At 40.2% G+C, this 70,839-nt stretch overlaps 6 protein-coding genes across 11 annotated transcripts in view; 2 read left to right on the forward strand and 4 right to left on the reverse strand.

Annotated features, from left to right (window-relative positions):
- Positions 1-427: 427 nt before the first annotated feature.
- LOC113024766 (uncharacterized) lies at positions 428-8,536 on the reverse strand. The gene is made up of 5 exons (XM_026172081.2): positions 8,314-8,536; positions 5,315-5,656; positions 5,110-5,181; positions 4,926-5,018; positions 428-732 (listed from the first exon to the last, which is right to left on the reverse strand). The coding sequence occupies exons 1-5, from the start codon at positions 8,363-8,365 to the stop codon at positions 593-595; spliced, it is 699 nt and encodes a 232-aa protein (XP_026027866.2). The 5' UTR covers positions 8,366-8,536; the 3' UTR covers positions 428-592.
- A 1,460-nt stretch (positions 8,537-9,996) lies between these two features.
- On the reverse strand, positions 9,997-29,949 carry wipf2a (WAS/WASL interacting protein family, member 2a). Of its 2 annotated transcripts, none has more exons than XM_026172086.2 (8): positions 29,431-29,949; positions 22,783-22,919; positions 22,310-22,442; positions 21,582-21,692; positions 19,775-20,440; positions 17,968-18,195; positions 13,604-13,705; positions 9,997-12,031 (listed from the first exon to the last, which is right to left on the reverse strand). In XM_026172086.2, the coding sequence occupies exons 2-8, from the start codon at positions 22,840-22,842 to the stop codon at positions 11,991-11,993; spliced, it is 1,341 nt and encodes a 446-aa protein (XP_026027871.1). In that variant the 5' UTR covers positions 22,843-22,919; positions 29,431-29,949; the 3' UTR covers positions 9,997-11,990. The 2 variants fall into 2 exon arrangements, with proteins under 2 accessions (XP_026027871.1, XP_080159384.1); XM_080303258.1 differs by having other exon boundaries at positions 29,840-29,931.
- Positions 29,950-30,644: 695 nt separating this feature from the next.
- mrpl21 (mitochondrial ribosomal protein L21) lies at positions 30,645-31,526 on the forward strand. The gene has a single exon (XM_026172090.2). It carries the CDS (start codon positions 30,697-30,699, stop codon positions 31,282-31,284), a length of 588 nt encoding a protein of 195 aa, XP_026027875.1. The 5' UTR covers positions 30,645-30,696; the 3' UTR covers positions 31,285-31,526.
- A 417-nt stretch (positions 31,527-31,943) lies between these two features.
- Positions 31,944-37,952, reverse strand: c6h6orf120 (chromosome 6 C6orf120 homolog). 4 transcript variants are annotated; one of them, XM_026172091.2, is made up of 2 exons: positions 37,799-37,952; positions 31,944-34,497 (listed from the first exon to the last, which is right to left on the reverse strand). In XM_026172091.2, the coding sequence occupies exon 2, from the start codon at positions 34,461-34,463 to the stop codon at positions 33,906-33,908; it is 558 nt and encodes a 185-aa protein (XP_026027876.2). In that variant the 5' UTR covers positions 34,464-34,497; positions 37,799-37,952; the 3' UTR covers positions 31,944-33,905. The 4 variants fall into 4 exon arrangements, with proteins under 4 accessions (XP_026027876.2, XP_080159385.1, XP_026027877.2 ...); XM_080303259.1 differs by lacking the exon at positions 37,799-37,952 and adding an exon at positions 37,598-37,746; XM_026172092.2 differs by lacking the exon at positions 37,799-37,952 and adding an exon at positions 37,070-37,259.
- A 1,210-nt stretch (positions 37,953-39,162) lies between these two features.
- Positions 39,163-60,582, reverse strand: npepps (aminopeptidase puromycin sensitive). Of its 2 annotated transcripts, none has more exons than XM_026172084.2 (23): positions 60,196-60,582; positions 58,426-58,510; positions 58,161-58,238; positions 57,876-57,997; positions 56,370-56,477; positions 55,155-55,355; positions 54,831-54,927; positions 54,714-54,747; positions 53,980-54,094; positions 52,029-52,193; positions 50,199-50,303; positions 50,052-50,112; positions 49,857-49,966; positions 49,595-49,658; positions 49,126-49,262; positions 47,795-47,929; positions 45,373-45,592; positions 44,821-44,963; positions 43,167-43,223; positions 42,908-43,015; positions 42,269-42,424; positions 41,966-42,013; positions 39,163-41,117 (listed from the first exon to the last, which is right to left on the reverse strand). In XM_026172084.2, exons 1-23 carry the CDS (start codon positions 60,316-60,318, stop codon positions 40,971-40,973), a joined length of 2,619 nt encoding a protein of 872 aa, XP_026027869.1. In that variant the 5' UTR covers positions 60,319-60,582; the 3' UTR covers positions 39,163-40,970. The 2 variants fall into 2 exon arrangements, with proteins under 2 accessions (XP_026027869.1, XP_026027870.1); XM_026172085.2 differs by having other exon boundaries at positions 49,126-49,265.
- A 2,735-nt stretch (positions 60,583-63,317) lies between these two features.
- mrpl45 (mitochondrial ribosomal protein L45) overlaps positions 63,318-70,839 on the forward strand; it is a 10,458-nt gene continuing 2,936 nt past the window's right edge. Inside the window, exons 1-6 of the mRNA XM_026172089.2 lie at positions 63,318-63,435; positions 64,607-64,802; positions 68,506-68,623; positions 68,776-68,874; positions 70,125-70,173; positions 70,260-70,409. Coding sequence (XP_026027874.1) covers positions 63,373-63,435; positions 64,607-64,802; positions 68,506-68,623; positions 68,776-68,874; positions 70,125-70,173; positions 70,260-70,409 — 675 coding nt within the window. The 5' untranslated portion in view covers positions 63,318-63,372. The remainder of the gene's footprint in view (positions 63,436-64,606; positions 64,803-68,505; positions 68,624-68,775; positions 68,875-70,124; positions 70,174-70,259; positions 70,410-70,839) is intronic.

The raw sequence follows: 70,839 nt of genomic DNA on the forward strand, positions 1-70,839 counted from the left end.
AAACTGAGCAGGGCCGCGCTATGAATTCTGGGATAGGTTGGGCCACGACCCATCCCGACCCATCCTTCAAATCTGGGGAAATGAAGGACGCATTTCTGGGCCGCATTTGTCGGAGTGTTCGAGTTTGGACAGTCTTCGTCGTGTGGCTGTAACGTAATCGGCCTACAAATGCGGGCACAGGAGGATGCAGTTCCTGAATTTGGAAACAGCTTCTTCTTCAGGGTTTAATGGCAGCTGGCATCCTTGTACATGCAGTGCTGCCATCTTCTGTTTCAGTCCGTTATTATACTCTTAAATCCTGCTACTTATTCCTGCGTATTTTGGAATCTTACAAAGCTTCAAACGACGTGTCGACTATTAAATCAGCCGTCGATGATTTTGATAGTCGACGTAATCGTGACTAGTCGACTGATCGTGGCAGCCCTACTATTAAGTAATTTGATTTTCCAAATAATTCATAAAACAATCTTACTTTTTTCTACGTTTCCAGGAAATATTTAGTTGCACCTGAGCAACTGACAGAAGGATCAGATGAATGGCCCAAATGGTGGATATTCAAAAAAGCTTCTTTTCTCTGGCCGTGATGATGAGATTATCCTTTCAGTCCGTCAGTTCCTCTTGCTGATGGTTTCTTGAGCTGTTCCTCTTCATCTCCTTTCTTTGCTCTGTTACCTTGGGTTTCCAGCTCAGAGTTGTTCTCTTCAGTCTTCCTTTGGCATGTCTTACAAATCCCTGTGAGAACAAGAAAACCAGTTAGAAACTGAAATAATGCTGTACTATCCAAAAGCACTAAACCGAGGGCTGAATTAAAAAGCAAGGTTTCGTCTTATCCAGGTAAAAAATAGCTTCACCATTTCAGTCGGCAGCAAATAATTTCATTGTTCTACAAGCATTAACATGTGGTTCTAAAACGTGTGGTTCTAAAACATGTGATTCTAAAACATGTGATTCTAAAACATCCAAACTGTACGTGCAGAAAACTTGACCTCTGACTTCAAGGTCAAGTCAAGGTCACTGGGAGAAACTCCAGGCCTCGAGAGCCGGTGTCCTGCAGGTTTTAGATGCATCCTTGATCCAACACAGCTCATTCAAATGGCTAAATTGCCTCCTCAACATGTCTTCAAGTTCTCTGGAGGCCTGGGAATCAACTAATCATTTGATTCAGGTGTTGACCCAGGGTGATATCTTAAATCTGCAGGACACTGGCCCTTGAGGCCTGCAGTTCCCCACCCCTAGTTTACAGGATCCTACAATGTGAATGCTAATGTTCGGTGGTTGCTGGAATACTGTTCTATGCTGTGGTATGCTGGCGGAGCAGCACAGCAAAGAAGGACACATCCAGGCTGGAAAAACTGATCAGGAAGGCTAGCTCTGTGGTCGGCATGAAGCTGGACACTCTGGTGACAGTGGCAGAGAAAAGGACATTAAAGAAACTGCTGGACATTATGGACAATGCTGGGCATCCTCTGCACACGGCCATAAACAACCAGAGGAGCCTGTTCAGTGACAGGTTGCTTCTCCCAAAGACCAACAGACTTAAAAAACTCCTTGTTCCACACGCCATCAAACTGTTTAACTCCTCTCTGGAGGGGAGAGGGAGGGGAAACAGGAGGACAAAGGAGGAGGGAACAGCTGTAGTGCCTCTTCACTGTGCAATACTTAATATCCAACGGAGCAATAGACTCACAATACTTGAAATGTGCAAATCCCTTGCATTCTTATTCCTATTTATTCTATTTATCCCTTGTGTATACTCTGTATTTATATATATGGTATATTTCTGCTCACATTCTGTAACTTCTGTCGGTGCTGTGCTATTGGAAACCGAATTTCCCGGAGGAACCAACCCGAGGGATTAATAAAGTTTTATCTAATCTAATCGATTGGAAAAGTTAGTGTTCATCCTTCAGCTTTACTGTGCTAATGTTTATATTATACTAACCATAGCTGTGTAGCTGGCACCACCAAGCACATCATTACATACCAGCTAGCTCAACTTCAGTAACCCTACAAACGTCACACTGCTGTTTAGCTTTTTATCTTTATTTGTGTGGGAAGTGACAGCAGAGGTGCACGTTTGAATTTTTCAGAAATCTCTCAGTCAGAACGTGGTATATTATATTTAACCAAAAAACAAACAAACGGTTTATCTGAAGATGGTCAGGTATAGGGACAGGCCTGAAAAATGAGTGAAAAAGCAGCCAATGATCAGACAAAAAAGTAAAGAACTGGTGCTCAAGACCACAAAAAAAATAAATTAAAAAAAGATAATAAAATTAACTAAACACATAAGTAAGAAGGCAAGAAAGTCTGTCTCATTGGAACTAACGTACAAATAAATATGAGTGATTCAAGACTTTGTAGAGTCACTTTAAACGGAAGCTGCAACATAACCAGCCGAACCATCTGGAAAGTTAACCAGACGCACCCACCTGGAGACCAACAACACTTCACATGGGTGGATTTTCAGAAAGCCCGGCTGATGGCCAAAGTGCCATTTATGTGTTGAGCTGAATGTGCAATTTAGAAAACACTAGCTCCCATCTGTTTTATATCCATGTCGTCTAATGTTTAACAGTATATGCTTATTATGGATAGCAATAGTGTTTGATTAAAGGTACAGTGCGAAATTTGGAACTTCAAAGAGATTAAAAAAATCTAATTAATTTTAAACAAAATGAAAGTAAACTATGAGCACTCAGAAAATGAGCACAATTTAGCATACTATAATTTTATAAGAGATGGAAATTAGAAATGGTATCAGTGAGGGGGTACAACCTTAATATGAATGATATTTATCTCATCATGCGCAGAACTCACAAAGAAGCCATCGCACACGCAAGAGCGTCTGGTTTGAATGTGCTGCTACAGTTTCACAGCGCAGAGCTTCCTGCGCTCGGAGAGAAATCCTGCTTATGCTTTTAAACTTACTTTTGCTGTCTGGAGGCAGACAAAGGTAGACGGGGTCCTAATGTGATTGGTCACTTTGATCGACACTTGAGGTTACTGCGTTAAACTGAGTTACACTGTGACAGGGACAGAAAAGCTGTTTTAAACTGCATTTGTTTAGAAGTTGAAAAATAAAGGCTGCTGAATTAATCATCAGCAGTTACTGTTTGTTGTACATCAGTGGAAACACTGACAACTGTCACTGGATTATTTAATGTTAATTTTATTCTAAGGTTAGTTCTGAAGCCTCTGCACTGCTGCCCCATTAATCTGTTGTACAGTATTACACAGCTTTTAAAAATCACAATGAGAAGCACACATCATTGCTATTAAAAAAAACAACAACAACAGGAAAAAGTCGAGTAAACGTAATTTTATAAAATGTGTTTATGTTGTTGCCGGTGAGTGTACTTCACTCAGTGAAACAGCTGTACACATCTGGCTCCAGAGCTCCACACACCGTGACCACAGACAGTCTGTGGGGTGGACAGCAGAGCAGGATGTGACACACTGTCTTTGGTAAGTAGCTCATTGGGCTGAACTAGTGTCTGATGAACAGTTCAGGTTGTTGCCATCATGCTGTATGAATCTAAAAGGTCATATAACTATAACACACTATGCTTGTAGCTGCTGCATGCCAGGTGTTATCTGCTGTTTACAGCTGTGGAAGAAGTACCCATCCTAAATCCTATACTTATATGAAAAAGTAATACTACAGTACATGTGTAGTCTGTAAAAATACATTTTTACTGAAGTACAAATATTCTGCATTAAAATATACTTCAAACTCCATATAAGTGTTCAGTCATTAAAGTGTACACCACTGATGGGACTAATTCACTGAAGCTAAAAATCACACCACAATTAATTAGTTGATGTATATTTTATATGAATCTAATTCTGCGACATATGATTAGAGAAGTATTTGAATTTTTATAGTTATATTTTTTGAATAAAGCAAAGAGTTGATCTGTGCTACATATCAGTTGTGAGGATGTGTTGATGTTTTGAAAGCGCAGTTTGCTAGTTTAACTACAGCAGTTACTTCTGTTGTACTGATTTATGACGGGCTTCACTTTAATGCTGAAACTCATCTTAAAGACTTATTAAAGACTTCAAGGGCACGTTTTGAAACGTGCCGTTACATGTGTTTCCTGCAGACTGAGCAACTTTATGTTGATTGGTTTAAACATCTTTATTTTAGCCAAACTTATAGTTGCCACATTCTGATGCACACTTTCTTTCCTGGTCCTCATTATAAGTTTTAAGCTATGTAATACTGTACAAGAGAACTTACTTTTGAATCCTCTGCTTTCTTCAGCATTAAAGTAATACAGTGACAGTTTTGCCACTGCTATGTTTTCAAAATGTTAACAAGTACGGTTTAAAACAGCGTTTCTGTCGCTGCCACAGCGTACCTCAGTTTAACACAGTAACCTGAAGTGTGCATCAAAGTGACCAATCACATTAGCACTGTGTGCTACATTGGTCTCCGCCTCCAGACGGTAAAAGTACATTTATTCGTTTGAGCAGGATTTGCCTCTGAGTGCAGGGAGCTACTGGCTGAGTGTGAAACTATAGCAGTGTGTGCAATGCAGACTGTCTGCACGGTTTGTTGAATTTACATGCATGGAATTTAAATGCGCTTGTGCATTTGTTATGACGTAAATATCATTCCACACCTTTACATCACTTTTTGTGACTTGTCGTTCAGTAGCTGTTTGTTAGGGGTGCATTTATTAGCGGAAACAAACGAGTGCTGGTTGTTTAAAATAGCTTTGCACCATAACGGAGCTCAGCCTGTACAGCCTGTGCCGAAAAACAAATAATGAATCCTCCTGTGGTCCTCGTTTGATCAATGGACTTCAGCTGAGAAACCAGATCTATGAATCAACTTGACTGAGCGTACCAATTCAAAAGCCTGAATGCAAACGTCGGTGATGGCTAAATTAAAAATGTAATGCTGTTTAACTCACTGTTCTTGAAGAGCATCAGGAAAACAGGAGCTATGAGAAGAGCAAAGACGGGAATGAGGGCATAATAATGATGACTGTTCTCTGGTGCAGGATCTAAAGGGAAAAGCAAAGTGTTTGTAAGGTATACGTCTTGATTTTCTGTTTTTTTTCAAACAAACCGATGACCTCATTGTGCCAGTCTTACCTGTATCTGGCATTTCCTCTGTTGCTGTTGTGCTGGTGTCATTCTCCTTAGTAAGGTTTTGCTTCTCTGTCACTGTTTCAAATGAGGTAAAAACCATCAAGTTGTTTTAATTCTGTTTCTTACTTACCTAACCATATACAATTCCAACATTTATTAAGTAATGCCAGTAATATCAAATAATGAACAAGCTCATGAACCAACTTACCAACAACATCAAAAAAACAGGCGACTTCTGAATTTGGGATAAACCATTTGTACTTTCCGCTATCAGACTGCTGGACTGATCGGATCCATACAGTCATCAATCCTCTCCTCATGTCCTCATCGATGAAGTCCACCCGGTTTCTGTATTGTGAATCAAGATCTACCTTTCCATTTCGAAGGGTGAAGATGACACTTTCGGCGTAACTTGTATTTCCATCGACTCGTTTCAGAACCTGAGAGCGGCCCTTCAAGTTGGTTCTCGGGGGGATTTCACACTGAAAAGGGAGATCATCACCGTTTGATACTTCGATTTTCTGAGTAGAGCTCGAAGTTTGAAGTTTTCCTGGAGAAACAAACAGTTTTAACATGAACAAAGACTGCACATACATTGTCTCCACTTTCAAGTTCATGCAGGTACATATGGTTAAAGCGGGGGTCACCAAGCTAAACAAGAAATATACAGCTATCTGTTAATCTGTTTACCCAGACAGTGCAAGTTGTACATACCAAGCATTTCATTTAAACACACTATTGGATTCGTTCAGGAAGTCATGCAAACTATAAGAATAGGGACTGTAAAAAATTTAACTTTTCCCTTTTAAAAAAGGGGGGAAAAAAGAGATTCTGGCATTTTCAGTAAGCTAACCGAAGCCAGGGCTGCACATTGTGACAGCTTTCACCATTAGTTCATTTGATTATTGCATTATTGCAGGGGTGTCAAACTCAAATACACAGTGGGCCAAAATTCAAAACTGGAACAAAGTCGCGGGCTAACGTTAATATTTATTGAAGGAAAAAAAAAAAAAAAGAAATCTTCCTCCAGATATAAGAATGAATCTTTTCTTATGGACTCAAACAAGTTTGGCTGAAAAACTGAATATGGAACAAGCAAAGCTTAATACTAAACAATATATATATTAGCTGTATAATACCAGTAGGCCAGCTCTGATAGGAATTTGGTATGGCTTCGCGGGCCAAATGTAATAGACTATGTGCACGTTAGCATATGCTGCTTCCGGTGCGGAAACTCCTGTGGGGAGCTTTGTTTCCGGTGTCCTATTCGCGCCTGGTTTACGGTCCAAAACAAGTAAAGCAAATGAATGAATCAAGCGGCGATTTACATTTCTATAGATGTCTCGGGCATTTACCCAATATATCTGTAAATGATGTTCATCGACTTGTTGATATTTTTCCCCCGCGCCTCAGAGCAAAAGAGAAAAGGGATTCAAATGTTATATTTCTCAGCTGTCCCTCGTGTATCGCGGGTGTTATGTCCTAAAAATAACCAGCGAGAGGTGAAATCAAGTAGCCAATTTTATTTTTTGACGGTGCAAAACGTTTCGTGGACATCGTGGACATACAGCACTGCACTTCAGAGTCACACTGCTAGCATCGATGCAGCGATTCTGTACGGTACAGGAGAGACGTCACGGAGGAGATCGTCTGCAGCGATCAGGACGCAGGACGCAATGTGATGTAAAAAAAAATAAGCATGCAAACTTGCACTAAAAAAATCTGCGAAACAGCGAGGTGAAAGGTGAACCGTGTTATAGCGAGGGACCGCTGTAATTTTGAAGGTAAGTCACAACATACCCTTCGTACATATTAATGTATAGAAACCGTTACCAGCAATCATTCATTTTTGTGTGGCTTTTTTCAGGGTTTGTTAACATGCTGTGTAGGTGTGTACTTGACGAGCTGATCTCGACATAACGGGGGAAACATCTGGTTTGACTATTCTTCACCTGTAGTTTGAATGCTGAACATTTGCCTGTTTAAATCATCAGACCAGTCACTACACAGAGATGTGCTTCTGAATGTGGACGATGCGTCTTCTGCAGTGATGCAGTTCTGCTTGTGTTGAGTGATGTAAACAACTGATCGATCTAAACGCTTTAAACATCAAAGTTGATCATTAGATTTTTTATGACACAACAGTGGTGAGTGTTCCCACCTTCTGCTCTTTGTAACTTAACGCCATCTTTCCGTTTTCGAGTTCTGGACATGATTTTGGAGGATATATCTTCGCAGTAGTGATTGACCGCAAAGTAAAGCTACCGAAAATGTACAACACCACATCCCATCTCAAACCAGGAAGTCAGCATTTTCTCGTGCAGAGGGTCTATTAGGCTGCGGGCTAAATTGGCGGGTGGGCCCGAGTTTGACACCTGTGTGTTATTTGATTATACAAGTTGTCAAAAGCAATATTTTGAATCACAGCCCAAGACCTCAAATAGCTTTTTTGTTGACAGAGTTTACAAACTTCCTAACAGTTTTCTATCATTGTACACAGCACGTTCCTCATAATCTTTTTCTTTTCTAAACGAGGATCTTTTCAGAGACTTGTTTGTTTTGTGCCAGACTCTTTATATCACGATTATTTCACACACTTGTGAGTAAACCATACAAATGACAAACCTGCGGCAGTTCACTCATGAAATGTGAGGAATGCAAAACAATCAAGAACTTGCTTACTTGGGTATTTATTGCACTGTGTACCACATCAAATATACAATTAGTATAAAATCTTCCAAGTTAAAAGAGAGAAGCTAGACAAAGATTTCACCAAATTTGGAAAGAAGAGTTTCTAAATCCTAAACTGCTAATACAAGCAACCTAGGTAGCCACAACACAATAACAACAATCGTTTAGCGTTTGCTAAACAATTGCTTAGCGCCTTAAAATTGACATTTGTGGCGTTATGCTGGGTTTACTACACTGTATATACACATCAGGTCTCAGTTCAAAAGAAAAACTAAGTTCAAAACTGTAAAAGCAGTTAGCTAAACAGAGCACAGGTACCTGTTGCGCTGTTAGCCTTAGCTTTCAACGAGTCGAGTGAGGTGGGAGAGTTTGAATAGCACACAGATCAATTAAAACGCAGTAACCTCTTTTAAAGGGTTCGTGAAACCCAAAGTAGTGTTGCTACATTGGGCTCAAAGCAGAAAAATAACCGTGTCCGTGTAGCTTCCAAAGTGGCGTACTCTTAAATGCACTTACCGGTGTGAAGCAACGCGAAAGTTAAAGCCAAAAAGAGCGTTTTTTCGAACATAGTTAAATTTGTTCAACCAGGATACGAAAACTTTACTTCAATACGGGCTCAGTTGGAGTGATATCCAGAACCTTCTCACGAGAACAGATTAGGTTATTTCACGTCTTCAATATTCCCGCGAAACATTTACATCTAATGGAGGCGGATCAGTTGAGAGGACCAATGGGCGGCTGTCAAATGGTTGACAGGGAAGTGTGTGTTTGCTACGCATGCGTAAGAACGCAGTGACGTTTCATGTGTATATCTTCGTTGCGAATATACAGAGTGAGTGCCACTGTGTCTTGAGCACATTCTGGTTTATGATATCAAACACCTTCTAGTAGGAAGTCCTTTCTGCAGTCGCTTTGAAGTGCTAGGACACATGTTTATACTTTTTTGGGTGGCGGTTCGTCCTCTCGGGAAACAATCATCACGTGTCACTGTTGCCGTGAATATTGGTATAATTGTAACGCAATCCGTAAGAATTACTGGTCCAATGTTATTAGAGTAGCCTGTTCCTCTGCGAAAGGCGGTTCCATACAGTCCACATTACAAACGCCATTAGCAGCTACTCTCTTTAATCGTTTGTATGACATGATTCCCACACAGTATACTGTCCATGTTAGTTGCAAGTGAAGTCTCATTAAAGAATTTAAGGTAAAAGTTTAAGGTATTTTATATTTCCTCACACAGCTCTATTATGTGGGATATTTTGATAATAAGAAAAAAATATCTTCAAACCTTCACCTGACTGATTTTGTTTCTTGAAGCCACAGTTTACCCAACAGATGGGATAGCTGCACTACAAGAAACTTGAGCTGTTGTATGACACGCTACAAAATATCTGCACATTCAGGCTTTGGTAGGTCGAGCCCAGCTGCACTGACAGTTAAGATCTAGATATGAATAGAAAGGCACATTAAAGTATCCCAGACACCTCAAGGTTTACTCATAAGATTCAACCCAAATTTGTTTTTAACGAAAACAAATCACTGACAATAAAGACTTACCTGGAATGAAAATGTCAGCTTAAAACAGTCCTCATATTCATCCTCTTAGCTGCCTCTGCACGTCTTACCTTCGCGCCGTTCGCTAAAGTGGGTGGGACTAACAGATCACGTTATACCAGGTTTCCCGCCATTGCGAGGACGCGGGCGTCACATTAGGTCTGAGTAGAGTGGAAGCAAGTGCAAGCGGAGTATACTCAGATTTTGACAGGCTCTAAGAACACATAAATACTCTGGAGAACAACAGGACTTTAGGACAAAGCCTCATAGACATTGGAGGACCTCAGAAGGTGGCAGTGTAACGTCAAGGACTAACTACAACTATGTTCACAACAAATATTCCACTTTCAAGTCTCAAACAGTTTAATGTTACACGTTCTTCATAAGCCTTAGTAGGTTCGTGGTGGCAAAGTTACTCTTCACAAAACCATACGCTTAATAACTGCACAGCTAAATATTGCTCTTGAAATCTATCTAAATGAGATTTAAGCTGTGTTAATGTTTAGAGAAACGATACCAGCCAAGCGTCCACTACATGAAATGGCAGAACTCGGTACTGACAGCTAATTTAGTAAAACATTGTGCAAGTGGAAGAAAAGCTACAAATACAGAAACTGAGCATAAAGAAACAGACAATGAATCAGGTACCCTTTCCCAACAGGAATATATTTATTTGAAATTATTTCAAATGATAAAAACATGGCTGATAACGTGAATGACCACAGGGTTTTTGCTTTTCAGAGTGGACAAGGTGAGAACATGAGATAAGTAGAGGGGTCATCTGTGTATCAAGGTGAACATGATCCAGAAAAAGAAGCAGAGGTGCATCACTTATCACCTTCACTAAATTACCTGCCGATCTGATTTTTTGAAAACCAGACCCCAAAAATGTTGGCTCATTGGTAAAACCTCGCATACATCAATTCAGCTCATTCACCTTTATGGCCAAATGTCCAGAGAAGTGCAACAAGAATCCAGTCTGTCAGACCAAAGCTCACCCACTGGAACATTGTTAGAACTCTTAATCATGTCTTTTCCTATAGTACAAGCTTTTTACAACATAAAAATAGATCAATAACTATGATTACCATATTCCTTAAAGTAAATATACAATATTTATTGCATTTTCAAATAGACTTGTTTCTTATTTACTCCGTTGTCATCATCTTCCCCCAATATATGTCGTCGTCATCATCATCAAAAAACTAATCACTGGTACCGATGAGTGACAACAGATTTGTGTAAGGCAAATACCAGCAGGAGGCGCTGCATCACTGAGAATGGACAGTCTGACCTGAGCCAGGATCTTTTTGTTCACTTTTTGTGCTGTGCACTGTAGAAAATGATGTCATTAGTGTTTTAAGTGAAGCTTGATGCTTTCAAAGGGAGAAAAGAGAGGACCTCCATATATATTCCAACAATTCTCTGGCACTTAAGTGTTCCTGCATTTTTTTTTTTTTTAAGATTTTTGTTTTTGGTTAGCTGCTACCATCTACAATCTCTACAAACTGCTGCTTGCATAGCAATTCAACAACACATTATCTTTCTCTGGCTATGAGGTCCTTCTTCGAAAGGGCCACCAGCAGCAAATCATGAATCAGAGCAGAGCTGAGCTTTCAGACCAACTTCCCTTGAAGAAGATTCCTGCGAAAACAGAGATGATCCCTTGTAAACTCCTCCAAAAATGGTCTGCAAACCTTGGTCCAGTAAACAAATAATTAGTGTTGGACTAAAATGTGGCCCACACAGAACCCACAGTGAGCCTGAAGAAATATGCTGGCTATGTGAAGGAAACCTGTCAGAACCATCAGGGGCAAATCAGTTTTATGTTGCATCAACATGATGTAGTCCTGATGTTGAAGGTGCGTATGTCAGGGTCATGCACAGTGTCTCGGTTAAGCAGTTTAGCTGCTGTGCAACATCATCTGAAGATGCAAATATGAACAACCCCAGATACAGGATAGAGTTACAAAAACAGGCAAGACTACAATCAAAGAATTCTAAATGTCAGAACAAGTGTGTGGCGACTGCTGTCATGGTGAACCGTTCGTGAGACTCCACCTGCATTTGGCACACCGACTCAAGCACACCTTTACCTGGCACTGATGGAATGGCTATTCAAGACAAATACTAATTAACAAACCGACAATAAGCCCCACATGTGTGGCAGTACAAATTTTTAGGGAAAAACCTGAGTTTATCTGCTCATATTCCCTACAAATTAATGCTGACACCAAAAAGCAATAACATAACAGAAAAAAGAAAATATGTTATTCTGAAAAATCACAACTATTCTTATTATTATTCTGAATAAGCATAAAAAAAGATGGAATGCAGAGATTTGGAAGTGTTCGGAGTTTGGTCCCGATATGTCAAACAGAAGCCTCTGCATTCAGTCAGCAGAGTCGTCATCAAAGTGGTCCCAGGCAGTGGTTTTTGTTCTCTCGTGCAAAGACTGAAAGTGACCGCTGAGTAGTGTCAAACCTGCGTGGTGTAGTAGTGTTTCCTTTGTGTTCACCTTGATGCTTCCAGCTGGTGGCTCAATGTTAGTGTATGTTTGTGATGTAGTGTGTTTATGATTCGAGTGCTTCACCGCTTCCTCCTCAACGACACAGTTCAAGTCCCGAACTGAGGTCTGTTCACCTGCCCACTGGCGGCGCTGGAGGAGCTCCTCTTACGGCTGAGGAAAGAAGGTGGAGAGACAAAGTTAACTACAGCTCAGTCCTCACACTGGTCTAAAGGGCATAAATTGTACATTTTGAGAAGAAAGCTGGAAAAGTGACAGAAGTTCAAAACCAAAAAACAGTTCAATGAATAAATCTTTAAAACCTTAAGCCCTGACAGAAGGTCCGCTATTATTTTACAACTCACAGAGAACCATTTTCAACCACAGTAGACTAGAAATTTCAAAATTTTGAGTTAATAAGCTGTAATTTTCGAGATCAAAATCTTAAGTTAGCGCTGTCAACCAGGGAGCTCTGTGAAGGTACTTCTTTTCCTTGTTACCCAGAAGCCAAAGGTGGAAGGCATCATCTACAGCTGTACTTTTGACATGGTTTTACAAATGACATCCTTGTGTTACTAACTGAACTGCATGGCGTTATCAACAGCAGTTTGCTAATGTTTATTATACACTGGTAGGTCACTGAAGAAGCTAAAACTGTTGCCCTCGTTTCCATTTTCATGAAATTGATTTGTGAATTCAGCGTTGATAACTTTAGAAATGCAAAGACTGTCTCCAATAAATCTCTTAGCTGAGATGATAATCCTGCGTTTGATTCAACCTGGAAACATCATGGCTCCTAAGACTTAAACTCCCCCCTCCCCCCTCACCAACTCAACAGGTTAATATTTAGTTTCACAAAACTCAAGTAGTCATTATAAGGAAGTAGGTAAGCTGTGATTAAGTTGGTGGTAAACCTTTACTGTGAAACAAAGGTCAACGTTGCGTTATACCTTTCTCTTTTGGCATGTTGTAAAAAAACAGAAGAATACGTTTGCAGCTTGTGTGAGTCACTGAATATGTGTATAATATAATGTTAGCATTTCTATTTGTGGCAGGATACTACCATCATAAAGATATCACATCAATATTTTAAGAAGACAATTTGTTTCCTACACTGCAAATTACCATTGCCTGTTAATTAGTGCTTTTACACTTAGGTGTGTGCATAATATATACTTATTTTATAGGCAGAGAAGAAGAACTAGTTTCTAGTAATTATTAATTATGTTAATGCTGCTATAATAACACTGAATTTATAGGGAAGACACTTTCCAGAGCAACTCCATAGCATGTGGAGCACGTGCCAACAGCTCTAAAAGATGCATGTAAACCAAACTGTTAGGATAGTGTCTAAACAACACACACACAGCAGCTCAGGGTAATTTTTCATGAAACCCAGCTTCCCCTATGGCTGCATCCTGACACATAACACAAACAGAGCAGTTTATATGGCAATAAAACAATTGTCCACGACTTAACTGAATCTTAAGGGGAGCTGGCATTGTGTTACATTTACACTGTGGGTCATGCTTCAGTCATACCACACAGATCATAACCTTTTCTTCTTGTTTATTCCTTGTTGTTTTACTGCTGTTCTAAGTGTTTAGCACATGAGATCTGGGTAAATAAAGTGACCGTGTCTGACAATAACACTATATTCTCCATGAGAATGCAGTGTCTTATTATTCCTGACAAAACAAGTCAAGTGGAGGGAGAGAGCAATGTGCTTCATAGTGTTACTCATACCCGTGTTGGTCTTGCTGGGGTAGACCTTGTTGATAGGCCTGTACTCCTCTGGAGGTGGAAGGTCTTCAATAGGGTGGAAGTTGAACTTGGATTCAAAATCATCTGTAGGAGGAAGGAGAATAAACATAAACGTTTTAAAATGTGCAGACACATCAAGTCACAAGTTTTAAATATTAATTGCATTTGTTTTACAAAGAAAAGGCAGTGGACAGTTTAAATTGCTTAATAACTTATGACTACTACAAACGCAAAATGAAAAAGTTAAATCTCAAACTTCTGTGGCTAAGAGATCATGTCCTAACCAAAGTGTAGTAACAAATGCTTTAATGGATTTTTTTACTGCTTGCATACTCATTTGCAACAGTACTGATACACCCAGAGTAACATCATCTTCTCCTTCAGCTGACACACAACATAACAGATGTGAATAACAGCATAACAGACTTAGTGAACATGTTAAAGGCTGACACCCCGGTGTTTATGAGAACTTTTGCGAGGTCAGTAAAGCTCTTATATTAAAAATACTGAGGTATTAAACAGCCATCATCATGAAATTTTAACCTGATCATCATAAACGTTATTGTTAATGAATTAAGATTATTTCATTCTTAGCAATTACCCACAGACGGCAGCTATGTTTTTTAAACCTTTAAACATGTGAAACAGCAAAACATAGCACTGAAACAGAGATAAGCACAGTGCAAAAGAATAAAAGACAAGCATGTTTTTCACGTGAGTTTCATCTATATAAGAGCGTTTCTAAATCTATGTACCGTCTTTTCTCTGTTTTAAAAGTTAACATTAATTAGCCAAAGCCACTAACTCTATCATTAATGCTGGCACTAGGCAGCAAAGATCATCAGTCCTGCTTGTTTTTACTGTTAATATACAGTGTTCATTTAACAGGATAATACAATAATTTGTGTCTAAACTATTGAAATTATTGTTATGTTTCTCGTAATGTTTCTCCTAGAAAAACCCATGCCATGTTATTTTAAAGAAGGGGCTTTATTATGCCTTCTAGACCACTCACACTTGTTGTCTTTTTCTAACTGCATGTTCATGAACTTTAACATTTTGTAGCTCTGAGGCTTGTAGCGTCTGACGTGTCGCTCTCGGATTTGTTGCAATTTTGTCCACTCATGTCCACTCCTGGGAAGACTGGTACTGGTGTTGAATGTATCCCAACCTTGTTCACTGTAGAATTATGGACTTCAAATGATTTATAACCATTGCCAGACATTTCGAGGCAGCAACATTTGTTCCTCAATCATTATTTACGTCTTTCCTCCTTGGCCTTGTGTCACCACATACCTGAATGCTGCAGGCAAGCAAGCTGCAAAACATTTGCTTCTACTGGTGAGCTCACACTGGCTGGTGATCAGTTAGTGAAGTACATTTGATAAGCCTTACCCTTTTCATTCCTACAGAATTATTAGGGGTACACTTAGTTTAAAAAAAACAGACAAAAAAAAAAAACACTGCTTCTGCAATATGGCTTAGTTTTTGTTACATAAATAATGACATTATGTAACCTTTGAGGTTATATTCACATCATATTAAGCTCTGCTAAGGAACAGATTACCACTACATACATTGACAGAGGGAGTACTTTAAACCACCAGGCAGAAGTTTGCTTTTGTTTTTTTAAATATCAAAAAATAAATAAAAACAAAACCAAAAAAATCTTTCAACCCCTCTTTCAAACAATTAGCTGATGAGCATGAAAGTTTTTACCCTATTCCTTCTTCTCAGTCTGTAGTCACTGGTCCCTGCCTTTGTATTATGAACAGAGCTCAGTCACAGCTCAGTTTTTAGATTCCAGCCACTACAGATCACCCGTACAACATCTTTGCCTTCCCTACAGCCACAAACTCCAACCATCAAGCCTAGACAACAAAAATAAATGGTATTCTTTGGTTTGTCAAATAATAAAATAAGTCGTACAGGTTGCTTACTTTGTCTCAGCCCCCAGTTCTGTCAACCTGTGCACAAAAAAAAAGTCTTTCCTACAGGTTGATGATTTACTTCTTGTAGTGGTTGGCATGTCGAGAATTTACATTTATTCCCTAATCACCTGACATGCAAGCAATGACTGTTTATGCTCTCTTATGACATTTATTACTCAGTTTGAAAGAGTTGCTGAGGGACAGGATGACAAACTATCTTAGGCTATAAATCCCATGGTCTGCAGCCTCAAGTCTCCCTTTATACAAACCACATAAATAGTGATTTGGTTTTATCATCATTTTTAATTCTTAAGTTTGACACAGTAAGTACACAAAGCCTCAGTAGTAATCTAGGAACCACCCATAACTACCTTTTTGGTTTCCTGATGTGTGGACAAATCAGGAAACCAAAAAGGTAGTTTGCATAGTGTCAGTGGAGATTTGACTATCAACGGCGATTCGTCACCGTCACCTCCATCGCATCAAGATCATAAACAAATTTGAGTAGTTAAGCAGCAGAAAAAGTGGTAGCTATTTATATAAGCCTCAGCATTTCATCTCCTGTTTAAAAGAGCAGTCAGATCGAACCCCACATTCAGATAGGTACCAACACTTGGGGGTGTAGTGTTGACACTCAGAGATATAGCTCAAGTTGTACTGGTGGTGCCCAAAGTTACTGAAATTAAGAGAGATGTTTTTTCAAACATTATCCGAGCTTTTCAGGGATCAAAGGAAAGGGTAAACATCCAAAGTCCACTTAAAAGCCATTTATGGAGCAATAAGACAATTTAACATTCTCTCCTCTCCATCTCCGACTGCCTGCATAAGGACACCATCTCAAGAGAAATCATCGGCACCTCCCTCGACAAAAACCATACAGTGCCTCAGATAAGGAACTTTGGTCCTCATCTGCCTCACTATCAACCGTTCCATTAAAACAGAATGGGGATGAAATGGGAGTTACACAGTTACTGTAATTAAGTATCATTTAAATTTAATTACCAAAAAGTTATCATTCACTTTATACTTAACTTTAACAGAAACCACCGTCCTAGTTCAACACTATAGCAGTAGGCCAGACACATTTACACAGGCATAAAACACTAGCGGCTGCCATTCGTCCTCCCGGCAAAAAGAGTCTTTGGCACAAATCTCCTGGAAGTAAGATCTAGTTAGCAGGTTACTAACCCTACCAACCCCGTCACCAGGTGTTCAACATTTCAACCATACTGTTGATTATAAATGAGTTTTTGAGTGCATGTGGCAAAACTGTCCTTCCAACCCCATAAGGATATGAACACTTTTATTTTACTAGGCCTCACAAAATCTTTTCTTCTAGTGACTCTGGTGAGTTTCAGACTTCCAGCCTTAAGTTTTTATTGGAAAAACCAACTTCACAATCCCTTACAAGGCCACATTTTGTGTTGCGGCAGCCACGTAAGACTGTGAGATAAACATAAACTGGCTTTGTAGTTATGCTCTCTTAATCACAATGTATTCCTACCAACATTGTCGTAACACCATGGATAACCAATTTACTTATAACAGGTTGGGCTTGTTTATCCAAGATTAGTACTAGATTATCAGCAGTATGATAATCTGGTTCAGCCTCCTGTTCATCCATCTTCATTTCTGCTTATCTCACAGTGCATTTTGTTGCACTAGCCTTCATTGGCCATTTCCTGTGTTAGTGTGGGTCTGCAGTAGTGGCAAGTGTGGATTCATGTAAACTCCTTCTTTGTGATCACAGTTTGGTTTAAACAGCAAGCTCTGGGCTGTTGTCCACTGTGCTCCAGTTATGGTTGATTTTCTGAAGCATGTACAGCACCCTCTCTGTGTTCTTAGCTGATTTACAAATGGAGCACTGGGTTTTCCACTCCTGCCTAACAGAACACACACATTGTCTGTGTGCACCAGTGCTGCTATGCAAAGAGACTGTAGCAGAAAATTCAAAGAGAGAGGATGGGTGTGGATGGAGGTGTCAGGGTCCAATTTGAATACCTCCACACATACAAAACCAGGCAAAAAGGTAATGAGCTACATTTAAGCCATTTTAGGTCTAACCTGTGAGCAAAGTCATGTAAATAAGATCTCACACGTAACACTACGATGGTTATAGCTCATCTTTTTAGGATTTAAACAATGTCTGGAGAGAGACATTTATACATAACAGTTTTGAAGTCACAATTTTAGGGATGTTATCCTTTTCTTATCATTTTGCTAAGTTCATTATAAATATTTTAACTTGATAAATGGTGAAATCCTGTATCCCTTTGTTTCTGCCTGCTGTGAACTGTGGCACCATTTGATCTAATTGAACTAGATTCAGTAGGATTTTAAAAACTGATGTTATTTAGCAGTTGTCAACAGTGGAATATGAAGGAGATGTTGCCGAAGCAGTCTTTTCGCACTCACCTATGATGGACTTGGAGGAGGAGCTGGAGGAGTAACCATTCCGGACTGGCGGGGGTGGAGGAGGGGGTCCAGCTGGGGTTCGTGAGGAGGAAGATGAGATGGAGGAAGAGGAAGGAGGAGGTGGTGGTTTATTGCCTCTGGAGTCTGAGCTATGGCCACGGTAAGGGGGTGGGGGAGGAGGGGCATCCCGATTGCCATTACGAGACCCAGGGGTGGGCGCCTGGGGAGCTGCATGGACAACATACACACACAAACAAGTGATCACGAATTCATACTGAGGGTCAGATGAACGGCAGTGATCTTAATGAATCTGGTCAAGTCTGTGTGTGTCTAATGTATCAGTTGCCGGGGTCCCCCCACCATGATAAAACTTGTAAGGGTACAAAGTTTGTACACACGGGCTAAAACAGAAATATGAAATGAAAGTACTGACCATGACTGTTTTACATTTAGTACAGACTTATATAGTCAAGTGTTACTCAGCAGTCAGTAAAAACGTGCATGCATGTTGTGCAGAACAGAGCGAAACATCACGTTACAAGCATCTTTCTTCCAGCTGGTTTCATAACCAATCATGAAACCAGATATGATATAGTTTCTTAAAAATGCTACTGTTTGTAACAAAGCAACTTAGAATATGCCACATGACACATTTCGAGTTCCTGTCACTGCATCAGTGGAAAAAAACCCCAAACATCTGTTCTCATACTGACTTTTAAAATATAGAGACTTCAGTACCAGCGAACAGTGAGATTGAAACAAGTCTGTGCAACTTAATATTAAGAGTGCGTGTGGGGGAAAACAAGGTGAGCAGGAATGCTGGAATATTCCACAGGGCTACAGGAATGCAGAGAAACCAGGAGACCTTGTAGCAAATCGTTTCACCGTTCAATCACAAGACAGAACTCAAGCTAACAAGTGCCTTCCTGTTTCGTGTATTTGCTTTGAATTCAAATTATGACTGTTCCCAGTGTGCCATAAATCTTTTCTGAAGCGGAAACAAAATCATCATTTGACACGTCAGACGTGGAGAACTTCATCTGTAACTAGGGCACTTTGTAGGTGTGGCTGTCCTAAATCCCCCAGTTTTTTTAAGTTTTGTTTTTTAAACATCAGAAGCATCCAAGATGTGTCATCCACATGGCATCCACCCAACTTAGCATACTTACAAATACCAAAAAACAGCATATCTGCTCCGCATATTAAAATATCCTCATGTCGTCACTTGTTGACAAAATAAGGGGGGGGGGGAAAAGGTCATTCTCCCAAATGCAAAAGCAGCTGTAATTATAAGAAATATTATACTACTGTCAAGAATCGATGCAGGAACTTGATGAAATGCTGCAGCCAAAAGAAAGATTTATACATCACACAGAACAAGACGAAGCACATTTTTTGTATCGTTCTGCACTACTCTCAGATTCAGAGGATAGAAGCCCGTCATGTGTAGAAAACGTTGCAGCGTTATCCTGGATTGTACCTTAAAGGTTCAGAGATAATGAGCCAAGGCTTGCTTTGCCTTCATTATAAACATTTCTCCTCAAAATAAAGAATAATGAGGTCTTCTTCAACGTTCACAATCAGGAGTTTGCACTCAGCCATATCTTTATTGTATATATGAAGTAAATCTGGGCATTCAAACGATGAGCTGATTAAGGGATTAGGTTAACAATGGAGGTTAGGTTTCATGAAGGTCAAATTAGAGATGATTGAGAATGAACGAGAGAATTTCAATCACAGGATAAAAATAAAGAAAAAATTGTGGTGAGTGGCAATATTGCACTTTTGACAGATTTCTGGGACGTACCTGTTCTGCGTCCAGGTGGATCTCTGACAGGTGGAGGTGGTCTGTTAGACTGCTGAGAAGAGGATGACGATGATAATGATGGAGGTGGTGGTGGGGCATGGCTGCGTCCTTGGTTGCTGCCTCCTGATGTGTGTTTTTTATGAAGGGAGTTATTCCTCTGGGGAAGCTCTGGAGCTCCACCTCCATCGCCGTGGGATGGCCCATTAGAGACACCACCAGATGTGTGTGGTCTGTATGGCGGGGGAGGAGGAGGAGCAGAAGAGCCTCCAGTAGGTGGTCTGCTGGAGGACAGAGGTTTTACGTTGCTGGGCGGGGCTGGGCCTCTTCCAGGTGTTGGTGGAAGGGGTTTCTCTCTGCTGTAAGAGGATGAGGAAGGTGCAAGAGATGCTTTCTGGCTTGGGGTAGGTGGGGCATTTCCACGGCCACCTCTGTTAAAGGGTGGTGGAGGCGGTGGTGCAGAGGTGCTGTGCTTCATCCCACTGCTACCGCTGGAGGAGTGGGATATGTCAGGCAGCGAGGGGCGGTGTGAGCGTGAATGTTCTGGTGGAGAGGGCTTGTTGGGGGGTGACGGTGAGGTGGACCGGCCTGTGGGAGGACGAGGAGCCGCTGACCGGGACCCCGGGGGCCGTAGCGCAGATCTGCCCAGTGAACCACCAGCAGGACCGTCTGTGTGGAAGACAGAGAGGCAGTGTTTAAGTGCACTGGGAAAAAAATACAACAAAAACCAACTCTGGTTTCTTGGAAGCAAGTATTATTGTTTTGGAAGCAAAATAATAAGGAATTGGGAATGACTTAACACTCCCAGTGAGTCTCATACTCTCGCTCTGAAACTCGCGCTGTCACCATATTTTCCTCTATCAGGTAATATATAAACACGCACGCTCCATGCAGTGTGCCAGCTAGAAATTTTTCCTGGTTGGGGATTAATGATGCATTCGCAGCATGTGGGAAAAAAATAACTCGGAGTGAATTACACGCAGACAGCTTAATATTTCCATGGTAACTTATACTTGATGGTTACAATAAAGCCATTTTAACCAACATGCGTGGGAAAATCTCACGATACATTGAATACATTTGATATATCACCGAGCCCTATGTGGACGAGTTAAATACTACAATCAGATGATTTTTGCACAAATCAGTCACATGTCAGACCTGTTGCTGACTGATTCGTCGATAATATTCTTTATATACCAACCTCTTGCTAAACTGTACAGTACAGTCTTGTGGTGTTGTTGCTGTATATTATTGCTTAATTAGTGAAGGGGTGGGTAACCAAGTTTGACCAGCTTATGGTTACATTAACACTAGTTGGAAACTTTCGTTTCTCCACGGAGCTACACCTTTGACTGCTAAGATCTTCCATTATAAAAATATCAAACAAGCAGCAGGAGAAGTTGAAGGTTGAAGCTATTTGCTGCATATGAAGTGTAACAGTTCAATAATTTAACATTCAACTAAAATAGTACGTTTTAGACTTTCATTCATTATTAATGGTCCAAGCATTGTGAATTTGTAGCAGTGTAAATTATTTATTTCTATAACCACAAAATGATGGACAGAAAAATAAAAAGTACAAGCTCGGGAGAAAGGCCAAAGGAGCTTTATTCTCTCTCTTTATGTGCCGTTTCTTATTCTGGAATCATCTGCTGACAGATGTTATGTGTACGAGAGGACTGACTTCAGGTGTCCTCTCTTCTCCTTGTTATTTACTCACACTAATGATAACGGCTCTTTGACAAAATGATCCAAATACAGTAAACTGGGGCAAACACGTATGTGCTAAATAGCATAAATGTTTTACCTCCAATTGGTCGTAACTTTGGCACACCTCCTTGGAAAAGGCCGCCCATTCCCTTTGGGGCTCCACCTCCAAAACCGCCACCTCCACCACCTCCACCACCTCCTCCAGATTCTGGGGGGGCAAACAGAAATACATTTTAATATTCAAATATTTAGAGAACCTGGGACTTTATCATGGAAAACTGATGGGAATAAGCTGTTCCACTGCAGAGTAAGAAAAAAAACTGTTCTTTAATTTAACATTTTAAAGGTCAAGTTCAGTTTCCTTTTTCCACTTAAACATATTTTACATAAATTTCTGAAACATATACCGCTCAACAATGGAAAAAATTAAAGGGAACTCTTAAACCACACATCATTACTGACATACAGCAAGACGACTTATTGAAAACAAACATGCGCTGTCATTCACCTTTTCCCCCCAACATCTATTTGTTTATACCCTACTTTGCATTTCCACAATGTGTCTTTTGTCCTGTGCCCCCCACCCCCACCACCCCACCTTATTGTAGCAGATGGCAGAGTTTTCTTCCTGTCACGGAGTTTTTTCTGCCCACTGTCAGCGAGTGTTTGGTACAATATTAAGCACCCCAAGGTGACTATTGTTGTGATTTGGCAGTATATAAATACAAGATAATTTTAGGACATCCACCCTGGTGTCAGGATTTTGAATCAACTCACAGGGAGTACATCAGTTGGGATTTGAGTTTGTGTATAAAACAAACTTACTCTCTATAACAGGAGCACTCCGGTCATTGACCTGGCCGACCTTCTTTAGCTTGGCGCCTTTGTGGATGTCTGACAGCAGTGCTCCTCTGCCTTTTGCCTCAGATGAGCTCAGTTTGGGAGGAGCTGTGTTTGCCTGTGGAGACAGTTAAAAACTTTACAAGCAAACTTCCGGCTCCTTTAGTTAGAACAAAAAAGTTTGAGCTCGCAATGCAGACTTAAAACAAAGATATAGTTTAGTAGCAGCTTTTGGTAATTTAGCTTCTATATCTGACTTTGCCCATGGCTTAACAATTCAAAAACGTTTCAGGGACAAGCACGTCTTGTGCACATTTGCACCATGTTTTAATATAAACAAATTTCTCACAGCACATATAAACATCTCAGGTCAAATTAGAGATCTGCTACAAGGAAGTGTATAACTTGTCAGTTTTCAGTGCAGTGTGTTGTGATGAATATTTGATCGGGTCACTGACCTCATGGAAGGTTGGAGGGGGTGGGGGTCCTGGAGGAGGAGGAGGGGGAGGAATAGGCATCCTGACTCTGCGTTGGCACCGTTCTGTGTGGGGTAAAGGCCGGTGACTTCACCGTCTCTGGAACAATACGCTGGCTCCTGAAAATGACAGAATATCTCAACTGATAAAACTGAAAGCCAAATTCGGTTGTTAAGTGATGACGTATGAGCCCTGCTTCTACTCTGCATTTATTAAGGCTTTTCTGTTTTAAAACACACGTTTTGTATCTTGTTCTATTTAATCTGAACACGCCCCTAAAAAAAGTCAGTGATCACTGTCGGTCTCTCTCGGTTTTTATTACCACTACTCATCAGCACAACATTTTAAAGCTCACGGTGTAACTGCAGCCCAGCCCGTGCAGACTAACTTGGTATGGTGGATGGATTATCTCAGTTGTTCTCCTGACTGAAATTTGGTCCATTTACAGCATCCTTTGACCCTAACTGTCAGGAACCCTTACATTAACTTTTATTGAGTGGAAAAATTTGCGTTCATCCTCCAGCTTCACTGTGTTCACATTATACTAGCCACAGCTGTGTAGTTTTGTCTGATGAAGCAAAGGTTTACTAGCAGTAAGGGTAAAACTGCACATACTGTTGTACCAGTGTAGTAGTAGTAAAAAAAAAAGAAAAAAAAAAAAAAAGGTCCAGTCTAGAATATGATGTAACCCTAGTTTCAAGAAATTAAGAGCGCACACGCACACACACACACACACACACACACACACACACACACACACACACACAGGAGCTTTCCCATGGACCAAGAACCTTTTAACCTTCTGTACCCTTTAACAGCAACAGCTGGATATGCCGTATTTCCCCATAACCGCCATGGATTACTGGAAACCTTCTACTGCTGTCCGTGTATATAAGATATTGTTGTATATACATTGTATTTTTATGCATTTAATTAATATTAACACTTAAAAATAAATTAGGAATTAAAAATATGTCTAATATTTTATAAAATGTTAAAACTTCATTGTGTATGAAGTGTCCTTGTCTGCTTGTCTTTTCAAATAAAGTCCAATATGGGCCAGCAAAGCTCACTTATGAGACGAGTTGTTGAGGATACCCCGAACTTGCCTGTGAGTAAAAACTGCCGGTTTTGTTCAGTGCTAGTGAATTTTGTTTTTTGAAGTAAGTGACTGTGAGCTGTCTGGAGACAAGAGGCTTGCATGTCTAATGGCATAGGAGGCAGATGTAGATGAGGAGGAGACAAATGATGAAAATGTAAATGTAATGTAAATTTGTTGGTATATCAGCGCTGTTAGGGGAGGAGAAACAGCCGAAGCAAAGAAATTATAACTTTTCCCCCCAAAAGTTTCTTCCACAAACTGTTGCAACATTTCCCTCTGTATAATCTGTTCATTACTTTACTGATATATCATTAAATGGCTCTAAAACCAATGCAATCATATACAAATATCTTCAACCCACCTGTAGCAGATCCGGCACATGTTGTAGGCTACAAAAATCTAGAGGTGCGTAACCGGCAGAAATGGCGGCTAGCAACAGCAGGTGTAATGTTAATGTTATGCCATTCATGAGGCACTGCACAGTGGGTGTAATGATCCCACAGACTTTAACTCAAACCAACTTTTAGATCAAAGAATATGTGCTTAATAAAATAAAATTAAAAAAGCCACAAGGAACACTCACCATGATTGCAGTGGATAATTTTACCTGTTTTGAACACCACTGCATTTTAGTTCGTTGTATGTTAAACATCCTATGTTCTTAGCACAGCAGGAGCTATGCTAGTGGACCAAGAACAGCACAAACACAAACAAGAGCAGCCCACATTACTGGCTGTTACATTTCGACACTGCTCCCGATGACACTAAACAACTACATTATGTAGATGTCTGTATGAAAAGCTCTGCTAAACAACGACAGCCTGCCAACCCACAACCCTTCCAGGCATTTTGGTTCCTCTATCTGAACAATGAACCAGACTTTAAAACAAGTTTACAGTTTGTAAACCCCAAAGTTTCACTAAAATCCTCTCAATAGCTGCAGCAACTCTTAACGGGTTTGGCTAAGTGGTGCTGAATGTGTTTCTTTCAGTTCAAAACTGAAAGCTAATCAAATATCAAAAAGGAGAGAAGCGCAAGCACCAGATCCTCAGAACAATCTTTAATCCAAAGAATAATTAAACATTTAATCAATCCTGTGTTTTTGTTTTTCCTTCTACTGATCAGCTACTTGTTTCACATCCAAAATAAGAACAATGCATTTAACCAGCATCCAGGCAGAGCTAACAACAGGAGAATGTTCATTTTAATGTGAAGAGCTGAGTGTTTTCATATGGTTTTCTTTCAATGTTCTACACTTTGTGCCTGTGTCACTGTTAAATGCAACTGCGACCTGGATTACTCCCATGGGAATTGGGACAGTTTGCACAGTACAGTTGACGAGACTGTTATGAAGCATGATGCTTGAGATAAAGGATGAAATGACAAGAGTTGTTCTGTCTTTCAAATTTCACTTGCAATCTTTTGTAAATCCTTAACTGTGCAACAATGGAGGGTGCCCTCGGGTAAATCCAATATGAAGTGTCACAACATGATGATTACTCATTTTAAAGCGTCATCAGTTTTATAAGGCTTAAGGTGATGAAACTGACTCCACCTATTTGTAGGACAGAACTGAACCAGTTGTAGGATTTTTCTGATTATATGACACACACACACACACACACACACACACACACACACACACACCTAATTGTAACGAAACAGAACTTCTCATGTTGGTAATACACAACTTTCTATTAGTGTAGACTGGACAATTTCTGCGTTTCCAATTCTATAGTTAGGATGAAGAAAGCCAAGACACAGCAAACGGCATCACTGAACAAAGCATCTTCCGTCTTGTTGTCATGACTGTAGTTGACGTTATGCCAACAAGCAGCTGGTGATTGTGTTGTGTTACTGCGAATAGATAAAAGCCCCTGAAGCTAGTTGCTCTTAGGGATGATGCTCAGTAGGCAGTTTCCTAAGAGGGTCCCTCGAACTCGGTAGGTAGACTCGCTTTAGACGCGTCTCTACAGAAAGAATCCAACGCCTCAACTTTACTCTGAATATTACCCTAAAAAACAAAAACAAAAAAAATCTCATCTCAGGGCTTACTCCACCCACAGACCAAAAAGGTTTTCAGCTGTGGGTCTAAAGTAGGGGTGTCAAACTCCAGACCTCGAGGGCTGGTGTCCTAAAACTCAAATGTGTCCCTGCTGCAACACACCTGTATAAAATTAGTAGGTCATTAGCAAGACTCTATAGAACTTGACTGCATGCTGAGTTGGCAACCCCCAACCCTACTCAAGTAATTTTAAATAAATCAGATCAGAATCAGAATGGGGTTTATTGCCAAATGTTGAGCAGGTTTACAACATTAGGAAATTGCTGCGGTGCTTCAGTGCAAACATGCTGTCATAAATAGCACTTAAATAGACATGGAAAAAAAATAAAAGTAGGGATAAGAATTAAAAGTGCTACGTGGAAAGATATGTGCATGAGATATATACATGAGAATAAGTGCAAGTAATGCAAGTAAAGGTAAATGTTTGGAAATATGTACTTCTAAAATAACTTTCATTGCACCATGTTTATTCAGTCATGAGCTCTGTAACATGAACCAAATGGCTGCGTTGCAACCTCAGCATGACTTGGGTACTTTTGTGAAATCTAATGGTAAATGGCCTGTATTTATATAGCGCTTTACTAGTCCCTAAGGACCCCAAAGCGCTTTACATATCCAGTCATCCACCCATTCACACACACATTCACACACTGGTGATGGCAGCTACATTGTAGCCACAGCCACCCTGGGGCGCACTGACAGATCTAATGATCTCCCCTGAACTTAATTTGGAACTATGTCCCTTTGGTGGAAAAAGGGTAAGAGAATCAAGTTAATCAAAACGTCCTGTTCCCTGCACAGATTTCCTGCAGAGGGAACTAGAGATGTCAACGGCTGACTGGAATAGGCCCGTTTGGGTTTTTAGCTGATCAGCCATGACAGATGACTGATAAATTTCACATATTTTTTTCTTGGACTTGTCCGTCTCCAGAAACATGGCTTCAGGTAGCTATAATGCAGACAATGACTAAGTTATTGATTTGGTCATAGACAATACCCCTGTGAAACAAAATCTAACAAGTAATAAGTGTATCTAGGTGTCTCAAATGCTAATGAAATAGCCAGTTTAACCACTGCCACTTCCCGTTAGTGCACAGACTCAGTTGGTTTCAAAGTCTTCCCTCTATTTTCTATTGCAGTAATTTCAGCTGAAATAAAAGTTGTTCAATGTTTAGTGGCTCCAACTTCAACATCTGTTCAGTCTCATCTCCCAATACAGTGGCACTGAAATCCAACTAGGAACTAGTTGGTGTAAATACAGGGTGACGCAAGTCTGTAACACAATGGAATACACTGGAGTTTTTATCTATACAATAAGCTCTGGCCACCAACTTAAATCACATTGGTCACTTGACATTTGTTTGAATTAGACTGACTCCTGACACAAGTCTTGTAATCTGGGGCCGTTTTAGAGTAAAAAGGTTGATTACTTAATAATTTAGCTGTTTCGAGGTTATTCAAGGCATTATTGATCAATAATGACCTGAAGAAATACAGGACAGTGCGTTTTCATCCACTATGAAATTAGAATAGCACTTTGCCCATCTTTGCGAGAAGGTGCACTAAATATAAAACTTGTTATACAGTCAGTTTAGCGAGATAAGTACAGCTCTGTTTGACCCCTGTTCATTTATATAAAAAATTTTTTTTAAATCCTGTAATCACACATGAATTTATATGATGGACATCATTTTCCAGTATTGGAAAGTTTTGATTTGAAAAGACTACCAAAATAATTGTACTGAATTTACATTATAGCTAATTATATTATATTAAACTGTGTCCATCCTGCATATAATACACCTGTACTGAAACTGCTCTAAATGTCAAAGCTTTTCACACAAAGAGTGTCTGAGGTCATTGGATCTCCCCAAACCAGTTAGCTGTCTGGGCTCATTGTTGCCTCATGCAGGCAGTTGGCTCCTCGCCCCGCCCTCACCTCTTTTATGCTCCAGTCCTCGGGCAGCATGGTTTAGAGCTGAGACAGGTTTTCACCGAGGGAAACCAAAGGAATCTTACCTAGCAAGCTCGCTAGTCAGGCAGTGACGTGGGTTAAAGCGAACCGCACAGCAGCAGATTTACGAAAACTGAGAGTAGGGGGTCAGCAAATATTTCAAGACCTGTCTGGTGTGTAGAGTAACTGTAGTCTCAAATAGACCTATTTCAGTGACAGTGATTTAATTAAACCAGCAAGAAAGGTGTGCAAATGGCTATTACACAACTCAAGGATCCATCGTCACATCATATTTACTTTATTATGAGATATCACAAAATCTCTGATTTAATCTTTATATCTTAAATCTCTGATTTAAGAAACTGGAACTAGTAACTGTTGTTTATGCTTTTAACAATTCTTTGCAGTTCTTTAAGTGACAACCCACTGTATAGAGCCAAGAAGACCTCAGATTGTTGGTATAAGACTTCAGAAATACTAAAAAGGCTGTGGTTTAAATAAGATATGATAATCAAATATTACCCAGGCAGTAAAAATGCTCATATGGTTGGCAGTCATGCCCTGGCAAAAGCAACAGGTCCTGACCTTTGACCCCATAATCTAACTAATCCTGTCCATTCAAGATCCAAGTAAAAATGAGCTCTTAAGTAGGTCATGAGGCTGAGATTTGCTCACCATTAAACTGTTCACCCAAACAGTTGGTAAACAGCCATTTGATGGCAAGAAGTTTCCCCACATCAACAGTCTGGCGATGTACAGAGAAACAGAGCCAGAGAGGGAGGGCTGTATGAGGAAGTAGGATGCTTTTGTGGTTAAGGAAGTACGCTGAGCTTACAGGCCTGTAACACTGTGTGTGTTTCTAGGCTTTAGGGGGGTGGAGATGGCCCCATATAACTAAAACAGAACCTCAATTGTGTGCTCAAGACATTCTTTAGAATAAAAAACAACATTTTCTACTGTCAGCTTTTTTCAACATGTAGAGACCAGATAACTACCATGAAACCAGGGATGGAAGACACATTTGTACACTATGTAGAAATTTAAATTTTTATTGCGTTGAGCTTAATGAATACACGAGGCAGAAACTAATAATCGATTAGTCGAAAACTGGCATCTATTTTGGTTTGCAAATAACCATTTATATTTCCGTGTACCGAATAGTTCCATTACTTACAGTGTTTGAGAGATGTTTACCCTACTTGGGTATGAAATGACAAAAGTCGTCTATTTAAATACCGATATAGTGATGATTTTTTTTATAGTGTGACATTTGATGCCTTCGCATATGTACATAATTCCTTATACCTCTGCACACCACTGCATGAACATAGTTTTTGTTGGACAGACCTCCAGCTAAGAGAAACATGAAAACAGTGACATAAACGTTCGTCACACACATGATCCAAAGGCCTAGGCAGGTTGTGTAGCCGCTCCCAGGTAAAGGGAGAGTGAGCATACATACCTGGCAGAGGCTAACTTAAACTTGGTTAGCATTACGAATTTACTCACCCTGGCTCGAACAAGCGGATGTTTGCTAGTCTCGTCCTCCTAAACAACATGAATGGGAAGTGTCGATGTAGAAATCCTTCGTAGGGGAGAGTCTAACCCCCCTTCCAAAAAAATGATGGGAGGGTGCTGGTGAGCTGTGCTGGCGTAAGTTACCAGCGACACTAGCAGGTTAGCTAGCTAGCTGTCGATGGTTTCAACAGATCGGCTAGCGGCGGGTTCACTGGAGCTAGCCGCAGTTAGCTGCTTTGCACCGAGCTGTTTACTTTCCAGCTGTCAATGTCAGCGCAGTCCGGCTGCCTGCAAACTCTGTCCGCAAGAGGTCTTTGAGATAAATAGTGCATTAAACAAAGTGCTGGGCGCGTCTGAGAACCACTTTTTATCAGTTTTGGGTAGCTATAGAAAACTTTACCTGCCCTCCTGACCTGCCAGCAGAGCCATACTCCCTGCTGACACCGTTTTATCGCTCTCTTCTCGGAAACCCGGAAACAAGCAGAGCGACACAAAATGGAGCACAACAGCGGTGCATTAAAGCGCTGCCGTAAATTCCAGCTTTAACAAGGTCATATGTGTACTAACAAAACTCAGTTCTGAAACGTGTTTGATTTAATGGGACGTGTAATGTTTAGACTACGTCAATGTCACGATTTACATTTTCAGTTCAGTTGATCTAATTTTCATATTTCGTAAGATGTAGAGCATTGGATATATTTCGTGTTTGATGAAAATTTTCTTTCACTGTATGAAATAATTGTTATGGTTCCTTTGGTGCTAGAAGTTGAGGTAAACGGTTACTTTTTCATATATTTAGAGTTTCCCTCTAGTCTAAGCAGTTAACAGCAGTTAAAAATTATAAACGGTGATGTGGAGTCTTTTTTTTTTCTTATTTCTTATTCTTATTTTCTTATTATGAAATATGTGGGAAAGGTGAGAACAGAGAAACAAATAAACGTGTAATCTTTCTAAAACATGATGCATAAAAGGGCAAGACAATGAATTAACTGTCTTGAGGGGTCTGTTTGGTAAAATACGAGGTACGCGGAAACCAAATCTTTCTATAATAGAATTAATTAGCGTCCATCTGAAAATTGTTTAAAGTGATTATCAAATTAAATTAATAATATGAAAAATATAGCGTTAAGCTATGTTTGTCTCTGGGCCAGAAAAGTTTCCTTTTTCCAGTTTTTAAAGGATGCTTTTGAAGGCAGAAGTGTCAGGTGACTGTAACGTGACGCTTGCGCAGTTGGAACCAGACGACTTCCTGTCAAGATGTCGGCGAGCATGGCGTACGCCGGATTGTGGAGGACATGCAGAATGTTACTACCCAGACACCATGTCCTGTCCCCCGCTGCCATCCGAACACAGAGCTCTGCTAGTGGAGACTTGATGCCCTGGACCTCGCTCTCCAGGCCTCCGTGGCCGGAGCAGCCGAGCCCGTACTCGGCGGAAGAAGAGCAGAGCCGACACGCTGCTGTGGTTAGCACCGTAAACCAGCGGATCAACCTTCGGGACTTCGGCCGGCTCTTCGCGGTGGTGCACTTCGCCGGACGCCAGTGGAAGGTCACCGGTGAAGACTTGATCCTGATCGAGAACCACATCGAGGCGGAGTGCGGGGAGCGTATCCGCATGGAGAAGGTGCTTTTGGTTGGAGCTGAGGACTTCACCCTGATTGGTAGGCCTCTTCTGGGGAAGGAGCTGGTCAGAATCGAGGCCACCGTAATCGAAAAGACAGAGTCCTGGCCCAAAGTCCACATGCGTTTCTGGAAGAGACACCGGTTCCAGCGCAAAAGGATCATTATCCAGCCGCAGACGGTGCTAAGGATCAACGGCATCGAGCTGGCCCCCAGACTCACATGAAGCTGATGACACAGGACTGGAAGACTCTACTCTCTGACCCGCGGTTTATTTTTTCTTATTGGTTTCAAACATGTAAACAAACTTGTGGCGGTCAGCTTATATGCTCATGACTCTGACTGGTTTGAAACGAGGAGCTGAACATTTGAGTAATACGCTGAGCAGCTGTTCACTGGGTTGTACTCCTGTAAATATATAGTGCAGACCTGTGAGGAGATGTATTAAAGCTTTGTTTCCAACATGTACTGAGGGTTTGGATTAAATCTGAGTTTACAACACAAAACTTTACAAAGGGTTGAAGTTAGTGTAGCTGCAATGGGGGAAAATCCCCTCTATTTCCTCAAGGACCCACAGAATAACCAGAGTAAGTCCACCGTTAGCCTAGATCGTGATTTATAGAGAGAAGATAAAGTGGGTCTGCCCACACTGACCAGAATGTCTGTGAACCTATGTCATCCTTTTGAGACTCAGCTGATACATAAACATTTAATTTAATAAAACCAATCCCCTAAATGCAGGGTTCCCAACCTGAGGTGATATGTGTACCTATGTTAAAGTAGCTTATGCTATAAAACAATTACTGGTATTTCTGATGTAAAAGTTAGAATAAATAAAACATAAAACATGTTTCAATGACTTAAGAAACACAGTCATGTGACAAGTTTTTAAAACAATTTCTAATTTTATTGTGAAACCTGACTAGATCGCCTCTGGGAACAAGAAAGCTCCACAGATGTTCAGAGGATCGATCTGAAGGCACTGTTGAACATTTCTGCTCAGAGGGTAACAAAGTTCTACTCAGAACTGAACTCCAGCGCTGGAGGTGATGTTTAAATGAGGAGTTTGTCCAACAGGCAAAAACAACAAAAGTGAGCGATCAAACTAAATACAATGCTGCTACTCATGTTAACAGATCGGTAGAAATCTCATCACAAACACATGTTCCCTGTGTGAGTCCAAATCAATGAAACATCCTTAAACAGCAAAAAAACGTTGAATGATCTGCTTTAAGGAAAATCTGTTCTGTTCTCAAATTGACTGTATAGCTCAGTATATTTGACCACAGAACTCACATGGTGCTGAGCTGTGTTAAGACAGACAGGTGGTGTTCATTCATTCACAGGCTGAGGGGGGGGCTAGTCGATCATTTCAATCTTGATACAGAAAGTGTCACTCCTGCAGCTCTACACCAGCTTTGACTACACTTTGAATGTGCACAAATTGTAGTCGTCTTGTAGAGAGAAATGTTAAGCTGAAGCTACTACGAGGCTAACCGATGACTTTGGATGCGTTTAACGTGATCCCTCCACCTTTGAGCAATAAGGAAACAACAACCCTGTGCACAGTGTGACCTCAGACTTCAAATTAAGGGGTTTGGTTTAACACTAATCAAATAAGTATTATTAGCTTGGAAGTCAAGTGTGGTGGATTTTAGGAGAAGCTGCTTAGCTGAAAGATCACTCGTCAGCGAGGTGAAGCCCAGCCAGTTTTTGACCTACGGTTTGAATCTGTGCACAAAAACTAGACATATAGATCATGGTATAAGAATTAGTGACAGCTGGTCAAGTCGGACAATGTAACCACACCAGAGCAGCACATACGCATTTAACTTAACAGTGGCATTAAGTGAAAATTAGGCCTCAAAACTTTGTGATACTGTTGATTATGGTGTTGGGCAGTTTGGCAGTTTTGGACAAAGATCCTCTGTGCACCGAGGAAAAAAACCAAAAACACACAGAGGTTCTCTCATTTTCCAAAGTCTGCTGCATGTGCGAATGTGGGGGGAAAAAACTAATTATAATCAAACAGAAAACTTTGCTTTGGGTAAAATTAAGTTTAAAAGAAGAGATCATACAGCTTCAAAGTAGCAGCTAAAGTAAAGATCCTGCCAACTGCTATTAACCATCGAGTTAATTTAGTTCACAAACTCCCCCTAAGAATCCTGCACACACACCATCATTTTCCTACACGGTGGGAATAACACTGTGTCGGGAACCCTGCTTCTGATTGCTGTGATAAACAATGCTTTGTAACTTCCTAAAAACAGAAATTCTAAGAACATTTTACAAGATCAGACCGACCAGACGTGTGGAGGCATGAAATAAAGGAAGCATTTCAATGTCTCTCCCAAGTGTGACAGTATAAGAGTTAACACTTTCTCTTTGAAGCATAGCATGGGCGTATCCCAAAGTGCTGAAGCCTCAAAGCAGCTCAAATTTAGAACCTATTTGTGTCTTCACTGCAGTTTCTCTCTTTGATATTTTTAATAATTTTATGACTTTGGGCAATGGAAAAGGAAGAATGGTTCTAGCGACTGACTTATAAGAAACTTCTTATTCCATATATACCTTTCAAGACTCCAGAACAAGTCCCCTTGTGTTCTTTTAGTGTAGCTAAAACCAAATACACTTTGTGAAACATTTTCTGACTGGTCAGGCTTCGCTGGTGAATTCCGTGCTGTAAATCTGACTTTGCTGTTTACCAAGTCTGTAGGTTTGATTGTTTAAATGTCAGAACTCTCCCTGGGGTTTGGTGCAACATTTTTTTCACCCTCACAAAATGAAAGGAATCTAATGTACCATGGCAGAATATCCTCCTGCTGTCACAGCAATGAACAGTGATTTTCAAAACAAAATCTCAAGTATAATCTTCAGAAGTCCGATCAGAATAGTCCAAAAGATGGACTCTTCCTCCTGGAAGTCGTCCTCTGTAGCATGAGCAGATTTCTTTTCCTTATGTACACCTTCTGAGTTGTAAGAGCCCTTATCAAATGGGTCTTGGGACACAGTCTGATCGTAGAACACTCGCATTTCAAACTCACTCTCCTGGTGAGACGGGTGGCCATAAATGCCGATGCCCACAGGCCTTGTGAAGTCCCCGGGGACCACCACCACATCTTGTCCGCAGGTGGCTGATTGCAGCTTGTAGGTGTCGAAGCTCGGGTGCAGGGTTTTATCTGACACGTACAGGTCTGCGTCTCCCTTGAGGCTTTGCATGTGGAGGATGATTCTGCCGTCGTGGTTGAGGCGTAGGTAGCTGTAGTTTCCGGCCCCAATGTGGCCCTGAACCACATGGAGCAGCACCCATTCTTCAGGGAAGCTGTCATCCTCTGAGGGGCTCAGGAAGCTTCTGGCCTGGGACAGCAGGAGGGCGACGACCAGCGCGCTGCAACTCAGCTTCATGGTGAAGGCATCTGTCAGTCAGTCATCAGACAGCCTGAAAAAAAATGAACACCACACAGATCAGGAGGCTACATTTAAACAGAGGCAAAGGCTAAACTGCTGCTCAGAACTACAGAAGTCAGTACAACCAACTCCAACTGCTGTCACAGCCAGCTGTTTGTAAATCAGCAGCAGAGGGGAGCTGAACAGAGAGGAGCTATACAAACCGTCTTCAATAGGCAGGCAGCAGAAACTGACTGAATAAAGGCAGTTTTAATGTAGGCTCAGCGGGAAGAGATCAACAGTGCTTTATGCATGGGTTAACTGATTTACCCATTAGCAAAATGGGGAGGGGGAAGTGAGACCACAAAGTATCATAAAAGAGAGCCCCCATTAGTTAGTTTTGAAAGGATAGGGAAGCAAAAAGTGGACGCATAAGCTGGAGATGTGTGCCATTTAGACAGCTGCCTGAGTCACGAAATTCAAAAAAGAGAAAAACATACATTAAAATATGTAGAATCACAGTGTCTGCAAGTCAGTGTCAAGTAAGGCTTCTCACACACACATACATATAAAGCCCAAAACAGAAAAGTTGTATCCATCACACAATTTAGTCAAGTAAAACACATGATTGCAGTTCTGTAATAAGTTTACCACACAGAAAACTGCCTGCTTCAAAAGCCTGAATACGACAACTGCTGGCACAATGGGATGTTTAGTTACAGTCATTTCTCCGCCATGATGAAAGCTGCCTTTACAGCTAAATCAGCCAAAGGTGGTACAGTGGTGAAGTTGTAGGGGACTGCCCAGGATTCAGGTTTTTTGTTCTTTACTTGGCTTGCAAGCCAGAGTGTTCTCTGGCAACAAAATAAAACATGGTTACTGGGTCAAACCCCCATCTGGATTCAGGAATTCACTAACTCAATACCCCTTGAACCCAGTTATCTCAAACTCTAAGTGGAAAGGTCAAGCACACTCCTGAAGGGAACTTACGCACTCCGTGCTTGTCAATTTAATGTGTATTACAATGGGAAGCCCACAGTACTAAAAAAAAAAAAGTCCAAATAAGCACCAAAATAATAAAGAAGCACCCCAAAACTGCCTACATTGCAAACACACCAATATTTCAGTTTCAGGGAGAGATATTGGAAAGTTGTTTTCCCGCAATCCCATAATGTTTGAAGCCTGGGCAACAAGGAAAGCGTCTCTTTGCATATAAAATAGCCGAGGACTGTCAGTGAAGCCAAGGATAGGCGCTAGGCTAACCATCACACTGAGAGCACGGGGCCTGTGCTTCAACACCACCAGCTGCCATCTTGCCTTTTTGCCACACCATTTTTGAAATGAGACAGGAAGCAGGATTTGGGAACCACCTTGGCTGACAAGAAAGCATGGACTGAGCAATCATTAAACAGAGAAAACATTAATGAAATGCAGGCTGCAATGCAGTGGTTAGAACTGTCTCCTCACAGGAACAATGTCCCGAGTTAAAATCCTGCCTTGGTTGTTCTGTGTGGCTTTTGCATGTTCTTCCTGCGTCTGTATGGGTTCTCTCTGGGATGCTCCATCTTCCTCCCAAAGTCCAAAGACAGGCTTGTCAGGCTAACAGATTGTCTTAAGTGCTGGCCCTTCGACAGACTGGCAACCTGTCCACGGTATACCTTTTGCTTTGCTCCATAACAATTGGGATAGCCCCCCGCCCCTGCAACCCCAAACTGGATAAACAAAATAAAGTGGAAGGTTGATTTAGCCCCCCAAAAATGTCCCACTTGAATAAGTAAAGATATGTCAAAAGCATTGTATTTTTACATAATATAAGGCTAGGATCTAAATTTTTGATAGTTAATAAGTCAACAGCCATATTCTGATAACCCTTGTACACCGTTATTCACATCTCTTTTAGTTGTTAGAGTTATAAGAATAAGTTAGGTATGACTAAAATCTTAGGTTTTTAATAGCACTTATGGGGAAAAAAATAGCTGTCTTCCAGACGTTTTAAAAATACCATCTTGTGGTGCAGGGTGTCAAAGTTAATCATTACATGGTTTGTTTGACAGGAAACGTCTCATTTTGTTAGCAGGATGTTACTCAGTAGTCACTTTCCATTTAATACAACATGTAGATTGATTAACATGTTTCTGGCCATGAACGTTTTGCAGGTTCTTACTGACATCCCATCACCCTAACCTGTTTTTAGGCAAAGCAAATAATCAATTAGTCCTACACTACAAAGCCCGTCGAAGCGTATCTAACAATACACAGTCTGCTTCATCTCATTTTATTATGTACAGTTAATAAGTTACCTGCTGTAACAGAGCCATCACAGCAAATGTTGACTTTGTTATTCCACCACTGTCCTATTAAAGGAGATTCATCGAATACACGGACAAGATAAATCCACAGCTGTTAGCGAGATTAATTAAGGAATGTTTGCCATTTTAGGGGATTTGCTGATTTCAGGAAAAATGTGTAAGACAAACAATTATCCATTAAAGTACAACCTAACACCCGATGTGAGGTAGTGTACACGTAAAATACAATTGCTACGCATAAAACAAAAATAAAGACTATAGAATGAGAAGTCAAAACTACAAAAACACGACAGCAAAGCATGCCGGTCAACCCACCTCAGTTCTTCCATTCATTAAAAGACATGACAAACTGGTTTCCAGAACAGAAAGGACGCCTGTAGTTTTGGTGCCAAAAACTGAATATACTCGGGAGAAACATGCGGAGAAAGTAACGCGGTAACCGTCTGCCGCCTCCTCACAGCTCAGTGAAACATGACTAAAGAAGCCGGAGAGTTTAAAATAACCACCTGCTCCCCATTTCACCTCTGACACCAATCAACCAACTTTAACCATTAACTACATTTTTATTAACAAATAAACACCAAGACTGGGAGGGGGCAGCCTTAAAAGGTTTCAGGGATTTTGACATTAATACGTCTGATAAATTAAACAAAGAGCTTTTTGTAACGGCTGAACCTGCCGCATGCTACGTCGCTAACAGCTAAGAATAGCAGTTTCAACCTGTACAACCCCAGCAGTAAAAATGTTTTAATGAAAACAGATGTACTGTTAAAGACTATGCCAGTTACCTCCAACTGTATCATTCAGAAACAGTCCACAAAAACACATTGCTACTTGACTTACTGAACAGGTTAGCAAGTTCTTAAAGCAGCTAGCTATCACGCAGCTACCGTTGCACGTAGCCTGTTTAGCTTTAGCCAAACACGTTCAGGAGTTTACATAAGCTGGAGGCCGGGGGTTAGCTCAATGCCTAAAGATCAAGTTACGAATAGATTAATATAAAGATATTCATGGATCAGTTAACAGTGCACTTAGTTTACTTACACAGCTGTCATTTCCTGAGCAGCATCTTCAACTGAGCAGCAAAGTTCACTTCATCATTTCCTTTTCCTTCAGCTACACAAACAGCAAAGCGCGCACTCACGCCACCTACCGGCCGTTGTGAAGGTGACGCTCATCAGTAGCCAAAAAAGCTCCATCAAGTATTTTTTAGAAAAGGTGGCAAATGAACAGGTTCAAAATGGGCCCGTTTCCACACATGGATTTAGTCCTAGACAGCGAACCTTTTTTTTCTCTTTAAACTGGGACTCAGCTGAATGACAAACAGATAATGAGGCCAGATTAAATTACTCATTTTTATTTCAGGTAGTGCTTTAGGTCACTTTAAGGCCATACATATGCAATATATTCTTTTTCCTTAAACATATTAAACACATAGGGTGTATTTCTTTTATGCTATATGGGATAATGACCCACAGCCATAAGTATGGAAAACAGAGAGTATAGAAATTTAAGAAACTGAAAAAAACTGAAAGAATAAATTTGCAAATAAAAAGGCTGGTACAGTGGTGCAGTAATCAGCACCAGCGGTTAAATATCTGTCAGCCCTGTGATGCAGTTGCAGCTTGTCTGGGGTGTACCCTGCCTTTCACCCTATGACTAGGTAAGTGGAAGACACTTAAAATGCTTTGCACTGAGACTCAGTAGGTCTGGTGCTTTTGAATAGTGTACAACCTTTCAACCTTGATGCCAAAGGGCTTAAAATATGCAGACAATATTAATATAGTTTAAAATGCCATAAAAATGTAGAACAGCTATGTATAGGCTCTACTCTGCTAGTCTCTATCCCATATTGCTCTACCTCTGTATCTCGCGGCTTTGCCATCATACGTCCTTTTGTCATTTAGGTTTCTAGTGCCTGGATGATAACCAAGCTCTGCTGATGAATGATGAATGTTACAATAAGCTTCCCAGAAAGCCTTTTTTTGTAAAAGCCCCTGAACATTGTCCTTAATGGACAGACACCAGTTACTTTAATAAACTGTATATTTACATTTGCTCCTCATGTTCAACTACAATCAGAGTAATTTAAACATCTGCATGTTCAGAGAACACAGGTATTTTTTTACTAAAAACCAAAATGTGATTTTAACTTTCTATCAGAATTAACCTTTAATAAATCTAGTTTCAGGGAGTTAAGCAGTTGGTGTGCATTCGTTGTCTGGTTGTAATTTGCTTCTAAGAAACAAGCTTACTCGTAAGTTGAAAAGTATCTGTTCAAACCACCGGCTTCAGATTTTGCAGATCTATTGCTGAGCACCTGAGTAAAATTTGGAAAGCAATTCTCATATTTCAGCTTGAGTTACCAGTGAACTGACAGCTCCCTGGATCATCCAAAGCTGGACATGTTTCATTTTTGTATATATGTTTTCTCTTTAATTTCCTGTGACAAATGACTTCAGCGACACATGTTTGAGTTGTGCTCAAGAAAGATGCTCAGCCACATTGTGAGCAGGCACACACATTCAGGCAGTCCCCTTTTTAAACGGCCCCCTTTTCAAAAAAGGAAATTAATTATTCAGTGCGTTTGATTTGATACAATACTATAAATTCAAACTAGGAAAGAAAAGAAAAAACTGGCTAGGGTTAACAGGAACAGGAGCTGCACGAGGTAAAAATGATATTCTTACGTACACTCACCCCCTCACTCATAAAACTCAACATGTACTGATTTCACATCATTAGTTTTTATAATCCTTTTCCACTTTAATGAACACCAACTGTATTTTTTAACAAAAACCCCAAAACAAAACAAAAAAACCCCAAAAAACAACAAATGTTCCAAGGGAGGGGGCGGGGTCTCGACAACAGGTTAGACGACTCGTTGGTATGTTTCCAAAAAAACACATCAAATTGTAAATTCTATAATAGATATACTCGTTCAACAAGTCTGTGTAATCTGTCACATTAGATCCATTTGATGTTTATGAGGAAGTCCCCTATGATCACCGCTTCAGTGCTGAATATTTACTGCAAAACCGGTCGACCGGTTTAAGGCTTCCGAGGTCGACGGCAGGGTCAACGTCGATGTGTCGTGCCCGCAAAAGTCCGAACTGGGTCTTGCTGGATTCTCAACCCTACGGAGAGGCGTTTCAGGATTTTACTTCAGAAAGAAAAGGCCCCGGTAAGTAGTGTTGTGATCTTTTTCTTTCCTTGTCCTCACATAACAGGATTATCGCAACATTTAAATATATAACTGCATCGCTTTTATAAAAACACGCCTGGACCGTCATTTCATTGTGGGAGAAGGATAAAGAATCTGGATGATTTTAACTACACAACCTCTGCTCAACACAAACAAGCTTGAGGTTTGTTTGTTTTTTCTTCCTGGGGGGAGTGGAAACAGGTATCCATGAACCTTTCCATTTAATTCTTTGCTAGGAATACTGGCAACAAAAACAAAACAACTTAAAAATAAAATAATGCTTGCATTATACAATTTATAATGTAGTACCATGCTAGCGTTGCTCACCTCGTCCTAACCATTTATTAGCAATGTAGAATCAGTGCTGTTGGAAACTACAACACACACTATGGTTATTAACCCCATTCTGCCCAGGTTGTTTTTTTTAGTTTACCCAATCACAGCGCCCAAAAGTGAAGGAAGACCAGGAGGAACGTGTGAGAGAAACAAGGATGTGGGAAAGTATCACAGCAAGGAGGACTAAGTGGTATAATTAAAGCAGCAAATGCAGGGAGGAAAAAGAAGAAAAAACAAACCTCAGACACTTCATGCATTCAGAATGGCCGACAGCAGGAAAGAGGAGGACAGGGTTCACAGTTTTCTCAGCTACGAGCCAAAGTGGATAAAGGGGTGTTTACGGGCTGGTCATGTGACCGTTAGCAGGGTTGGCGATCATTTCGAGGGTCGAGGTGCTTGCGAGACTTAAAACTTGCGTGCTGACTAACAGATGGGTCATCTGCTGATGGGCAGAATGGGGATAAAACTACATTCCTGGTCTGTCTAAACAGAATTTTGCTTGTTAACGTAAAAAGAGTCTGTGTTTCCAACACACTGTTCAATTCTTGGCTTTGTCTTCTTGTTTCTTGCAGTTTCTTTAGAGAAATGAAGCCTGCTGCAAAGTACCCTCTGGTCTCCCGTTCTGGTCTGTAGTTGGGGGTGGGGGTAGGGAGTGGGGGCGACAGGGTTGGTAGTTCAGACAGGGGGTGCTTTGCGCTGGAGTAGATACTGGTGGATGTCTTCTGCGTCACGCTTAAGCCAGGCGGCATTGAGGAGGATGTTCTCACAGCACTGCTGCACGGTACGCTCGGCCGCTGGCGCCGGGTGACTCTCAAAGAAACTCTGCAGGGACAGAAAGGAAGGAAACCCTTAACCCCCTGTTGCATCATATCAGTAACAATAACACCACATCAGATTAATAAACTGAATTTACAATCACACTGCAGAATCTAGATAATAAAGCAGAACCTCCTACAAAGAATAACATTGTATATAAAGTGGAGTTTCGATTTCTTCATGAACCACTTTTACAACCTCCTTTTGGAATTCTATCTGCATTTCTCTCATGTGCCAACATTTTCCATAAGACTTCCAGTTTCCTCATTTAGAAATCTGGACTGGGAAAATGCTTGTGTATTCGTAGCAGTAGGGTTGAAGTTGCTCAGGGCAAACAGGCAGAGACAAGCAGGCAACGAGTAAAGTAGCAGCTGGCAGAGTGAAGTGGGCGTGCATCGATTTCAACTACAATTCCACTTAGAGCAAATAAGCAACTAATAAGCAACTACCAAAGACACCAAAGGATGCTTTGTTTGTTAAAGTTAGATGGAAATATGATGGGGTGGGAAATATCACATGGAGTAACCCACACTGTTTTCTCAAAATCTGAATTTTTGCCTGATACTCAGAGCCACAGACCCTGACTTCAGGACAGGAATTTAATATTTTAATCACCTATCAGCCTTTTTGGGTCAAAGTCTAACCTAAAACGCTGGATTGGTCATCAGCGGCAAGGATCCAATCATCCATCCTGTTGGGTTTTTTTCTCTTTGTTTATTTCACCACACAGTAGAAGTACAGCTAAAACACTTTGAGTAGAAAAGCAATGCACAAGAACCATTCCCTGTACCATTCATTTCCTAACTTGGAAAATTAATATAATTTAATTAAATCCCACAAGAGGGAGCGCTCACCTTGACTTCCACAGCCATTTTATCAATAGCAAATCCATCGACTGTGAGCTGCAAAGACACACGAATAAGACAAACGTGAGCAGACTACAAACAAATAAAACGGATGTCATTTTTAATTTTGTTGTACCTGTGACAATGACAATAAAGACATTTTGATTCTGATTCAAATATTTGTAGCCTGACCGAACACAAACTCCAAGTTATGAAATAAAACATAAAAGCATAGACACGCGTGTGTGTGTATTTTACAGTGAAATAACCAGAAAACCTCAGGAAACTGTAAACCTCAGGCCCTTTCTCTACCTTGATAAGCCTTGATATGAGAAATCCTCCCTGGTAGCGGTTATAAAGTTCCTCCCAGTTATCCTTGACAAACTTCCAGGCAGCTTTCCGTCCTTGTTTACTGCTTCCTGCCACTCCCCCGATTACTGAAACCGTGTCCTGGGGACGAACGTCTTCCTGTTGGGACGGGAACATGCAGAGAGAACTAAATTAGCTGCTGTGGTATTTGACAGAAGCCCTGTTGGCCTCCATCACACTGCAGCTGGAGAATCATCAGACTTTTCTACAACTCCTTTAAAGCTGTAACAAGAAAGCACAACATCCAATTTTATCGGTCCACCGTCAGTTTTCATGTAAAGCAGCTTTAACTGTAACGTCCTTTAGTTTTGAGCTGACAGTAACTTCAGCACTGACAGGGACTTAAAGCCAAATGCAACACTTTTCTAAAGCCAATACTCCAAATTTTACTCACTCTAATCTATAAGTTGAGTCACACTAAAAACACGACTCAGGGTTACATACGAAAAAGCTTGCAGAATAAAAACACCCCTGGGTCTTTTTATTTGACCATGATTGCAAGTAAACGCCATTCCTTTCTTTTCCTGTATCCTGAGAAATAAAACTACGCTTGAGAGCCGGCAATTAAACGGTCTTATGTACCGAGAGGGCAAAGTTGAGCACTTTCTGGATGAGATCAGGGGCAGAGATGGCTCCGAGAACTCGCTCGATTCGATTCTTCTCCTCTTGCATGTCTGCTTGCTTGTGGAGCTGAGGGAGTAGTGACAAAGACACAATGTGACCGTGAGTACCCAACTACAGTCACTCAGATCCAACTCCTTTGGAATTATTGGTGCTAAATGACACAGAGTACGTCACTCAAAGCTTCACAGTGTAAGATGGAGACATGATGTAGTTTTACCTTCAGCATCGTGTCCAGTGTAGCACTATCTCCATGCTTCAATACTGTTAGATACACCTGTGGGCAAAAAGATGCTTCGACATTATCCTTTAATAACGTTTAACTGAATTACACTGTAGTATGGTGATGCTGCTATACTGTATTTTGTTGGACCTTCAAGGTTTTTTCCCATCGGCATGTATCTTCTAATCACTTTCAATCAAATGAAAGCTTCTGATCCCGTCTGAGATAAGCACCTACAATCTTACCCCTTATAAAGTGACGTTTTTACCAAAGATCAGGTGACCTAAGGTCATGTGACCAGCACTTTATTGAAATTCTACCCAAATCTTCACAATCAAACCTCGCCAGTGACAGTGGCATCGTCTTGGAGGTCAAACATACCGTTTTCCTCTCCTTACAGAACACACCTCCTGTACTGTAAGATGCTTTATATGTACAGTGCATGCTCACAACAAACAGCGTTTTTTTTAAATACCGTTGGCTCTGTATGATGTCACAGAGAATAGACGTTGCTAATAAAAGGTCATCATGAGCACTGTGGACTAAAATTAAGACTGCTCGTTTCATGCTGACATGCTGGGGAGTGCACTATAAAACCAGATTAAAGCCAGTTGTCTGTGTGAGGAGAGCGGCTCTGTTTTTACCTGGTTAAATCCTCATGGTAACTTATGCTGAACATGTAACCTTGTTAGGAGCAAGTTATGTTCAGAGTTTCAGTTCAAAGTTGGCTGGAAGAGCCCAGTTTCACTAATTCTTTGATTTACAGCATGTTTCAAGTACATTTATTTTATTGGTTGACAGTTTTCTCTGTGTATGTTCTGCTATAATGCCTAATGTGTAAGAGACAGCAGCAGATTAACATAAAGTATAAAAACATGTGTTTCAAAAATGTAATATATGCATGTTTAAGTAGCATATAGCTTCTCTGCTGGGGGATACCTTTTATTTGCCCAAGTTGTTAAGCCATACCAAGCTAAAGAGATTTCCAGAGTTACAGACTTTAAAATAACAAAAGCCCCTTTTAATACGAGGCGCAGAGAGCCTGAATTATGAAGCTCTTCTTAACAGCTTGTTGATAACCATCATCTCCAAATGGGTTTTAGGTTTTGTCGAGCTCACTCGCTCAAAGACAGCGCATCTGTGTTGAGTTTCCTTCATAATATAGAGCTCTGAGGGGCCGCACCAACGCTCAGTATGAGATAAATAAGGCTCAAAGTTGAACTGTCAAATAGTTATTCTAGTAGAGTCAGCATAATATGGAGTTAGATATAAGCACAACATATGAACTACAAAAACACAGGAAGGCTCATTTATAGATAGATTTAGGGTTTTTCACTAGTTCTTGCCACAGTCAGTGTGCAAATGACTGACTGGAACTGCCAACTACTACAGACTTACATAGTGTGTGTCCGCAGGCTATTTCACTGAGTAAACAAGCCTAACATACTAAAAAAAGAGAAAATAATGGTGGAAGAAGATCTTCAGCTCAAGCAAGACCCGACTGCAGCCTAATGTCCACATTTTAAAATCGGAACTTTTTTGTTTTATTAATCTGATTTATTTTTTAGCAAATTGAAGCAAAACATACTGATCAGTGTGAATACCATCTGACACTGTTCGTTGCCAAAGTGCCTGCACAAGCTCAGCTTACCGGACTTCTCAGGTCCGCAGGTAAAACCTGCTTGCCATCCACGTGATCCTTGAATCTCCGCCGGGCCTCTTCCAGTGTGGGTTTGTGTCCTGCCTTACCCAGTTTCCCCAGAACCAGGCTTCTCAACAGAGCATCCAGGTGACCTGTAGCACACAAAAATAGCCCTTAGGTTACTCCATTACTCATGGACAGAGCTTTTTCACACTAATTTCAGTCAGTCATCTTATCCGACCTGTCTCCAAAGCAGAAACAGTGGAAACAAACAGTTCCGAGTTATATATGGTTCAGTTCAAGTAACCGAAAAGCTCATCTGATAACAGGGTAGCTTCTCTCATGGCCTAAAAAAAAGAAAAGCTTTTTTTTCTACTGCTATTTTGTACCAAAACATTTTCAAGTTTGAAAATAAAGGTCAAATATTTTACTTTCCTACTCTCTACATTCCTCCTGCACAAGACTACTCTCAATTTTAATATTAATAACAAGAAAGGAATGGAGCGGCTCTAAGGAAGATGTGAACACCTTGAATGCAATCTCTCTACAACGCCTTCTCACCTTCCCCCGGTTTACTGTCCCAGCCGAGCTTGAGGCCAATGGGAGTAAAGAGGTCCCGGATGAACTCCTGGATTTCCTCGTGGAAGTCGGTGTGGGACAGCAGAGAAGACAACACTCCCAGGTTGCAGCTCAGGTCACTCCACACTGTGTAGTTGGGCTCATTGACAAAGGCTTCCATCAGCTTCAGCACCTCCACTGTGCTGATCATCCCTGCACGAGACTGAGGCCACAAATCAATTAGAAACGAAAACATCCCGGCAGGATGAAAGCCTTGTGCTTCATGGTGGATGTTATAGTTTTTCAAGGTGAAAGGTTTCTGTACGAAAATTTACTTTATAACCACATTTGAAGTCTCAAACTGCAGGTGCAAAGGAAAAGCTGTGCAACAACGGTACTAACACTAACAATAAAGCATTTCATAGAAAACGAAGAATGGATTTTTTTCTAAGAAACGTGGATCCATTTCCTGAACTGCCTCAGGGTCAGAAGAAATGCTTTTCCAGTAAAGTGACTGTGTGTGGCATGTTTGAGCTCAGGGTTAGAATATGTTTCCAAAAAGAGAAGAGATATGAACAAACGAGCACTTTTTGTCACCATACGGCCATCACGTCCACATGAGCTTGTTTTTAACGTGCAAAACAATAAGTTTTAGTTTAATGAAGACGCACAAAACCTGTTGAGTTGTTCGCTTTCAAAGCAGAACAACTCAACAGGTTTATGATTAGCCGCCGTTTGATCTTGTGAACATTACTCCTATCACACAGTGTCAACATCTAATTTGCCTGCAATAAAGTTCAGGAAAATTCCAATCCTTTGATAAAGCTGCAGATTGTGTAGGAGTAAAGAAGGAAGCATAAAGGTCTGATATGAATCCAAAACCACTTTGTGTTGAGCCAGTGGGAAGGAAGCAGAGGACGAATGAAGAGTTTGCCAGTGCGTTTAACTTGTTACAACAAAACCAAGTCAGCTTGGAATCAAATCACATAAAATGTGATAGCTGGGAGTTAAAGTGGGCCAGAAGAATCTGGAACCAGGTTCCAGCACCTTCAGTAATGACTATTTAGATCTCATAGCCAGATTAATGTATATTACTATCAAAGAGTTCATTTTGCAGCCTGGTGTTGCTCCCAGTAACAACATGGTGATACTGGCTCAGTAATAGGAAAGTAATGACATCCCAAGGCCAGCTTATAGCTTCAACACATCTCTGTGAGCTGATCCATCTAAAAAGCACTTTTCGTGAGCACAAACAGAATAATATCTTAGATAGCAGGTCATTTCATTTTGCTCAACAAATACCAAACAGACAATGTTTCTATGCAAGTTGCCAAAAAAGGAATCTGCTAGCTAAATGTATAGCTGCTGGATTTCCCAAAGAGAGAAAAATGGTAACGTGGGACTCAGAGGTGGAGAAAGATGTTTAAAAACCAGGAGGCTGTAATGTTATTCAAAGTAAGGACTGCTCGGGAAGTGACGATCTGTCGACCTTTGTGCATTTTGCAGTTTTTAAACATGCGGTGCTGCTCAAGTTACGCTTTTGTCAAATGTCTCGCAAACAAATTCAAGTTTAATTATGTTATTCAAAGGTTGTAGGAAATACTGTACTAGGCACTAGGTTTAGTGCAACATAAACTGATTAGTTTCCAGTAATGTGGTGAAATTTACAGTAATGCAACACATTAGCTCAGTATTCATTTAAATCCAGGGTCAGCGATATTTATATTTATCTTCAAGGTGATGATACCGAGAGTCAATCACAAATTTACTTTTTACCAGCTTTAGTGTCTAGAAGCTCAACATGAGGGCCATGTAGCTCTGGAAAAATCTGCTTCTGTCACTGACCTCTAAAAACATTGTGTTCAGAAGTGTTCACAATAATTAAGAGAAAGATACATCATAAGCCATTCACAATTTTAAATTAAATATCGATGGAGGCATACAGAGACATGCTGCTAATAGAAGTTGACAGTGTTACAAAACCGGTCATTAGAAAACACTTTTGTCTCTTTCTAGCTGAAAACTGTTGAGCTTGATTAAAGACACAATAAATGCGCCGCTTTAAAAAAGAGACACAAAGCAGAAAAAACAAGCTTCATTAGCTAGATCTGCTCATTATTCCCAATTAGTCAGGTCCACTCTTTGATTATAATTTCAGATCGTGGAATACATAAATCTACCAATAAGAAACAGTTGTACTTGTTTGACTATCTGTTTTTTTCCACGTTCATGTCCCACATTTTCTCTTCACTCTTCCTGCTCCCTTGTACTGTAAATCAGGTGGTTGTTTACTCTGGAAGGGAGTGGATTTCCTTTCTACATTCACAAGCAGTTAGCTTTGCAGCCAATTACATTCTGCTGTGAACAAAATGAAGGAAATACTATTCTTTAATTGTTTTGTTTCCCAGCTGTGTGTGTGGCTTACAAGGGAGAAGAGGTCATTCTGCAGTCCCAGTCGGTCCACAGGCTGCAGGCTGAGGTCTCTGATGCCTGGGAGCAAACTCTCCAGCATGGACGAGCTGTACTGGATGCGATAGAAGCCCACAGTGCCAGGGTTGATCTGGAAAACAGCAGAAAGACAAGTCTGAGTCAGACTGTGGGAAATTTGGGCTCTTAACATTTTTACCCTTTACACTGAGTGCTGAGCCTTACACACTATCAGAATAACACACTATCAAGAGAATAATCAACAATAAGCTTGCTGTGATGAGTGAATTATTTCTTAGGTGAATAAAAATGAGACAATAGTGAACAGCAGGCCTCCAATCACTATTCTCCACTACTGACTCTAAACTGCACTGGATACCTATAGTCAGATCTAGCAGTAATGGGATTTCAACATATTGTTTGCATCAGCTGTGAAGCACTGACCCATTTAAAAGCATTTACCATGCTTACTTCCCGAGGAACTGTTAATTTGCAAGTCACATTTATAAGCAGCTGAACAAGTCCATCGTTGTCCTTGCCAATTTACACCGTGGTCATTATTTTAATGACCACACAAAAGAATAAATATAGCTGCTTAACCTGTTCCTTTGAGAGTGAACTGGGTTATTTGACTCTGTGATGCTTACAGCTCGTCCTTCCAGCTGACAATAAGGAGCTCAGTCTGTTAACTTTATTTCAACTTTAAAAGTTACTTTTAATGAAAAGACGACAGACTGACGCATCTTCTCTCATTAATTCTTAAACTCAGTCTGCAGCTGTTGCAAGGGTCGAAATGACACAATCGAGCAATTTACAAACAACGCAAATGACATCTTCACTCAGGTCTTACTACGCATATCTTGGAATGCACTCTGGCCTACAGGAAAATTAATACTACTGCTTCAGATATCTTTATATATGTATACAGAAGGTTATGTAAAGATAAAATATTAGACTTTTAGATGGGCCATTAGTACAACAACCCCAGAGTATATCATAGAATTTGTCATTAAAATGCTTAAAATGATACCAACACCACAAAACTTAAATTACCAAAGAAATCTAGCAGACTGTGTCAGGATCCATGTGCTAGCCAAAGTAGCCACACCCCTATTTTGAAGCGTTATTGAAGCTAAAATGCAGGGTAACCCCTGTACACTTGTCATGAAGACTGAAACCGGCAGAGGTCCAATCTGATTTTTTGCACATGGCTGTAAACATGTATCATCTGCTGCAAAATCTGGGGTTGTAACTTTTTGGCTGAAGTATTTTACCGTTTTGGTGGTGGCATCATTTTCAGTGCAGGATATTATTGCTTAGGGACCTCACCTTGATCCACTGGTCTGGGCCAACACTATTCAGAGTGATGGTGGTCTCCTGTCTGTCCAGCAGAACCTTGAGCTTGGTGCATTTGGGGTCCTCACTGGTACAAATACTAATGGGGACCATCCAGCTGGGGCAGTTTTCTTCTGTTCAGCAGACAAATGATGGAGCCACCACAGGAGGATTAGATTCAAAGTGTTTTTCTTTTTTTAGCTCATTAAAAAGCAACCTTAGGTCTACATTTAGCTAGCTAGCTACTTTCAGCTGTTCCCTTGTTACAAGGGATTCCCACAACAGGCAGCTACACATTTTCTTATTCAGCACATTTTTGAGCCAGATACACTTCCTGACACAACCCTGAAGGGGTTGGAATTGAACCAGTGACCTTACGCTTGCTAACCGAATCTGTTAACCACTGCATCTAATGGATTTGGTAAATCCACATTTTTTGGACATGTCCGTGACAAACACTCACCATTATGTGGTCCACTGGCACAGAACTTCTTCTGCGATATCTTGAGGACGCAGTCATCACCTTGCTAAAAATAATATCATGAATATCACAGTCAAGGCACGCATGAATGTCACAGCAGAAAAGAACCAAACGCTCAACTAGAAAACTGTAGGTGTAGAATGAATGTGTTCATGTCACTGTGTTGGTTTAGGCCAGTTTCAAAATCAACTTCAACAAATATAAGTGCATGACCTGAGTCAAACAATCAGATTAGACAGCTCACCTGTTCCTGGTCGACGGCTATTATGGGGAAGCCCATTTGCTTGGTCCATGAGCCCATCACTGCAGCAATGGGTTTCCCACTGGCCTGTTCCAAACAGTCCCATAGGTCCTCTGTGGGAGACAGGAAGAAGTCAAAAGAGTGACTCCACACAACAACTTGACGTAAAGGGGAAGTATTTCCTGCATGTGCGCTCACCTGTTGATGCATTTTTATGTTGGAACTTCAAAAGATAGGCGTTCATTCCTTTCCTAAAGTCCTTCAACGAAAGAGAAAGACAAGTACATTCATAAATATTAAACATCAGACTGGAAACGACGACAGATACCACATCAGACAACAAACCTCATCTCCGATGTAGTTGTGCAACATGCGAATCACAGATGCTCCTTTGCTGTAGGAGATGGCATCAAAGATTTCATCGACCTCTGATGGATGGCCCACATTCACCTTGAGAGCAAAACACAAAACCATAAGTGGGTGTTACAAAGCTGACAGAAGGCCATACACAGCAACACACACAGACCTTAATACATCTAATTTTATCTGTCCTTCAACACACTCAGTAATTAAGAAAACAGGGCTCTAGAGTGCGACCAATATGGTCGCAAATGCGACCAAATTTTTCAGTGGTGCGACTAAAAAAAAAAAAGTTGGTTGCACCTGTGCGACCAACTGTTCAGGTAGCAAAAAAAAAAAAAAAAAAATCTGCAACCTTCCCTGTGGTCAACAACAGACACACATTTTGCCCCTATCGTGGACTAAACCAATCAGAGATAGTCAGGGGCGGGACCGCTCTGATTGGCCGTGGTCCAGTTGAAAGTGCAGGTGGAAGTGGGAGGTGAGTAGCTTGAATAAAGCGATATCAATTCATTAAATCCTGAATCGACTTTTAAATATAACTGTGTTTTGCCAGAAACGCCAGATTCTCAGATTAACGCTCACAAAACCATTTCAACAACCAAACAGCAGATGAGAGCAGGTACACGGACTCCACACAAAGACGTAAACAAAGACCGACGCATCAGGATCAACTTTGTCTTTCTTGGCTTTCTCACCCGCCGGCCCGCAGACGGACACGCTGTCGGAGCTCAGCGATTCTGATGCGTCCGGTCCGCGCTGTGATTACATCTTTTTGCGCTGATTCTGAGCTGCAGGTTTTGTCTCTCCAACCAAAATTCACCGAGCCAGCAGCAAAAGAAGCAGCAAACTGCGCTTCACATTTGATCAATGTCGTCATGAATTTTGCTTCCACGACTATTAAAATCACACTTCATGCACAGCTAGCTCGCTCTCTCTCTCTGTACTTCAAGAACAGTTCCCATCTCCAATCTCTGTTTTCTGTATTATTCATTGGCTTATTACCCACCAGTCTACCGCTGTTCACAGCGCTTTTTCTTTTTCACTTAAATGACCTCGGACAAGAAAGCCTGTTTTTTCTGTTGGTCAATACTGAAGAAATTTAAACTTTATATGCAGAACATTGTAGAATATTTTTAAGGTTATCTGCTATAAAAAGCCAGACCAGGAAAATCTCCTTCATGTTTTTCTGTTTTATTCTCAGTTACTTTCACACAAAGGCATCTGCTGTGATGTTCACAATTCTGATGAAGTCAGTGCTGGTAAATGATCAGAGTTATAATATTTCTGACTGTCTGAGGCCAAGTTGAATCGAATCGGGACTTTAAAAACCAGAATCGAATGGATTATAGAAATCAGTGATGATACGCAGCCCTAGTGAGCAGCCTAGGCACCACAGACGTGGATGTAGCTGTAATAGGAAAAGAACTATTGCTCACTTTTCTGTTAAGGCCTGATCCTTCTGAAATTCATAGCCAGTGCTCTGACACGGTGGCATCAATCTTTGAATGCTGAAAAAGCACAGTGTATCCAGAAAAACACATTATATTATATCAATTATTATAAAATTTGTGTGCGCCTAACTTTTGTGCCGGTACGCCTAACTTCTTAAAGTTAGGCATACCGGCACGCCCATGGCAAAAAGTTCGTCTAGAGCCCTGGAAAAGATTATGTGAGTTGTGAATGTGAAATCCAGATGTTAAGGTGGGCTTACACCCTAGCGATATGGTATCAATAAAATCACTTTTTTCCTCCAAAGAGACAAAAAGTTTTTTTAAGTGACTCCCTGCATACATCTTGAATTTCAAAGCTCACCTCTATGGGATGGCTGCTGTCCAGCGCGTCCAGATCCAGAGCGCGGGTGTAGTCGGCCGAGACAAACTGAGTCCAGATGTCATATTCTGGGAAGCAGTGGTCCACACACAGATACTCAATCCAGGATGCAAACCCCTCATTGAGCCACAGATGGGTCCACCATTCCTGCACACAAACACAGACAGGCACTAAGACGAGACCGTCCTCCAAGTCCTTCAAAACTAACGGAGCACAACCAAACAAATTACAGTCGTTCCTGAAGCACGACGAGTTTCCCAAAGGTAAAAAAGGAAACATTTACTCGTTTGTTTCCCATTATGGACAAAGTTCCTTCACATCGTTGCAACTCTAGTTAAAAACGATCATCTTCAAACTGCACCCCAAAGCTACATTACCTACATTAAAGGCTAACATACGTTTGGATATCTATCAATTTATCCACCAATCATAGGAAATTCCTTCGTTAGAGCAGGTAAAAATGAAGATAACCACAACCTGTAACAAGAAGAGCTCAAGCAGGGTAGTACGTAGCTCAATAAAAGAAGCAGACCAAATTACTAGACTGTGGACTACTTCAAGCCAGAAAAGCCAATGCACTATGTTGGAGTATGGATGCACCTTCCATGGGACTCTGAAAGAAGGAAATTCCAGATTCTCCAGGCTTGGAAAGAGTAAGGCTACGTTCACACTGCAGGTCTTAATGCTCAATTCAGATTTTTTGATCAAATCCGATTTTTTTGTCTGCTTGTTCACGCTACAAATAAAATGTGACAGCAAACGCGCTCTAGTGTGAACGCTCAAAGCGCCCGCATGCGCAAAAGAAGACGTCACACACAACGCGCTCTGTTTAGACCCAGAGCAACAGTATTGTTTGACTGATGGCCTTAATATAAAGACTTCAGACTTCATGTTTCCCAATTTTGCTTTAAGTTATTTTGTTATTTACATAATAATGTAAATAACCTAATAATGATCCTTATTATTGTGTTAGAGGAGCGCTGCTTCAAAGGATAGCTGCAGATTTCTGTCAGAATCTGCAGATTACACAGTACAAATAAAATGTTCACGTTTCTCCAACGTTGTCTTCCCAACAGTTTCACTGACATCTACACTGGATGGCCAGGAAGCGTTCACCATGTCTTCTCTGGCGCTGATAATTAGCGTCTGTCTTGTGTCAGTGACGTAAAAGACGGATTTAATGCGACCTGACCGTTCACACAGCAGTCACTTTCTAAAACATAGGATATGTATTGGATTCAGTACCACATACTAATATACACTGCCAAGGGCAAACAACGGGACTTTCTGAATATCTGGAAGCCATAGATGAACATACGGAGTGGAGGCGGAGGTTATTCATGAAAAAAGGGGGAATCCTGTCCCTATTACTTGCAAGATTTTTTTGTATCATTGTGACAGCTATGTTCATTAAATATCTGCTTTCTGTTGTATAAAAGAAAATTACAATAAAGATATGAGAAAAATAAATGATAATATTATATAATGGTGTAAAAATGACTTAATGTATTATAAACACATTACATATACAGATATTTTAAGTCATATGCATATCTATTTATACAGTATGCATAAAGAGCATGACAAAAAAATAAGTCAGGCACTACTTTTTCTAATATCTTGAGATACAAATCAAATACTTGATATGAGTTTCACATTCTTATGGAGAGTGCAGCGTCGAGACATTTTCTTAATGCCGTGAATTGAAGGACTGTGTAACCAAACACCTGAGGACAGTTTAGAGATTAAGACCAAATAAATAAGATTGACTGATTTCTCCAGAGATTTACATTTTGTCTTCTTCAACTTAGTTTATAAAACAGTTCGTGTTTTTGTTTTGTTATTACTACATTTGTTACGCTTTTAACAGGAATACATAATTTTCTGTTCTGCGTGTGTGTAACTGGTGTCAGTTTATAGCTTTTTTTTTTACCATGGTGACCAAATTTCCAAACCACTGGTGGGCAAGTTCATGTCCAACCACCAGTGCCACCCACTGCCTGGAGGATGAGCAGGAGTTCTTCGGGTCAATGAGCAATGCCGTCTCCCTGAAAACAGCAGAAACTCGAGGTTAATACAAAGACGGCTGAAGGTCGACGATTCGTCTGCAACCTTTGCCCTCGCTCATCTCTCTACAGTCCCATCGCCTTCTGTGCAGTTTATCAAGGCACTTCAATCTATTTGAGGATGCTAGATGAATGCGGCTCTGTGCAAATCAGATAGCAGCTGAATACCTAACAGGTGGTGGCACATTCAGCTAAGCACAAAGCAATTAAAAAGCCATTAGGGCCGTCATCCATAAAGAAAAATGAGTCTAACAACTGTTAAAGCCTGATTACACTCATGTTTAATCACATAGTTTATAAATGTCAGAGCAGGCTGCAAACCACAATTTCATAGACTTCACAGAAACATTTTCAAAGTGCTTGTTTATTCTAATTAACAGCCCAAGACCCAAAGACATTACATTTACAATGACAGAAAACAGAGAGATGGAAAATCTCCCATCTGAGCCACAGCCTCTAGAAATTATATCCTGGGTGGAAACAGACTTTATCTGCTTGTAGTTATGCTATTATTACATGCCTATTCATTATAAATACTATGGACACACTCACTCTGAATTTAGCCAAGTTAAAATATCTTATTGTGTTTTGTAAAGCTTACCTGTAGGTAACAAGGCCCCAGTTCTCCATGGCACCTGAATGGGAGGAAGAAGAAAGTGTTTCAGTTCGACTTTAACCATTTCCAAACTTCCACATGTAAGAACCTAGAGCTACTCACCAGCAGCGAAATCAGCAATAGCTATGAGATCAATTTTAGGCAGCGGATAAGGAACGCTGAAGTAGTCATTGTAGAAAGGTAAGGTCTTAGTTGCAACCTGCAATAAAAAGATGAAAGAAAATAAAAAGGAAAAGCACTTGTGTTTGATTCTGTGTCAGTAACCATCCAGCAGATCCACGTCATATAAACGCTGGTTAATTTGTCTGTTTTCTCATTCTGCTTACGGACAAACTTTTTACTTCAAGGTAAAGAAATTATGCAGTGAATAAAGCGACAGGTTGGGTTCAGCTCTGTAAATGTGGTATGTTTCAACAACAGCCTTACCTCCAGGGCAAATTTCCCTTGTTCAGCCTTTCCAACCGGTGTATAGACGCGTACCATTACACCATCTGATGACTGGCTTTCCACATAGTCATATTCACCAATGACAAAAGCTACAAGGTATGTGGACATGATGGGCGTGGTGGCAAACTTGACTTCGACAAGGTTTTCATCATCTGGGTGTGGCTTTCGATCAATGACATTCTGGAGAGAAGATCGATGCAAAATTAAAAAACTAAATATTCTCAGAAGTGAATATGGCTGAAGTGTGTACTGAAAATGACTCCGTTTAACCAGCTGATTGACAAAATATAGAAGCAACGAGTAACTGACTGTATAAATCAAAACCCTTTGGTTTATCCCAAAAGTAACCCTAACACTCTACAAAAAGGGTTATTCTAATCTGTTCTATTCTGCTCTATTGCCAAGTTCACAAATAAACGATCGTCTTAAATAAATACTGAGTAGGACACATTTTGAAAGAGTTGACAGCGACTGCAGAAATAACATTGTTCTCACAACTTTAGAGGTCAAAGCAGAAAATAAACTGCAGCAGGCATGTAACACAAAAAGGTCCCGAGATGGAGTAGCCTATGTCTGTGCGCAGTTCATAATTGCATGACAGTTTTAGTCTTTCAATTAATACCATTATCCGGGGTCCTATGATTACAGTTGTCTTTCTTTTTCTTTCCATTCATTTACAACTATTTTTTATCCTTTCTACTAAAAGAAGCCATAAAAATGTCATTATTAAAGAAAGAGTGCATTAATGTCATTCGTATTAAATTGTCAGAAAGAGCCAAATTTAACTTCACGGTCACTGCCCAGATGGACCGCGTCAGCCTGGAGGGGTGCTGCGTTTGAAATAATCAGAGCCAGATGATGCTGTCTGATTCATTTAGGCTGTAAAGTCGATCAGTTAAAATAGCAGAAAACAGTATACAAAATAAACACATGATACTTACTAAAATTTCCTTATAGTGACAAAACTGTATGTATACAGTAGTTAGACTTCACACAGAGCTGTTCATATTTAGCCAGAGGAAGAGTACACAGTGACTGTCTGCCCTCTGTTATGTAAGCTACACAGAAAAAAGAGAGGGAAAAGAAAGGAGGGAAAACACAGACATGCATAAAGGAACCCTGGCAGCAGAGAGTGACTTGGTCACTGTGGGGTCGTCACTTCCTCGGAGGGAGGAGTGGACATATGACACGTACCATATTTGACAAGGCTACTCGGTCCTTGGGAACTATCAAAGTGATGTCAAAGGTGGCTTTGATAGCTGGCTCATCCCAACAGGGGAAAGCTCTGCGAGCATCCGTGGCCTGGAGAAACAGGGGTGTGAGGGGCAGAGGGGAAAAGGACAGATTGTGAGACGAGGTGTTGGGTCCAGACGAGGCCAGGCTGTGTTTACCTTCAGATCACACACAGCCTCTCATATTCCACCTTCTGCTCTTTTTGTGTGACACCAGCTGCAACAGACTTCACTTCACTTAATGTTTACATTAAGTTTACCAGTAACTGTCACAAATAGAAACTTGAACCAACATACATAATTATCTATACACGCCTTCATTTTTGCAGAGTGACAGTCCTACACTTATTTTTAGCAGGAAACAATTCAACTGAACATTTTTGGCGTGGTCATGTAACCTGTTTCCTGATGTACAGAAACATACCTATGGCATATGCTTCTTTTAGATAAATGACAGTTCTATGTTTCCCAAACCAACAAGCTTGGCCAGTTGGAGTGACTGACGTAAGTATACAAGCATGGATGCATTTGAGCGAGTGTGGTCGAACTTCGCTCTCAAGCTCAACTTTCACTGCTCCCTTTTTGTGAACAGCTGACTGGAGTCATCATTTTAATCACAAATGAGACCCTGGCCTTTACTTAAGCTATCCCATCTTCTTAAAGCATATCGTATACACTATAAGTATTTCTTTGAAAATAAATCCAAACAGAAGCAAGATAGGTACGCTGAATAATAGGAAATTAGATCTGCATAGATTTTTTTTGCACTTGTTTCACTTCAGCCGAGGGTGAAAATTTTCACTTTTTCAGCTTTTTCTTTCTCTTTAATTGTGAGTGTAGCTCCTCACGAACTCACATGCAGAGGAACAGGTGAGAGTTATGTGAAGTGAAGAAAATAGAGTTGATGACAACTTGTTAAGTTACTGTAAGTGGTGCAAGAACTGCTTCCTGAAAAATCTTAAGCCCAACATGAGAACAAGGAAAAGCACACTTGAGTGAGCTTTTCGATAGTTGTCTCACTCGATCAGTGACTGTGTTTAGCAGAAATTATCACAAGCAAATACAGAAAAACTTGGCACGCACAAAATACTTTGAGTGTATAGGACATTTTTACAGCATTTACTTTGAGGTGAAAAAGAAACAATCTGCCAAAATGCATCCGTATAAAGAAAGATCCTCTTTATCCTCAAGCTGCACCCGCTGCAGAAGAAAAGCCTGCATGTAAATTACAGCCTGATTTCCTGCACAGTGGGTTCTGATAAAGGTGTCCTGGTCAGTGTCTGTGCTTAATTGGCCAACTTCTGACAAGCAAAACTAGAGCGTATCAAATAGAACAAACTGTGAGAGACCACTCTGAATAGCAAAAACAGCCACATGACTTGCATGCCTCTGTTTTGCAACACAGGCAACTAAAGTGTTAAGCAATACACACAACTTCAAGTATTTTTCATTGAGGCCACTCACTCACCTCAAACTGTGTGACAGCAGCATAGCGAATCTCTCCAGTAGGAGATGTATATTTACTTCGATAGAATCCTTTCATTTTGTCGTTCAGCTCCCCGACAAAGTCGATCTTCAATGTGCCGAAGCCTGGGGTGACGTGCACAGAGAGAGACACACTGTTTGTACAGCCATCACCACAGGGGAGGTGAATAATAACAGTAATGATCATCTGCATGATCGTCCTTGTTGTTCTTAACAGTCATACAGACGGTTGCTTCAGAAGCAGGGACAGCCAACAGTCTCTTCTTACCTTTCTGTAGAGCACTAGGGAATGAAAGGGTGACTTTCTCATCCTCATTTTGGTAGTTAAATCCCGTCGCATTAATTTCTAAAAGGGACAAATTTTAAAAAGAAGATCAGAACATGTTGAGAACTCACGCTGTTGGCTTTGGGGAATGATGCTATTAAGAATTTTCAATCCTGAAATCAAATAAGATGGCTAGAAGTGACAATGCTATTCACAACAATGCCATTTATAAAAGCAAAAACAAGGTTTCCCTGAGTCTGACCCCCACCTTCTCCTCCCTGTGGTACAAAGGAAGCTGTGATGATGTCGATGTCAGCACAGTTCATCACAATCTGATTTGTAGCTTGTGTAACCTGTAAATATTGACATAAAACACGTCAACTTAGACTCTTTGCTGTGCCTTAATTTCTACATTTTCAGTAAATCACAGCAGCTGCATCCAAGTATCAGGAAGAGTTCAAGTTTAATTTTGGAACTACATCAATGGACCAAACCGTACCAGTGATTGTGAATTCAAATTGAACCTGTTTAGATTGCAAACACAGCAAATCTAATGTACAGATAAAAAATACAGCGTTGAAGGGAAACAATAGTTAGTGAAGGGAAATGAAAACAAAAACACAACTAGGGGACTCTGAGTTGTGTGCAAAAAGCAGACGTTAATCCCCAACATAGAGGGAAAACCACAAACATTCACAGTTTGTGGCAATGTTATTGAAGATACATGGAAGCTGAGAGTATACAGTACTTGTGTACAAGTTTGTTTGTCTACCAAATCTGAACTGGTCATTTTACCAATTTAAAAAAAGCAAACTCTTTAAAGGCATTTGGAGTCTAATTTTAATGGGCAAACCATGTCACAGTTAATCAGTTTGCATAAAAACCCAAGTTGTCCAGGATTCTTCATGGAAAAAACTGTACCTGTGCTTCGCTTTTGCAACAACACCTTATAGAATTTGCGCACAATTAGTGGTTGGCTATTACGTCATGTAAACATTTGTTGTGTTGTTTTTCCAGGTTCCCTTTTGTACCAAAGGTTTGCCAGTGTCTTGTTAATCTTTTTAACAGATGACTCTTCCTGACAATGAAGCACTTTACACTACCATTAGTGGTGTAAGCATATCATAAAGCATATAAGGTTAATCTTGGAAATGGTGCATGTTTAGACAGCGTCTGTGATCTGACTTGATTGCTGTGAAAATGTGCGTTAAGTAACTGTTTACAACCAGGCGCAGGTTTTAGCACACTCAACCAACAGGTGTCTGGACAATGGGACCATTTATACACAAGTTAAACAAACAGAGTCGCTTTTTCCGTCCTACATAGTATCCAGTCTACAAAGTACAGCCATTTTATCGATAGATACAAGTGAGCACAAGATACAGTAGCAAACGTACCGAAAGGACTTTTAAAACTTTGTCATTTTACTGTCCTCACGGTGTGTGTTAATGTACAACTTCACCTAGTTCAACCGTATTAGTGGGACTGGGGTGGGAGGGGGCTACACGATGTTGCCATGATTTAGCAAACACTAGTGAGTATTGGCTGGGTGCTAGATAGCGCTCTACCAAATTCGCGAATCGCCAATTATTAAGTATCATCTTCAAAAGCAATGGGATGTTACTACGAGAGGTTACCGTCGCTGGTATCCACCAAGCTCCTCAACTTAGCGCACTGCCTGCCACTGGCAGATGGCTAACAGGTAGCTAGGCTAACATGAGAGTGCAACTCTGCGGCACGGGACTGTTGTGCTAGCTAGTCCGGATCAGCTTACTGTTAGTCACAGAAACATAACGTGGTTGTTTCTTTTTCATCCACTGGTTTAATTCGGACAAATTGAGCCCGTCAGAACATTTAACACGTTGCAGCTTACATTAGCTAACGCGTGCAATAATGACAGCTAGTGGGCTAGTGGCTAACAATTTGTCGTAATTAGCTAGCAACTGGTAACGTTAGCTGGTCAGATTACATAACGAGATCTCCGCCATGCACAGATAAATCCATTTGTGTATCTACGGGGGTGTCGTGGTCAACATACCTCCACCAAAGCCTCCAGCTTGCCTTCAAACGTGAAGTCGATCAGGTCAGGCTTCAAAGACAAACCATAGTTGACGGGGTAAACGTCAGTAGGTAGCCGTACGAAGGGCCTCCTTTCGGGCATGGTTCCTATATTTTGGTTGCTTGAGCTCACGAAGACGGTGCTGTGTGTAATGCTGGCTATCGCTCTGAGTTTTATTAACACGGATCTGGCTACAACGAGCCTCGACAGTGAGGATTGGCAGCAAGTAGTGACTCTGGGCGAATGACAACGGAATCGTGCGGCCCAGAAGCAACAACATCAATTGAAACCCTCCCAGCACTGCCAGCTACGGATCTCTCCTCTCACAGCCCAAACAACTCCACTAACCCTGCGTCGACCTACAGACATGCGACGTCATCACGTTCCAACGTACTCACTGAGCGTGTGTGTGTGTGGTCACGCACAAACTGTACATACACGCGACAGTAATATTATCAAAAACCTTTGACAGAAAGATTTTTATACAGTTTCATGCTTTTTGTGTGTTTTCTGTTTCAGTATATTAATTTAAATCCCTTTCCCCCCAGCGAAATAATGAACAAACTGAAATTTGTTACACATGTTTGTTGTTGATATTGATATTTTGTTGTTGTACAATCTGGGACGTACCAATCAGATCTCAGATCGTTAAATGGACATCGAAGATTAGAACAACTTTTAAACAGGGGGTCTGTAGGTGATCAGCATGTAATCAAAAAGTCTGACTTGTGGCCATTTGTTTAAACTATCAGTACTGTCATTACACTGTTGACTTTCTTGATACTTAAGGGATTCCTTATCAAGTAACAGCGTTAGAAAGATATGATTTATAGCAGAAATATGAACTCTGTGTTCTGTATGTCAGAATTACATGTGCACTAACATGTGACAAAGGTTCTTAATTAACAAACATGAACAAAGGTGCATGTCAAGTTTGAAGTCTCCTTCAATTGTCATTTTTCTGTGGAAACACAACTTTACTCTCTCAAATGTTGCCTTGATAGTTGTTCTCTTGTCAGTGTCATTTTACACAGCTGTCAGCTGTGAAATCCCTAACAAGCTGGCCACTATATGGATATTATTACAAAGTTTCATTTTTTATTTTCAAGAAATACTTGTTTCAATGTATCTGGCTATACTTGAAACATTAAAAACCAAATAACCACTGCAGTGAGGCCATTTACCCTACTCTTTATAAATGCTTATAAGTCAGAAATTAAGAAAAGTGTAATCTCACAAATATACAAGAATCTTCATGATATCAGCAATCACTCAGCGAAGTACATAAAAGAAAGATGGGGGGGGGGGGGGGGTCTGGTGATTATAGAAGAAGAATGGCAATATCTGTATGGCCAGATATTGCTGATATTCACCATTGAAGGAATAGATGTTTAAATGTTTGTTTGTTTGTTTTTAATTAAAGTAACATATACTAATGCTATTTATGTCACCATCTGCTACTGAGTGTGTTGGTTTTCGACTGCCCTCTCTCTGGATGTATATAGTTACAAACTACATCTATCTGTACTTATGTTTGTTTGTTTTTTGTTTGTTATTTTTTCTCTTTTTTCTCAAACCTGCGTGAAGGAAAAGTACTTGACGTGATGGCAGACACCTAGACTACTATGCTCCCCTGTACTTATATGAGTTTTAAAACTAAGGAAGCTAAATGATGTACATTTTATTTTATGCATAACTTCAATAAACATTTAAAAAAACAAATGTAATCTGGTTGTTACCATATATAATTACAAGTTTTCTTTAAAGTACATTACTGGAACAATAACAAAGAGAATAACACTTTGGGGTGTTGTTCATAAGAATGCACAAAAACAACATGATGGGCCGGTTGGTCAGCATAGTTTTTGTCACAGCTTAAAGTTGAGTTCACACTTGAAAAGACAGAGACAAATGTTTGGTCACATGTTCAGTCAACCCTGTGCATGTGAACAGAAGCTTGGGACAGATGGAATGCTATAGAAACCCCACAGACAGAAACTTCTTCAACAACAACATTCAAGACCTATAGATTTCCAAAGAATGCAGCACCAGAATAACTGCTGAAGCAGTTACAGTGTTATGATCAGAGGTGTAGTTATGTAGATCTTTCATCTTCTGTTACAGGCCTGTTTACCAGTTAGTACAAAAATGTTGTATCTTATCTTGGTTTTCATCATATCAGGCACAAACAAAATCCCCGGTTTTATGTCACAACATCCCAGTTTTTATTATAATCCTCCAGGTGCTCATAAACAACTTTATCAAGATTAAGATAAGAGCTTATCCAGCTTTTTGAATCCAAAATAAGATTTTTAATTTCTCACATGTAACCAAGATACTTGTATCCACAGTACTGGGAAGGTTACTTTTCAAATGTATTCCACTACAGATTACAGAATACATGCTCAAAAATGTATTTTGTAACGTATTCCGTTACGTTACAAAATACAGAGTAACGTATTCTGAATACTTTGGATTACTTAATATATTATCATGCTTTTTATAACTACATGAATGTACGATTGCTGTGTGATTTAATACTATTATTGAAGGTTACTTGCCATACCAACTAAATCTTAATATAAATGAGTAACAGTAGGTGGACATTGGGTAAGGCTGCACTTTTTGCAGCGATCTCGTATAGAAAACTATTCCGCGCGTATATAAAAACAGGTCCGCTACATTCGGCTACATTCTTTAGGGATATGCCTGTAACACTCTGCCTTCATATTAAATAATTTTTTGAATAATACATTTTAAAAATATTTCTTCACGTCATTATGAGTAGAGGTGACATGGGCCGCGAGATTGAGACACAGGCCCTAGAGCCTCTTAATGTGATTTGTTTGGGTTTCCACTGGGGTGACATGACCAACAATAGCGAAGGCATATATGAAAAAGGAAAAGACCGCCGTGTATTTATTTCAACAAGGAACTGTATTCTGAATACTACCCGTTTAAACGGTAACTTTAACGGAATACAGTTACTCATATTTTGTATTTTAAATACGTAACGCCGGTACACGTATTCCGGTACTCCATAACACTGTGTATGCATGTATGCGTTAAGTGCCTAACGTTGCTCAGCCGTTTCAGAGTATTATTGTTTTATTTTGAAAGAGACAACCGGAAGTCTATGACGAAAATCCTGGCAAGATGGCGATGCCCACGAGGAGGACTTTGGGGGCTCTTCATAGAGCGATTTGTAGCAGTTTAAAGGTACTGTAACGTTTACGAGCACAGTGTTGTAGAAAGGCATACAGTCGAAATGTAGAAGAAGCAATTCGTTTGATTTGCTTCATATGAGTACTGCCTATAATCCTGCACTGGCTAGCCTTGCTAATGTTAGCTAACAGACAGAGTATGAGCATCCACATAGACACAGGGACTATTTACCTTTAAGTGATATATATATATATATATATATATATATATATATATACATATACACACACACACATCTATATTCTCTCTCTCTCTCTCTCTCTCTATCTATATATATATATATATATATATATATATATATATATGTATATGTATGTGTGTATATATATATATATATATATATATATATATATACACACACATATACACACACACATCTATATTCTCTCTCTCTCTCTCTCTATCTATCTATCTATCTATCTATCTATCTATCTATCTATCTATCTATATATATATATATATATATATATATATATATATAGAGAGAGAGAGAGAGAGAGAGAGAGAGAGAGAGAGAGAGAGAGAGAGAGAGAGAGTATAGATGTGTGTGTGTGTATATATATGTATGTATGTATGTATGTATATATATATACACACATATACACACACACACATCTATATTCTCTCTCTCTCTCTATATATATATATATATGTATGTATATATATGTAGAGAGAGAGAATATAGATGTGTGTGTGTATATGTGTATGTATATATATATATATATATATATATATATAATATATATATATATATATATATATATATATATAACTGCTTGCTTGCTCAGAGGTGCTCTTTTTTTAACTAAAGAGAGACTTTGTGTTCATCTTGCTGGATGAAACAATACTACGTAGCTTGAGGTTTTCACTGTGTTAAGTATTTGACAAGATTAAGATATACAGATCACAACTTCACAACAGTTGAGTTCAATATAAACTAAAACGCATGGTATTCCAGGCATGTACACCTGTGAGGGAGGCAAAATATTAGAAATACCTGTCAGGGTAAGGGGCACAGCCCTCTCGGTATTAAAGATAAAGGTGTCTTTTTGACAGTGCAGACAAAAGCTGAAAGTGTTTAGGTTTTGTAAAAGTAGAATTCAGGGCCAGTGAGTTTAGAGGATAACTGTGGTGGTTAAACACATATTTGTCTCCATCCTCTTAGAATGCTGAGACGTCTCTGGATGTGCAACATCCCATTCCACTTTACCTGCCGGTCCGAACCAAAAAGCGGTACTTTATCCCTCCAGCAGTGGGATTGAAGGGGAAGAGGCAGGAAAACACAGAGGCCAAAGCCCGGGCAGCAGGCATCGTCTTCAGGCAGCAGTACTTTGAGAGGCCAATCAATATCGCCTGCACTGGTAAAATGGCCCTTAAAATCAGTGATATGCATATAAGATGTTATTTCTGAAGCTAGAGCACGTTGTGGTCATTAAGTTTTTCATATCTACCAGTACGGTAGTGAATAATGCTGGATATTAGCACTCCTCTCCTAGGAACCATCTATTGTCAAAAGTAAGCAACAGTGTTGTTTTCATGCATATAAATAACCTACTGTGAACATCACCTCAGAAATTTTTAAAACTATTGAAAAGACTGAGTATCTTCAAAGAAGATAGAAGTTACACAAATGTAAACCAGAATTGAACCACTTAGAACAAATAAAACATCCATGGTAGCATTTAGGATAATAAATGCTATAGCATGCTGCAAAAAGCACCAAATGCAAAGATAATTATATTAGAAAAGCCATAATGAAGTAAAACTAAAAGGATTCAGTTGAGAGATATGCTTACGTGCTTCCTTACTTATCACTTATGGGCTAAAACTACTCAAATCAAAAATATATGAATGAATAAAAAAAAACAAAAAAACAACAACCCTAGAATTAATAACAATTCAATTTCAATTCAGTTCACTTCAATTTATATGGTAAATGGCCTGTATTTATATAGTGCTTTACTAGTCCCTAAGGACCCCAAAGCGCTTTACATATCCAGTCATCCACCCATTCACTCACACATTCACACACTGGTGATGGCAGCTACATTGTAGCCACAGCCACCCTGGGGCGCACTGACAGCACCAAATATATAGCACCAAATCATAATAACAGTGACTTTATATTGTAAGATTAAACCCATACAATAATACAGAGAAAACGTCAACAATGAGATGACCTCCTTGGTGACAGTGGTAAGGAAAAACTCCCCTTTAACAGGAAGAAACCTCCAATTAGGCTCAGGGAGAGACAGCTACCTGAAAATAATAATTGTAAAAGAAAAAAGTAAATAATTTTTGATAAAAGTGAATGAAGACATCTAAGTGGCAGAAACTATTGTAACATAAAAACAGGCATTAAAACCATTTGATGGAAAGTTAAACACCTCTGGGATTAAAGCAAAGGGAAACGATACAGAGATAAGTTGGAGGACATCAACTCTATTTATTGTTGCGTTTTATAGAGTTTATTATAACACTTTGTGTAAACATGCACTGAAAAATTGTGCAGCATAACAGTAAAGTGCGGAAAAACCTTTTTCTTAATTCAAGGGCATTATGTTTAAATAGTTTTAGCTTTGGGAGCAAGTTTTCATTAGCTGGCTGTTGAATGTAATCTGTAGATACAACATGAAATTAGAATCAGTAACAGATGTTGTTGAAAAGGAATCTGGCGTGCTGAGCTAACAGTTCACACGACCATTCTATATTTCATTTCCTCCCTGCTTCAGACACAGGAGTTCATGTCATAGAACTGTTTTTAGATAAGTATTCAATATTTTATCTTTACATTTCTTTTACTAATTAGGTGTTACAGCATAATCATTGTCTTTACATGCAACAATTGCTTGTATAGAGAGCATATAACTAGACGTGGTAAAGGTTAATTTTCTGCCATATTTCAGTTGATAAAAGTTCTGGGTAAAAATGTGAAGATGGTCCTGATTGTTTCATTTGCCCATAGCTAAGAAAAAACAGAGATTACAAGTTAATTAAATCCAAGACGATTTTTAAAGATAAATGTATTTTATTAGAAATGCGAGAATCTCAGCGTTTCAACTGCCAAACAGCTTAAACAGCAAATGATTAAAGAGCAGGGAAACTGATTTCACAAAAAGATGTAAACACAAAGCGCAGCCCGACGACACAGACGTGTACGTGTCGTCGGGGCTGAAAGCCAACAGCTCATAGATTCTGAAGCTGCAGGTTTTATCGCTCTCCGACCAAAATTCACTGAACCAGCAGCAAAAGAAGATCAAAACTATGCTTCACGTTGAAAAACGTTGCCATGAATAGGGATGGGTATTGATAAGATTTTAACGATTCCGATTCCATTTTCGATTCTGTTTAACGATTCGATTCCTTATCGATTCTCTTATCGATTCTTTTTTTTTTAAAAGGAGAACACTAAAGTCGATTAGCTTAGAACTGTGTTTTATATCTTCTCTTTGAACAAGATAGAAATTTAGGAGTAACATGGCCTTACAAACCCAACAGTGAGATCTTAAGAGATCCAGCCTACGGCTCTTCAATGGGGTGTCACAGGTTCCCCAGGAAAAAAAATGTATATGTAAAATAATAAAATTAATATTCTCCTGTAGCAATAACAAAGTTTAACATAAATTATTCTGTAGCAATTACACAAGAATATCCAGTAATGTCCCTGCCTACAATTAAACACATTCACTTACCAAAGTGAAATCGGGGGCATCTGCTGTGGCAAATGGGTGCAAGCCTTTTACCACAAACTTAGTCACTGCTCAAACTTAGTCACATTCGTCTATCCTGGCCTGAAAGGAGACGCTACCGGTAGACTGCAGCGAGAACTGCCAGCATCTGAGCCAGACTCTGTCTCTCTCATCACGGTCACCTAAAAGCACAGTAATAGCAGGTTTTGTAATAAGGTAAATCGCGCTAACATAATATGCAATGCTAATTGATTAGTTACCTGCAGTATTAACGGGAGAGGACGTGGAAACGCTACCGCTGCTGCTGGGTTGAGCTTCGCTAGTCCGGAGCGGATCAAAAACACGACATTCGTTGAAAGCAATCGCGTGTTTTTTGAGCAAATGCTTTTGCATATTCGTAGTGTTTCCTCCCTTTGATGAAATCTCTACTTTGCAAGTATTGCACGTTGCCCTGTTGTCATCCTTTCTCATAAAGTGTAACCAAACTTTTGAGCGTTTGCGCCGCTCAGGCGCCGTGTTTCCTACTGGATAAAAGACGCTACTCAACGTGATGACGTCATTCGGGGCGACTGGAATCGATAAGGGAATCGTTTTTAAAAGTGGCAAACGATTCCAAGGAATTGAAACAGTGGGAACCGGTTCTCAACAAGAACCGGTTTTCGATACCCATCCCTAGCCATGAATTTTCTCGTACTTTTGCTGTTTTGCTTCCCCAAAATAAAATCACACTCCCTGCACAGGTCTATCTCAGCGTACTTAAAGACCAGTTTCCCATCAAAAATCTCTGTTTTCTGCATTTTTTGGTTGCTTATTATGCACCAGTCTACCGCTGTATAAGGTGCTGTCTGACATTTTTTTGTTTGTTTTTTAAATCCAAAATGACATCCGGCCTCATTTCTGCTGTTCAATACTGAAAGAAATTTCAACTTTTTAAAATTGTGTCTCTGACAAAACCTCTGTAACTGTGTTCTGTTTCACTTCAGCAGCATCAGGCAATGTTCATATGATGATTCATGGTTTTCTCACGTTTTTGATCTACTGCAGAATATTTTAAGGCGGTTATCTTCTATAAAAAGCCAGGCCTGGAAAATCCCCTTCATGTCTGTCTGTGGTTATTTAACAAAAATTTGAAAAATGTATGTTTATATTTTTATTATTTAATACTAAATGTATTTTATATCCAGGAATAGGTGATATTAAGTGTCCTGAATAAGATGTCAGTGCTACACAGACGCTAAACAGAGGGTTTTAGTGCTCTAAGTAGGGTTATATATTGTTCTTGCTAAATCAGTCAGCAGGAATGATTTATTTTGAAACATTTCCCTGCTCGGAGGCTTCACACTGGCTGATCACTCATGTCTGCTCTCTTTACCAGCGGGAATCTTCGACCCCTACATACCCCCGGAGGGTGATGCTCGTCTTTCCACTCTGTCTAAAGAAGGCCTGAAACAACGTACTGAACAGATACGACAAAGTGCCGCCTCACAGCTGGCGTGAGATTCTCTTCTTTGTGTCTTTGTGTTGTCGCTGTGCTGATGCTTTTCTTTTCTGGATATTTTTGAGAACGATTATCTTCTCAATCCAGCTGCTTAATTGAATTCATTGAATATCTTATGGTGAACTAACTGTATTCTTGTTCTTTCAGGATTCGTAAAATCAAAGAGCACGACTCCGTGTTCACAACAAAGGATTTTGCAGAGAAAGCTCAAGAAATCTTTATTGAAGCTCACCACGCCCTGACACAGTAAGAAAATAAACCCCTGTCTCACCTCACGTAGTCAACTGACAAGGAGTGTTTATTACTGTGGCACATTTTTATAGAGGTGCGAGACGCACTCAGGCAGCCTTCAGCTCTGATAATGAAACAACCTGTAGTGATAAACAGGTTATCGTGGTAAGCCAAAGTACATTACAATGAATCATGATAGTTATGATGCACATTTACAGTAATCAAACCTAATCTGTAGACCATCATCAGACACTTCATTAGGTACACCTTTTTAGTACTGGCTTGGACCCCTTTTGCCTTCAGACCTGACTTAAAGTCTTTGGCACAGATTCATTGACCATATCGCCGCACAGTTGCTGCAGATTTGTCGATTGCACATCTATGATATGCATCTCCCGTTCCACTACATCCCAAAGGAGCTCCATTAGATTGAGAGCTATGTGAGTGCAGTGAACTCAGTTATGTTAAAGTAACAAGCTTGAGATAGTCAGAGTTTCGTGACATGCGTTACCCTGCTGGAAGCAGCCATCAGGAAATGAATACCCTGTGCTCATAAATCATGGATGGTTGTGGTTAGCGAAGATACTCGGGTAGTTTAAATGTTGAGCAGTTGATACTAAGGTCCCAAAGAAAATCCCCCCATATGCTGTTACACCAAGAACAACCTGAACAATACATGGATCCATGCTTTCGTGTTGTTTATGCAAATTCTGACTCTACCATCTGGATGCTGCAACAGAATCTGAGACTCGTCAGACCAAGTTTTTCAATTTTGGTGAGCTCATACGAACTGTAGCGTCAGTTTTCCTGTTCTTGGCTGACAGGAGCGGCACCCATCTGTAACCCATCTAATTCGAGGTTCCACATGTGGTGTGTTCAGAGAGGAGTAGTTCTCTAGGCAAAAATGCCTCGTTGCTGGTAGAGGACAGAGGAGAATGGCCGGACTGCTCACTGGATGTTCCCTGTAAACCTTGGAGATGATACTGTGGGGAAAATCCCAGGATATCAGCAGTTTCTGAAATACTCAGAGCAAGCGACCCGTCACCAACAACTATCATTTTTTCAACATTTTTTCTTTTTTTTTTTTTTGAAGTACACATTTGCTCAGTGAGGATGTTTTTTGGGGGGTGATACATTTTACTAGCTGTATATGAGATATATGTACAAAGATACGAGAGGCTGATGCACAGTAAAGCAACGTGTCATGAAAACTCTCTGGCTTCAGTTTTAGAGATGAAGATTAAAATCTTTCGTCTGAATTTCAGGTTCAACAAGGAGAAACTTCACTCCTTGGTGACTGAGAGGTGTTATCCTGTAAGTTTATCCTTTGATGATCCTTGAGATAATTCAGTTCTTTGTTTTATTGTACTCAACCTTCTGTTCGGCTGCATTGTGTTCAGGAGATGACAAGGGGTAACCGATACAAGACGATCTGCTGGAGGTTTGTGGAGTCCCTGGAGCCACCCAGAGTGGTCCATGCCCGCTGCCCTGACATGGTCTCCAAAGGCAACCTGTATGGGCAGGTGACGGTTCGCATGCACTCCAAGCAGGTACAGTATAGTATGAGTATTTGTGTGTGTTGGTGTTTTCATGTGTGTGAGATTGTCCAGAACAGTTTTGAGCAAGTACATTTTTTAGTGTTTTATTATAAGTTTTATTCCTCACTCACTGAACGTGTCCCTTTGTCAGATGGACACGAATCACTTCTGAGATGCTACTCCCTTGTTTGACATGTTTCTATTTCTAATCTTGTATTTTATTGGACTCTCTTTGAAAAACTGTTCTGCGTATGTTATCACATTGCCTTCTGCTGTTTGGTTCATGACAGTAACATAAAGCATTTTATATTGGCTTGTTGAAAGATGACATACAAACGACCTTTTTTGCCCTGTCAGTACATAAAACCAGCAAAAGCAGGTTTGATTTTATTCCAGAAGCCGTTTGACTTGTGAACACACACATTTTAAGGCTGCATGTCTT

Source organism: Astatotilapia calliptera, chromosome 6 (assembly GCF_964374335.1).
Source record: "Astatotilapia calliptera chromosome 6, fAstCal68.1, whole genome shotgun sequence".
Lineage (NCBI taxonomy): Eukaryota > Metazoa > Chordata > Actinopteri > Cichliformes > Cichlidae > Astatotilapia > Astatotilapia calliptera.

Coding starts and splice junctions, on each gene's coding strand:
- LOC113024766 (XM_026172081.2), bottom strand. CDS start 8,365: ATGTTCGAAAAAACGCTCTTTTTGGCTTTAACTTTCGCGTTGCTTCAC. Junction 5,657..8,313: donor TTTCGCGTTGCTTCACACCG/GTAAGTGCATTT, acceptor TTGTTTCTCCAG/GAAAACTTCAAACTTCGAGC. Junction 5,182..5,314: donor CTGTTTTTTTGATGTTGTTG/GTAAGTTGGTTC, acceptor CATTTGAAACAG/TGACAGAGAAGCAAAACCTT.
- wipf2a (XM_026172086.2), bottom strand. CDS start 22,842: ATGCCTATTCCTCCCCCTCCTCCTCCTCCAGGACCCCCACCCCCTCCA. Junction 22,443..22,782: donor CCCCTCCAACCTTCCATGAG/GTCAGTGACCCG, acceptor CTGTCTCCACAG/GCAAACACAGCTCCTCCCAA. Junction 21,693..22,309: donor GAGTGCTCCTGTTATAGAGA/GTAAGTTTGTTT, acceptor TTGCCCCCCCAG/AATCTGGAGGAGGTGGTGGA.
- mrpl21 (XM_026172090.2), top strand. CDS start 30,697: ATGTCGGCGAGCATGGCGTACGCCGGATTGTGGAGGACATGCAGAATG.
- c6h6orf120 (XM_026172091.2), bottom strand. CDS start 34,463: ATGAAGCTGAGTTGCAGCGCGCTGGTCGTCGCCCTCCTGCTGTCCCAG.
- npepps (XM_026172085.2), bottom strand. CDS start 60,318: ATGCCCGAAAGGAGGCCCTTCGTACGGCTACCTACTGACGTTTACCCC. Junction 55,356..56,369: donor GAGTAGCCTTGTCAAATATG/GTACGTGTCATA, acceptor TCTTCTCTCCAG/AATGTCATTGATCGAAAGCC. Junction 42,425..42,907: donor TGCTCAACTTTGCCCTCTCG/GTACATAAGACC, acceptor CCGTCCCAACAG/GAAGACGTTCGTCCCCAGGA.